Source organism: Carassius auratus, unplaced genomic scaffold, assembly GCF_003368295.1.
Source record: "Carassius auratus strain Wakin unplaced genomic scaffold, ASM336829v1 scaf_tig00216679, whole genome shotgun sequence".
Classification (NCBI taxonomy): Eukaryota; Metazoa; Chordata; class Actinopteri; order Cypriniformes; family Cyprinidae; genus Carassius; species Carassius auratus.
In genome coordinates, this window is record NW_020528688.1 from 16531 (window position 1) to 88619 (window position 72089).

General features: G+C 35.7%; 1 protein-coding gene across 1 annotated transcript; it reads left to right on the plus strand.

Moving 5' to 3' along the window:
• The first annotated feature begins 16954 nt into the window (after positions 1-16954).
• LOC113098801 (protein Wnt-7b) lies at positions 16955-53990 on the plus strand. The gene is made up of 4 exons (XM_026263890.1): positions 16955-17381; positions 24754-24980; positions 47469-47740; positions 52736-53990. Exons 1-4 carry the CDS (start codon positions 17050-17052, stop codon positions 53213-53215), a joined length of 1311 nt encoding a protein of 436 aa, XP_026119675.1. The 5' UTR covers positions 16955-17049; the 3' UTR covers positions 53216-53990.
• Positions 53991-72089: the final 18099 nt, after the last annotated feature.

Below are 72089 nucleotides of genomic sequence, written 5' to 3' on the forward strand. Positions count from 1 at the left end.
TAAATGACAAAGTGGCATGCTTAACTGGTTTAAATTGGTCTTGTTTTGTGGTCAAGCTAGCGTTTAGCTATTTGGCCATGTGACGAGCCATAAAACCTCTCTAAAACCATCAAACTGATCAAAATAGCCTGATTCGAACTGCAAGGAAACTGACAAACTAATAGGCAAGATGTTCCTTATTTAGTGGATTCCAGATCAGTCACTTCTGTGGTTTCATTTGCTTGCTAGTTAATGAGTTAACAGCAAAGTAGCATGTTATAAAACAACACTAATGAGTTGTAGAAGTGAGTCCTGCTTAAAAGATGATCTTAAACCAGACAGAAGTGGTTTTCAGGTCATAATTAGTTTAAATTGGTCTCCTTTTGTGGTAAAGCTGGTGCATAGCTAGTTAGCCATGTGACAAGAATCACAAAACCTCTCCTAGACCATCAAAACAGACTAGCCTAGCCTTATTTGAACTGCTAGAAAACAGTTTAACTACTCTAGGGTAGTTGTTCCGTATACCTAGTGGACTCCAAATGAGTCACTTCTGAGGTTTCATGACATTTAAGATGCTGTCTTAGAAGTTAGCTTCCCTAGTTAGTAGGAAGTGAGTAGACATTAAAGTAGCATGTTTTGAAATGGTGCTAATGCGTTTGTGGAAACGAGTCCTGTATCAAAGTCAATCTTAAACCAGACTAAAGTGGTTTTTGAGGTCTTAATTTGATTAAATTTGTCTTGTTTTGTGGTAAAGTTGGTGTTAGCCATGCAACAAGAACCACTAAACTTCTCTTAAAACCATTAAAACGGACTAGGCTAGGATACCAAGAAACTACCTTTATTTTAGCATGCTAACATGTCTGTGTCCATTGCATCCTACATGTTTTTCCACTGACATGTCAGAAACTCTAGGCTTAAAGAAAATTGAATATTGCATCGTAATAACGACTTTGTGGTGGCATTCATGTGCGTTCAACTTGTAAATACCATCTATCCGTCGCGTATTATTAGATATTAGCTGCATAGCTCGGGAGTAGGCAGCATGTTTTTAAACAACGCTAATATGTTTATGAAATCAGTCAATCAGAAATCAGCGTTAAAATCCATCTTAAATCAGACTTAGGTGGTTTGCTGGCTTAAACTGGTCTCCTTAATGGCCAAGCTGGCGTTTAGCTAGTTAGCTGGCTGGCCTTCGAGCCTGACTGTGTGACAAAATCCACAAACCCACTCTAAACCCATCAAAACAGACTAGCATAGCCTGATTTGAACATCTAGGAAACCAAACTCACTTTAAAAAGTTTATTTAGCATGTTAAATGCAATTTCACCAACTCTGGGGTATAAATAAACATGCTTTTTATTTGGGGGAAAAAAGCGAGATATTAGCACACACAGAAAATGAGGCTAACGCTACATGGCTAGGCTAACTGAAGCAGGGATTGGCTAGCTAAGCTGTCATTACTGAAGAGCGATCATGTTATTAAGATGTCACACAGTAGCCAGTTTAATACGAACAACTTGATTGATTGCTCGAGTCCTTCATGTGATAATGGAAAGTCACAAGGGATTATATTTTCTTTGACAAGAGCGCTAGCTTCAATTTAAAGCCTGGTGCCAAACTAAGCCAAACGCAGGGGTGCGTATACTCCCACAAGGCCGCTGAAAACATTGCTTCGCTGCTTTTCTCACTCTTAATGATGAACGACCTAAGGTGAACGATGAAGTTTCACGTTGTTGGCGGCGTATCAATCTTCAAAAGCATCCACACGTATCGCATTAGCTGCCAGGCCGAAGGCTGACCAACGCTTGTACCGTGTTTTGATTCTGTGTGAAAGAAATCCGTGTGATCGCCAAGAACTCCAAGCCACAATTTAATACACACGTCTACGTTTACAGCAGATTTCTGCTGAATGTAAAGCGAAAATCTAATATTGTATAAACAATAATGAGTAATGAAGTGTGCGTGTGTTGTAAGACTGATTTCAGTAACGTGGATGGACATCTGAGAAAACAATGGCATTCGTGAGAGCAGTTCTGGTGAAGTAAGTCATCATTTTTGTGTTAAAATACTTTCTCATATGCCATTTAGAAGTTCAGAGTCACTTTTAAGCCCTATTCGGATGGTAATTGTTTCTCATTGGGATGTCTGAAACAAATACATTAACATTGGACCTTATGATAAAACTCATGCATTCAGCTGGCAATTTATTCACGGTTGGAGAAACAATTGGTTTAAATGGTTTTCTGACTTGCATTTTATCTTTATGTCAACTCTAACTTATATTTATATAAGGTAAACCATTAACGTATACAAACGTTTTTGCAAATATTTTAATGAATTTAAAATTTTCTCTGACTGTAGTGAAGCAGTGATTTAAAATTATTTTTGTAAATCCATTTCCAGCATTTCAGAAATACAGTTGTCCATATTTAAAATACATTAACATTAACACAAAGCACGACTGGTGTTGCTGTGCGGTGCTTGGGAGTGATCAAAAAAGATTTGTAAAAATGGCAATAATTAACGGTACAGATGGCAATTAAATTACCAAACAACCTTGGTGTTTGTCAAATAAAAAGGTTAAATATTTTTTAATGCAGGTGATGGGGAAAAACACCACATTCTTAATTTGAATGTTAATATAAATCTACAGACTAGTTCCGGTAGATGTTGAAATTACGTTAAAATGTACATTTTGCAAACTCTCTGATTATTAATGCGTATTTCATTCTTATTATTGCCACCAGGGGTGCTGTTTTCATTTGCATGCCAAGAGTTTTCATTGCATGCCAACTTTAGCTTTAACACACATTAATACACAATCGTTTGATGAAGAGTAAAACTTTTGTCTGTTTGAGTTTTAGAAAAAGAGGAGCGTGTAGTGAGTGTATGCATGTTTTGCCTTTGTAAATGCACACCACACCCCACATTTATTAAATCCACTGTCTTATTAAACATCTGCTGACAGTAGACAGCATGCATAAAACATTCAGAAGATTTATTGAATTTCATTTTCGCCTGATGTAATTCAGCTATGCATTACATATTCAACCAGATTTTACTGGCCCTCATAACTTCAGCTCTGTTCAGTACTTTTCTTATTTTATGATCGCACGCATACGCTTATTGATTTTTCATCACATTCTCACTGCTAACGTGTCAAATATTGGGCATGTAGGATTACCATACACGCAAGATCTCCCCAATACAGGTCAGGAGTGGGAACAGGCTTGAATTTTTATCAAGTTTTAAAGAGAAATATAGTTTAACATGCATTTGGTTGCAAAGCAATGCACAATAAAAATAAAATAAAACATGAACATGCACATTGAAACCTTTATTTTGTTTTCATTTGAGCCATTTTTAGAAAAATACAATCTTAACCGTTAACCATTCAATTGGGATTATAGATTTTAAGTCAAATTTAAATCAGTTTTTCATTTCGTATTTAAAATTGTATTTTTTTATTTATTTTTTTAAGTTTTTGTGTTTCTTGTAAATATTGTCTATATAGTTTTTATACATTTTTTTGTTATTTGAGTATATCAAGTTAATTTAAATGAAAATGATAAACTTTGGCAACTAGCTGAATATAAATAAAATAAGATTGCTTTATATATATATATATATATATATATATATATATATATATATATATATATATATATATATATATATATATATATATATATATATAATTTCAGTTAATGTTTATTTTATTTAATAATTCATAATTTATGTAAATTTTAAGTCGGTTTTTGGCAATAAGATTTTTTCCAATAATTTTGTATTTTTTTGTACAATCCTACACTGAAAAAAATATCTTCTTACTCTGCATTTTTGTTTTATTTTATTAGTACAAATATCTAAACAGTCTTAAATCAAAATGAATATACCTGAGATGCAAACTATCAAGATATTAAGTCTTTTTTTTCCTGAGCTTGTGCTGAAAACAATAAAAATATAGGCCAATGGAGTCAAAAATGCAAAAAAAAAAAAAATCCCTTTGAATTTTTACGTTTTTCTTACCATATTCAAAGATATTTTCTTCATAAATTAGTTAATTTAATACATTTTTAAACAAGAAAATAAAACTTAATATCTTAAGTAATGTTTGTACTCCAGTAAATACATCTTGGTTTATGAACGTGTAGATAATTCCACTGCAAAACAATACAAAATACTGTACTAAGTAAGAAAAGCATTTTTTTGCAGTGTGCAGCAAATCCCCAACTGATATAAATTGCATTGATTTGATCCGACAGCTTTAACTAGAGTTTTCCAGAAGTGTACCAAGACAAATGACTTCATAAACAGGTGTGTGACACCGCACTGTAATTATACACTAGATAATGGGGAATTACGGGAGAGGTGATAAATCAATATTCACTTACACCGACAGCAGCAGTATGTAAAACTACTCTACACTCCACATCGTATTTCAAGCAGGAGTTCAGACCGCATTCCTGTTATGGCCCGTTTGGCAGCTGCTATGTTGGGTCCGTCTGCATGCTATGTGTAATCAAGAGTTTGCTTTTCCTTCACAGGAATCATTCTTCAGATGCGGATGCTTTTGTCGATGTGATTTCACCAACGTCAGAGGCTGAAACTCGACGGATCTTATCTCTTGCTTCCTTGGCACACTACAAAAAATGTATTTCTTCCTTGGTATTTCTGTACTTCTTCACTTACCCCTTAGCCCTTCCCCTTGTCCCCTATAACAGAGAGCGTGTGGGGTGAAAATATTCCCATAAGAAATGAGACACCATTGCTTTACCATTACATGTCATCATACGTCGCCTATGACTTTTATTAACAACATAGTTTAAACACTGAATCGCTGCATTATATTTTCCAGTTTTTGAAGTACTCACTCATTATAAAGAGAAGTGCATAGACTCGCATACACTTAAAGGGATAGTTCACCCAAAAATTACAATTATGTCATTAATGACTCAATGAAAAATTGGAATATCGCACAAAACATTTGCGAATAAAGCAGTTTCCTACCAGAGAGATGAATACAACCATATCATCACTTAGTGATAAACTGATGCCAAATATCACTAAGAAAAAAAAGGTCATTAGCTTCAATAGGAGAAGCCTACGGATCAGCCCAGTGATGCCGAATCATCATGCCATATCACAACTTTTTTGGTTGCACGCTGAGGAATTTAATCAGTAAATGTATTTCCATCATAGTTTAAGTGCATGTTTTATTGTATAAAAAAATTGTCAGACTCTGTTGAACACATACGTTTTTTAAAGCAGGTTTTTTTTTTAATTTATGCACATCATCTTGTTTCATTTCCAATTTGTTATGCTATAACCCAAAAATGGCATGTAGGTGTTTGTTAGGGGTTACTGGTAATTACACTGAATTACACTTTGACAACAGACTTTGGCTCAGGCTTTTCAAAATGACCAAAACATTTCAGATGCTGTGCAACAACATAAGTTGATTGTTAGTCCACTTATGTCATCCAATTGCATGACTTCTTTAAAGTGCATTAAAGTGAATTTTTTCTATAAAAGTGTTTCCATTATAGTTTATGTGCATGTTCCCTCAGTTGAGAGCAAACTTTTTTTTTTCATGTGCATTTTTAGAATTGATGCACATCTTGGCATTTCCATTCAGCATTTTTTAATGCGATATCCCATAATGGCGTTGTTAGATAGTTGCTAGAAGAGATCAGTCTGCGGTTTAAATGTGTAAATCAATATTTATATGCATGTCTTCTCAGTTGTGGATAGGGATTTGTGTGTGTTTTTAACCATGTTTCCAAGTTCTCTACCTCAGGTTCAAAAGAAATGTAAAGAATGTACAAACTGAAAACACTAAATACTTTTGGGATCTTTTTCCATTTGTTATTTTGAAAAGGGAAATACGGATGTTCACAGAGCAGAGATCGCCTTTTTTAAATTACACTGGGAGAGATGGTCTTTATTATTATTGTTTTGTGTTGTATTATTGGTTACTGTGTTATTTCAAAAAGCAGAAATAACACTTCAACTTATAAAGGGTGTTTATGTGATTTTATACAATACATTAGTAATGTTAAGAAATGAAGAAATGCATAAGTGTTCCATTCAGTGTTTTAATTTTCTATGTGATGTCCCAAAAAGTGCATAAAAATCAGTGGATGGAAACAGCTATTGTAGTCCCTGATCAGAAATGAGGCAGTTCAGTCTGTGGTTATTGTGGCGATATAGTTCCCCAATGCTTTCCTGTCACCTCTGTACTGTCCTGTCATATTAAAGGCATTTAAAAAGCCCATAAATATAACTTAAAGAGAGAGAAAAAAAAAGAAACGAGGCAGTTCAGGTTTTTGGAGTCAGTTCTTATTGCAAAGTGAACCTCATCTGCACACAGAAAATTAGCTTCTGAATGTTTCTGCATGAGGGGAACATAACTTCTTATTGACTTCTCTCCGATTCTTATCCAAGCTCTCAAAATGTGGCATTCGGATTTTGGCATCCAGCAGCACGACCTCAAAAAAGCCCTGCTTTCCACTCCAGACATGTCCCAGCATCCAGACTCGCAGTAATCACGCTGAGAACAGAAGCCAGACGGAGGCTTCGGCCCAGTGTATCTGCATACGCTCCTGCCCCACGAGTCCAGGATTGAAAATGCTCATGACTCGGCATACATTATCCATTCCAATCTGTGCCTGAATGACGGAGTGATGGAGATTTATGTCGGCCCAGGTTGCTGTTTTTATGTCATGTAAATTGGCGGCTCTGGTAAAGGTTGTCTGGATGGTCCAATTTGAGGTCGAACGTTTCCATTACAGTAGTCTTCATTGTCAAAGGCGGCTCTAGAGTAAAACGGGCGAACACAAGCGCTGCTGTTTGTGCATCTAGCGAAGGTCTCAACCAGATTTCCATATTTCTGAAAAAAAAAAAAAAAACAATGATTACTTGATCATTGCTAGGGCATTCTTTGTGACTACTGGGGAAATGGCACATGGTGGTTGGGCTGTTCTAGGCAGATGCTCGGTAATCACTGAATGTTGTGAGGGTGTTATTCGTAGCTTATAGGCAATTGCAGGATTGTTGCTAAGGTGTAGGTAGTTATATTGCTAGGGCATCCAATGTGGTTACCAGGGTCTTGCTAGACGGTTGCAAGGGCATTATAAGTGGTTAATAGGAATATTGTAGATCAGGGGTTGGGAACCTTTTTTGACCAAAGAGACTTTTTTTTATTTTTTTGGTTAATGCATTTTTCCAAAAGTTCCTAAGTAAAAAAAAAAAAAAAAAAAAAAAAAAAATAATAATAATATATATATATATATAATTGTATTTATTTTTTTTTTTTTACTTTGGCTCTTTTGGAAAAATGCATTAACCAAACAAAATAGATATATGTCTCTTTGGTCAAAAAAGGTTCCCGACCCCTGATCTACAATATTCTAAATTATTATATAATTCTAAAAATTATATAATTAATATATATGTTTTTTTTTTCCAGTAACGTTTTAATAATAGTAACTTTATTAGGTCCATGTTAGCTAAAATACACAGATATGCAATAAACTATCATAAATTGTGCTTGGCTTTCACTGTGAGGTTGATTTACCACCTGAAAATGGATGAAGGATGAATTCTCTTCAGAGTTTTGAGTGAATTTAGAATAATGCATATTTATGTGGATATTCACACCAGTGCAGGCATTTTGACACTTGCTTTGAACTGAACTGAACTTTGTAATAATTTTTTTTTTCTTGTATTATCTTATGTATGCTCTGCAACAAAGAAATTGCTCATCTCTGGAGATGTCCTGGAGATGTTAAATAGATCATTTGTTGGCAAAAGTTGGAGATCTAGCTCGCGAGCCATATGATTGGGTTCACCAAACTTGTCCTGCAAAGTTTAGCTCCAACCCTAATCAAACACACCTGAACCAGCTAATCAAGCTCTGACTGGGTTTACTTGAAATGTCCAGGCAGGTGTGTAGCTAAACTAGATGATGACTAATAGTCAGTGGACTAGATCTCGAGTCCTCAATATGAAAATTATCAATAGCGATGCTTGTCCAAGCCAATCCCAGTATTAATATGTGACGATTTAACTAAACGAATCAGTTTTTGTTGCAGTTGTTCGCAGTAGCTCCGTCAGTAACTGCGTGTGTCCTGCTGTTGGAGGCCTCGAGCCGTGGACAACCAGAGGCTGTGTGTGAATGCAGATGTGGCAGACCTAGACGCCTCTCTTGGGTTTGGCAAGCCGGATAAATCTATTTCCCCGGCCGGGAAAGGGGCTTCCAGCTGAACCAGCTCCTGTACAAACACAACCTTGCCCACTGGCTGATTTTATTTAGCCATTGGTCAAAAGTACTTAATAGTATTTAAAGAGACAGAAGGATGTTCCTTTGCCAAAACAGGAAAAAGCTCAATTTGCTTCTCCGTCCTCCAGTAGAGAATGAGTGAAATGCAAGGAAACAGATTCAGTTGGGATCTTTCAGGTGTGCATGACAAGCTCTTTAGGAAGACGAGAGTTACTACTAGATGGCCATCTAGTGGTCAAAAACTGCAGAATCCAGTTACACTGTCCTTCATGAGTTTGGGATCAGTAAGATTTTTAAGTAAAAAAAAAAATTAAGCCTCTTATGCTCATCAAGGCTAAGAAAAAATACAGAAAAAACAGGAATATTGTGAAATATTATTACTATTTCTAAAACTGGATTCCTATTTTAATATATCTTAAAATATAATTTATTTCTGTGACACAACGCTGAATTTTCATCAGCCAATACTCTAGTTTTCAGAGTCACATGATCCTTCAGAAATGCTGATTTATTTTTTTTGGAACCTGTGATACTTAAAATTATTTTTATTTTTTTTTTTTGTAAAAAGTTAAAATGAACAGCATTTATTCAAAATAGAAATTCGAACAATATAAGTCTTTACTATCACTTTTTAACCATTTGACTTGCTAAATAAAAGTATTAATTTCTTTAAATAAATACAAAATACTGACCACAAACTTGATTTGATCATAATAAATCCGAATGTTAGAATGATTTCTGAAAATCATGTGACACTGAAGACTGCTGACTTCACAGAAATAAATTACAGTTTAAAATATATTAGAAAACTGTTCTTTTAAATTGCAGTAATATTACACACACACACACACACAAATCTGTATTTTTGATCAAATAGATACAGCCTGGATGAGCACAGAAGCTTCTTTAAAAAACAATAAAAGTCTGACTTATCCCTAACTTTTGAACGGCACTTTCTAGTATTTTCAGGCCTGCGTTGGATTATGATGACAAACCCCATTATAGGATATTCAGTACATTTAACTGGAGTACTGTACTTCTGGAGAAAGTATCCATTGGATTCCCATTCATCCTAATGGCAGTTAATGGGTCACTGGTGAAGCATCTGTGTAATTGCAAAACAACCGCATATACATGCTGAGGCTAACTGGAACATGCTAACCAGCCAAACCCTGACCAAATCACAGTCTGGGGTAAATCACCATCTTTACTCCTCTGGTTTGCTCAATCCGCTTGTGTCATCTGCCTGTGAAGCACATAAATTAACTCAGACAAATGAAGTGAGTCAAAGTGTGGTTTTCCACAGCACATTTGTGTAAACTCAGCTATTAGCGTTTACAGTAAATAGAGGTTGATCATTTCACTGACTCGCACGCTTTGGTATTCAGGGCAGTTTTTATTCACCTTGTCATTTATTACTCTAACATTAAGTAACTTTAGTGCATAATTGGTCCTGCACTGTTTGTGTTATGAATGGTTCCTCAAATTGTGCGTGCCGTTATTTTTAAAATGCATCGAGGCACTGCAATTTTCGTGTTTGTTAGTTTGTTCATGACGAGACATGGTTTTGTTCTTGGTTTTAACTTTACACCGCAGCTTCTGGCTAAAATGCGAGTCCATAATCTATAATAATGCTCCTTGCAGTGAAAAAGTCCATCTCCTGTTGTGCTCTCACATTAAAATCCACCCGCATATCTGATTTATTTTGAACTGTTTTGGCTGTGTTTCATCAGTGCATATTTCTCTCCTGATTCAGACCAGACGAAATATTATAGATTATGGATTCATATTTTAGCTGGAAGCAATGGTTTCAATATTATAAATATAAGTTAAAATATTAATTATGTATGTTAACTGTGGATTATTGTGATGTTTTTATCAGCTGTTTTGACTCTAAACTTGACGGCACCCATTCACTTCCATTGGTGAGCAAGTGATGGAATGCTACATTTCTCCAAATCTGATGAAGAAACAAACCCATCAACATCTTGCATGGCATGAGGGTGAGTTTTGGGTGACCTATTTCCAATTTCAGGTCTGATAACACCCTATGCATATGATGCATATGATGCATAAGTACAAAAATGCAACACTGGGAAAACTGAGGCACAAGAGTTTTGAACATACTCTGTTTTTTTTTAAGATACAATATTTGTAATAGTTTGTTGAATATGTTCTGTAATTTTATATATATATAGAGAGAGAGAGAGAGAGAGAGAGAGACTGTGTGTTTTTACCTCATGGAGAAGCAATCTGTGTGCATTCGACCTGTTTGTCTTCATATGACATCATCCTTTTTTTGTCTTTTTCAAGTGCTCTTGGAAACACATTTGCCTCGAATAAAGAGCAAAACCGTCTGCACGCACACCAAACATGTGTGACGCGTTTTTCATGTGGCGTGAAAACGCAGTGACATATGCCGTCCTGACAATTGGGACTCCATAAAAGCAACAGATTGGTAGTCCTTTAAAGATTTTAATGAAGCTAAATCAAAAAATTACGGCCATGGTGACAAACAAGACCATCGTTTTATGCGGACGCTTCAAACACCGCCACGCCGCAACAATCACCCCCTGAGCAACTTTATATTGAGGCTCAATCCATCAAGCGCCCATCTGGTGTAACAGTGAGCTTGTTTTGAAGTGCGCTCTTAAAACTGTAAAAGAAGGGATGTCAAGGAACAAAGCATTTCTGTGGTTTGTTGGGTTTCTCTGTCAACAAAAATGAACCATCTGAACAGATGAGTGACATACTAGTGCCATTAACAGGAAGTACTGAAGAATCATTACTTCATAAGTGTGTGTGCGTCCATCTGTGGGCCGCCACGTTTACATTTGTTCAAAAATCCCTACTGAAGGCCTCACTTTTTGTCCCGTTACGAAGAAAAATCACAGATGATCTCTTAACATCTCAGTTGTCGGGGTGCAAATGGAGACGTTTGCCTAAGTCAAATCATTTTCCTTTGAAATCAGGTTTTTTGAAGCTGGATGGTACACATTTTATACAGCATATAGACAAATTGCAGTTAAATCGATTTTATATTGGTGCCTTTTTTTTCTCATTCTTTTTTTATTGTAATTTTGATATTATTTAAAAGCCATGTCTAATTTGCAATGTGTTTGAAAAATTTCATTTGAGGGCTTTTATTTAGACAATTGCAATTCATTTGATTGCATTTTCAATTTGTTTTGGTTTCTTTTTTTTTTAGTGCTGTACACAACTGTAATGTCTTTTAATTTCCTTAATTTGTGGGCATTTATATTGAAAATTTCAATTAATTTGATATTTATTTTAATGGATTTATTTTCATTTTTTAATATTTTTTTTAATTATTAAATTCAAGCAACTTTTTTTGTCTAATTCAATGCTGTAAGTTTTCTGAATTGCCTTTGTTTGAGGAATTGTATATAGCAAATTGCAATAAATTTGATTACATTAAAAAATTTGATTTACACTTTTTGCATATTGCTGATCCATTATTTAAGGTATTTTTAGGCTGAAATTTTAAAGTCGTTTTAAGATGGCAACCTCAAAGAAAACTGCATGACTAGAAATTCTCTGCGTCGCTTGCATTTCTTCATTACCTCTAGTCCCTGAAATTAAACTAAGTCATAAATCTAAAATCTCCTGGTAACTGTTTGAATTGTTGGTTATCAGGAGTTGCATGCATGCCAGTTTCTATTAACCACTGACAGACATTGCCATACCACAAACACACACTAAGTACCACCCAAAACCAGTTTGCACGCATCTACAACAGTATATTTCTTGTGTTGCCCAGACAACGTTTTTCTTCTAAAAATGCTGAGTATTAATTTTAAGCTTTAAAGTATTAGCTTCTCAGAAAATGCTTATTAAATGTACTCCATATAATCCAGCGAAATCATATGTGTAATCCTGGGCGGTTGCAGTGAGGTGTTTGCTTTTCACCACAAGGGGGAGTGTTGTTTTCTCATTACGCAGATACACATGGTCTGTTTCTGAACCTATACAGAAATTGCATGCACAAAAATTTACTTTATTTCACAATTATTTAGCTGTTTGCAGTTCACTTATTTTAAAATGCAGTTTTAGATAGTTTTTAAACCTCTTACCAGCATCTTATAAACAGGTTTGGTGATTTTTCTCCTGAACTTTCTGAAGAAATATACAGTAAAAATAGACAGAAATCAGTTGAATCAAGTCTGTTGTTGACACACAGAGCTCTATGCTGATAAAATAGTTTACAAATATTGTGTTTCTGACAAATTTGATGAGAAGAGTTTAATTTCATTTTGAGTTTTGAAGACTTTTTGATTTTGAGAAATCTGAGAACACTGATGAGATTTCTTTCGAAGCTCTAGAGGAGAAACGTATGAGATCACTGGGGTTTTCTGAGAAGAAACATCCAAGTCTCTCTGTTCACCATTTATTCTGAAATAGAAACAATTGAGATATTAAACATCTTACGGAAATGCATCCTAAAAGACAACCACTGATTCAAATGCATTGCGAAATATAATGTTTGCATCCACAAAACATATTTTTCTTGTGATACATTGCATGCAAATCTGTTAGTAAACCAACCACTGATCTTGTTTCTCTCTCTCTCTCACACACACACACACACACACACAACTAATTCTGAATATGTAATGCTTTGCTAAATATACAAGCTACACATCAAAACATGTTTGTATGGTGGTGTATTGCATCCTGATCTGTTAGTAAACCAACCACTGAGTGAAATGCTTAATATATTGCTTGGACTAAAAACTAATTTTGAATAAGTAATGCATTGCTAAATAAAACGTTTAAACCCACAAAACATGTTCTTATGGTACTGCGTTGCATTTTAATCTTTTAGACAACCAACCACTGATTCAAATTTATTGTTAAATATATAGTTTGAACCCACCCCAAAATTTCTAAATGTGTAGTGCATTGATAAATATGATGTTTGGGTCCATAAAACATGTTTTTATGGAGGTGCATTCCGTCCAAATCTGTTAGTAAACCAACCACTGAATCAAATGCATTGCTTAATACATTGTTTTGACTCAAAAGCATTTTTAAACAATGTAATGCATTGCCAAATATAATATTTGCACACATTTATTATGGTGGTGCATTGCATCCAAATCTGTTAGAAAGCCAACCGATTAAAATGCATTGCCTAATATATAGTTTTAGACCCCAACCACCCACCCACCCACCACCACCCATTTTTTTATTTTTTATGGTGGTACATTGCATGCAAATCTATACATAATCCAACAACTGATTTAAATGCATTGCTTAATGTATTATTGGGACCCCAGGCACAGAATCACGCAGTCAGGACAACACTCTCTCATCCCTCCCCCTGTAGCCCAATTCATGAAATATCAGCCATGAGACATGTATGCATGGAACGATCACTTTGTTGCATGGTTGTGCAATGGACTTGCAGCCAATTTCATTATGAAAAGGGAGGGCTGAACCTCGATGCCTTTCATTTGCGGTCCGTGCAGCCAAAGCACGTGCTTCATGCCAGTAAAATGCTCTCATCTGTGAGCGTAAAGCTGAAGGGGCGTGGAAAAAGGCTTGTGTTACCTGTCCTAGACTTTCACCTGCAGAGAAATGGAAAGAATTTAACAAACCACCAGCAGCAGCAGCAAGTCGATGAGCCTGGAACATAAAAGTGTCAGCATTCCACCCAAGAGAGAGGAGGAGGAGGAGGAGGAGGAGGAGGAGGAGGAACTTGACGCGCACGGCAGGTTCACCTGAAAACATTCGACTCGCTCCTCCTTGAAAACACAGCATTTGTAAGCCTCAATCTCGCCTTCGGACCTGAGAACGAGACGACAAAGCATCCCAGAGTGTGAGCTGAACCCTGACTATGGCTCTCAGGTTTCTAACTTTCCAGGGAATCAGAAAGACACGTCGGAGAGACAGAAAGAGCGTGTTTACCTGCGCAGGTGGAACAGAGTGGCCGATGTGAGCTGGATATCTGCACTGATTGGACACCATGGTCAGACCCCTACGCTTGTGGATCTTTAACGTGCTCCTGTGTTTCGGCATCATTTATTCTCGACTCGGGTAAGCGGAGGATCTACTGTATGGTATACTTATTCTATGCTTTAAACACAATGCATTTGATGTTTACGTTTGTGTAGGTGACACATAAGCTCATGTCAGTGCAGGGTTAATATAGTTAACAAACTAAAACCAGAAAAACATTCTTTACTTGAAATAAACATTAATCAAATCAAATATTTAAAGAAAAAAAATATATATTAAACTGAAGCTAGTTGCCAATGCAACATTTCTCATTTTCGTTTAGTAAAAAAAAAAAAAAATAATAATAATAATTAAAAAAAGGAACAATTACTAAAACGTTTAATTTAAAATTAAAATACAATATTTAAATAATAAAATATTCTAATATTCTAAATAGTAATAAAAACTCAAGGATACTGAAATAACGTTGTGGTTTAGCTGCTTTTTCATCAACATTTTAAGTTCAAATGTATATATATATATATATTTATATATTAGGTGATTGCACCATTTTTTATTAATTTTGCCTTCACTAGTTCTTATTAAATGGTCCTGCAGTCTTTTTATATCCCATATAGTTTCCAATTAGTATGAGATCATAAAAGATGCATAAAAATGCTGTTTAAAACCGTTTTTGATGCATTATGGCCTATTCCCACACCACATAACTTATTAACTTTCCACTAGTATTTCATGTCAAGTACATGATTACTAAAGGAAAAAAATATTTGAATTCATTTTGGAGTTCAAAATGGCACATTTATTGAATACAATGGCAGCTTTCTAATCTAAAAGTTTGCATTGCATTAATTGTGATTATAAATAACATGCAGTTGTTCAGTATGCACTAAGTGTGCACTAAAAAGATCTGTACACCTGCTCATTGACTGGTCTTCACGTGTGTGAACTTGATCTTTACAGCTATTTTTCTCACTGCATTCGGTCCATGTTTTTCTCAGTTAACAAGTTTAAAGGAAGATCCATGCTGTGGTTTTCTCTTGCTTTCACCTCTCTATACCCTCGGTAATAACAGCATGCCGAGTTGTATTTCCACATTCCTTCACCCTCCAGTTTTGCAAGACTTCACCTGAATTCTTGAGGGATTTGTTTGTATTCCAAGAGAGGGTCGCCTGTCATCTAGACTATTCATGATTTACTTGATATATTTAACTCTTAGCTCTCGTTTATTTGCTTTTATTCTGCGCCCATTTGAGAAATTACACTCTCAGCAATGCAAAATGGAATTAGGATATCACATCTAGATCTGCGTATGCCTTTGCATGCACAAACAGATCATAGTTTATCCACCTTTTGAAGTGGAAATCCATTCATGCCGCTGTTTCTTATCCGAAACAGGTGATTATACAGCTTAGAGCAACTTATAAAATAGAAAAGCACCTCATGAGTCACTTTTTTCCTCTTCTCACTTTTGGAAGCACATTTGTCATTATGTCAAAGCCCTGAGATTAATCATGCAATCTCGAGAAGGCATAAAACGGCTCACAAGACCTCATATGACCGAAAGCACGCTTTGAGATCTCTAGATAATGTGGGGTCTCATCAGGTCAAACCTGTTTTGTCATCCCTGAGGCTTGATGTCTGTCACTATACCCCCTTTACCATCTTTCAGTTTGATGACATACAGCACATGCAGGTACAAGCACTGCATTTCGCTCAGCACATTAATAAAGCTGGCCTATAGAATTATGGGTAATCTTTTAGACCAGCGATTCTAAAATGTAGAATCTAAATTGTATTTGTATCTGGAAAAAACACATTAAGACTGTTTCGTAAGTGCCAAAAAAAGGACTCTGCTGTTGCTTCAAACCTTTATATACAGTGAAATAAAGTTATGCTATGCCAATTCGCTGTAACTTCCAAAAACGAACACAATTTCTATTCGCAAGCGACTCTTTACTGCAACACGAAATGACATATATTTTCCAGTTTTAAGAAGGTTGATTGACTCCAAGAAAGTTAGCCGGGGAGTGTTTGTTCCTTGCGGTAAATAATGCTAACGAACCCATGTCGCGAACATTAGAAAGCGCTAAAGTCTATTGCTGTTATAGTGACTTCAGCAGTTTCGTTAGTGTTTATTTACTGCACAGTGAAAATACATATTTTGCCTTTTAACATTTTTATAATGGCTGAGTGACTGCGAAGAATTTTACTAGGACGCGTATTTTCACGCGGCAATAGATAAAAACTAAATACTAAGTCAAGCCACTGAATAGGTAACCATCAATCGTTCGTACGATCTCAGTCAGGAGGATTATTATTGGATGAAATTTTGATAATGTCACTTTTTATCAGACTAATGTATATAACCCAACAACGTAATGGTTTGTTTCGAAAGTCTTTTAAATTAAGTTAGCTAACTTAATTTTAACTTAATTTATGCATTTAGCAGACGCTTTGCGAGTTACAGTGCATTCAGGCTGACAATTTTTACCTAACGTGGTCCCTGGGAATCGAACCCACAACCTTGCGCCGCTAACGCAATGTTCTACCACTGAGCCACAGGAACTTTAAAACAAAAAATCAGAGAAAAAAAATGGAGCCCATGAAGTGACTGTGTAACTCTAACGTTGATTATTAACAAACGACGGGAATATTTAAAGTGTAATACATATCAGTGGGACTCAATATGTGAAGCTCTAGGGACCTCTCCAGCGGCACGGGCGCGCTGTCAGTGTGGCCCCTAGTGGCCCCTTTATCCAAAAGTGGGCGGATGGTGGTGGTGTGATGGTGCCGTCCTCTGCCCAATGGCAGCCCGGAGTCTCTGGAGAGGAGAGAGCCACTTCTGTTTCCATCCCCGAATCCCCCAGAATCCCATCAGATCGCTCCGACTGACCGAACCGCGCGATGACACAGCGCGTCTCCTGCGCACACGCACGCGTCTGGGAGTCACGCGCAGCCTCAAAGGAGCTCCGCTCGCGAACATCACAGACGTGCAACTGGAACTAAACGCGCTGGTTTCTCTCAGTCCGTCAGAAAAGCGTCCGCATGTCACCATGATCCTCTTCTCCTCGCGCAGTGTGCTGCTGTCTGTCTATTACCCGCAGATCTTCCTCATCCTCACCAGCGGGAGCTACCTGTAAGTTTACAAACCTCGAAATCTCTTGATTTCGCGTTCGGACGGTGCAAGTCAAAAGTTTGGACGCACATGACTTGAATTTCTTTCTTACGATGGCTTAAATGTTTTAGGGAATGTGTACAGTGCTTGCACTAGGCTATATATAATATACAGCTTTACAAAACGAACATTTAAAAGCATGTTTTGAAATGCATTAGTTGGACAGGTGATGGAAACCCACCTAACAAGTGTCTAGCATGCATGGGATCTCCTTTGATACTGTTTGAGAAACATCCCACACATCCTTTACAATTATCCCAAAGGAACGTGAGCAGGATTCCTGCTGGAATTTCTATCATGCTAATATGGAACTGATTCGGGTCCCTGTTGGGATGAATTCATTTGTATACTGGACAGATAATGAAAGTTGCTAGGAGTTTTTTGATGTCCAGTTTTACTGGGAATAGTCATAGCTTTGTTGGGAATTACGTTTATAAAGATCTAGTTTTTATTTAATGTTTGAAACACTCGTGAAAATGCATGCTGGGATCTTTTAGAATGGCTTACTATGACAGATTCCAATATGAAATCCTATTTTTTATTTTTTATTTTTACAAATCTGGTTAATGAATGAATGTCCAATGTGAGTAGAGCTGGGATCTAGACAAAGAAGAAGCTCAAACATAGGATAGATTTCATTAGTGTGACATGTTCACACATGTTGAGTTTTAATCACTTTACTATCACTCTACAATGTTGAAAAGTCCGAATAAAGAGCGAGTAGATGTGTCTAAATCATGATCGAGGATGGATTAAAGAAACATTAACGTTTAGCATTGATCCGGGGAGATTCCTGCATCTGGACTGGTTTTTCTGAATGAACCTGTGATGCGTTGAGTAAATACAGTAGTTAATATTTAATGAAGATAAGATTCATGAAGGATGCTGTCGATGAGACTCTTACGAACTTAAAATGCAGGATTCAGTCTTATTTCACAAGATTTTTTTGAAACCTAATGAAGTCCATGAATTTACAATGTAAGGCATGTTTTGTCAGGTGACCATGAAAAATGTCATGTGGTGGTTTTATTCTGATTGTTTAATATGACTGACTCATCTTAATCATTTTTAGGGTTAGGATAGATAGAAATAGCTCATTAATGTAACAACAAATGAAGACTTTTACTTGTTAAAGTGAAGAAGAGGGAATTAAAGTGCAAATCTGGTTGGGGTCAGTAAATGCAAGTGTTCAGTGTTGAAGCTGAATAGAAGAGAATTTCATTTGGCCACTGAGTGGCAGAGAAGCTCAGTAAGATTCGTATATAAAGTGTGTGTGTGTGTGTGTGTGTGTGTGTGTGTGTGTGTGTTCAATTATGAGTCCGTTTGGTTTTACAGACAGACGGTTCCTTGGTTCAACCTTCACCTGCTCTAAACACAGACACAAACACATTTCGCATGCATTTGTTTGCAATAATACTATTGAAGTAGAAGACAGTGGGGCTAGTTGTCACACAGAATATTTCTCATTTAATATTTATTTCTGCACAGACACAAAGCATAAAGCTGTTGAACTTTACCACTATCATTGCTCAAGAAATTGATCCTTATAATGGGGCAAGTTGAGACAATATATTGCGTAATCTCTTTATATCACAGGCCATTTTAAGACTCTTTTAAGAAATAAGTTTAACATACGTGCATCTGTCCTAAATTGAAATGAAAAGAAACTGCATGCGAAAAACTGTCTTCGACCTGACTTTTAAGTATACTTATGAAAATGTGAGAGACGACTAGTAAAAAGCATGGCTAGAGAGATTTGACTTTTAACTTAGAGCTGTATAGTTGTTCTGTTTAAGCCCTTATGGCAATAACTGTGTGACAACTAGCCCTAGTCTTCCCTAGATTCAGCTTCATATTATTTACATTTACAAGTTCAAGTGCATTGTATTTGCATCTGGTCCAAGTGAACTTCTGCACAGAACGTTTGACTGACAGCGATGCATTTGGTCTGTTTTACTATAATTTCTTTGTTGTGTCTCTTTGTCAAATGACCTCCAGACTATGGTCCTAATTTAGCAGCTGGAGCCCCCAAACTCAGTTTTTAAAATAGATGTGGGTTTCTGCTGGCATTTCAGTGAGTAAGTCTATGTATAGCATTGGTTTGCACATCACAAATTGCTTTTACATTTTAAACCATCTTAATTCGGCACATAGCAAATCTGATACATTTTGTGGAATTAATGGCTTTTAAAAGAAGGTTAAAGGGAAGTTTGTGGTCGGTGCTTCTTTCTCGCTATTATTTATGGGAATGTTTGAGTTTTTTTAGGAAGTCAGGAATCAGGGAATCTCTCACAGGGTGAATCTACTTCATCTGAAACGATTTTTAATATACATGTCTATTTCAAAAGAGTTTTGTAAGGTTTTAACACCATGCATTTTGACACTTAGTATAGAGGTTGATTTCCAATAAAAACTTGGTCCCCTCCAATTTATGGATGCATGCTTAAAAATTTAATATAAAATAAAACATCGGCTGATGTAATCACATTGAAAACCTAAACATTGAAAACTTTCGCCATCATAGCAGCATAACTATTTAATCCCAGATGATAAAACAACTTATTTTTGGGATAAATGTGATTTCACTATATGTCCTATTAGTTTGAAGCATGCTCTGCTATTCTCTCAGAGACACAGTTTTAATAAATTGCAGTTTTAGACATATAAATAGGCCCATAAAAGTCACATTTGCTCTTTTTCTCAAAGCTTAAAGATGTACAGTTTGAGGTTTGAAAGTTTTCCGGTGCCACTTTGTCCATGTTGGTAGCTTAGAGTTTGTTTTAGCAGGATTTGTTTTAAGTAGAATGGACTGGGTGATAGCTGGAGCCAAGCGCACAGGGAACATTTATTTTCTTGTGTTTAAAAGTAGAGTGCATTTACTCATCCTGTGGATTATTTATTCCTCATTTACCAGGAAATCCTACTCATGTTTGAAATCTTCCTCGTGAGACAGACCTGATTTATTTTGTTATATTTTATATGGACCACAATTAAACTTACACTGGGGCTATTTAAATGTAGAGTCAGTTGGTAAAAACAGATATTTTCAGATGGGAAAATAGCATGTGTGTTTTGCAGGAGTTTAAAAATATCCTCCAGCATTACCTGTAAACTCGAGGACTAGTTAAGTAGCCTTTAAATGTGCAGCTAGCGGGTTACAGTTTGTGTTTTTAAATGTTGATGTGGATCTTAATATTGTTAACTATCTTCAAAATTTAGTTGAAATGTATGTGAAAATTCGAAAAAAAAGAAGAGTTTTTAAGAAGAGTTGCATGAGTTCATCTTGAGATCTTTCTCACTGATCTTTTCTATAAAAGTGCGAAATTAAATCTGTGCATGACGCGCATATTCCTGAGGCTCACTGCTTTGCGTTTTACATCACAATAACCTGCACTGAAGGATCCAGTCTATATTCAACTTGTTTAACTGGAGACATCACTTGTTTAACCAGAAACAACGTCAGTCGGTGCTTTATGACCGTGGATGAGCAGGACAGCCATAATAAGAGGCTTTAAATGAAAGCCAAATAAATTAAAGAAAAGAGGGTGGAGTGTTTCATTTGTTTCTAGAGCGGCATGTTCTGTGGCCCACAATCTGATTTATGTAGCTATGGGAAAAAACATTTGCAGATGAAACTATGTGATGACTATATCATATGATTCGTTTCGCAAATCCTGTAGTCTTGTCGTGCAAAATGCACACGCATTATTTATAAATCTCTCTCTCTCTATCTCTCTGGTTGCCAGGGTGTTGTTGCTCATTTTGTGCAGGTTGTTGCTATGCTGTTAATATGTATTTTTTATGTTTTGTGGTTGCCAGGGTCTTGCTATGCAGTTGCTAAGATGTTTTGTTGGTCGTTAGTGTGAACCATTTTTAATGATACATTCTGGGATCAGAAGTTTTATTTTTTTTAAAGAAGTCTCTTCTGCCACATTAATACTTATAATATATTTAATCAAAAATACAGTAAAAATAGCTAAATATTTTTACAATTCAAAATTACAGTTTTCTCTTTGAATACAAGTTCAAATCTAATTTATTTCTGTGAAGCAATGCCGCATTTACTCCAGTCTTCGGCGTCGTCCTTCAGAAATCATTCTGATTTGCTGGAACAGGAACATTTCTGATTATCAGCAATGTTTAAAACGGTTGCGCTGCTTCATATTTTTGTGGAAACCTTGATACTATTATTTTAGGATTCGTTGATGAACAAAGTTCAAAAGAACTGCATTCGCTTGAAACAGAAATGTTTTTTTACATGATAAACTCCCGCTTGTGATCATTTTAATGCATCCTTGCTGATTCTTAATAAAGATTTCTGTAAGTAAGCATTATTCACAAACAATATTTCTCTCACCTTGCATTGTATTTTAGGTTTACCAAAGATATGCAACACGGGATGCTGCCTTTAGAATCTGCCCACGTTGTTTTTTGAAGGTGCTTATGATGCTCTATAGGTAGGCAGCACACAAGGAACAGATCTACAGATTTGGCAGGAAAACTTCATAGTCGTCACAGCGGCCCACCTAATGCCCAAACACACTGGTTTGGATGGCTTTGAGGCGCTGCATCGCGCCACCATATTAACCTGTGGTGGAGTGTTAGTTTGTGTTCGCTGAAGGGTTTAAATAAACATACACTTTTAGCTGCTCGCCCCTCGCGTCTCCATTATATGCAGAAACAGGAGATTTTCTTAAACACAGAGTGAGAGAGGGGTCCCTCGGCTGCATCCCACATGTGGTTTTTTATTTAAGAGTAATTCTAAAGCCTTTGTGGACATGGAAACCCGACCAGAAAAGAAGCAAACCAGCCGTATCCGATTTCCAATGAACATTCCGTGTCTTTGTTCCACGGCGTTTGATCTGTTTTGACGGGGAATCCATAGGTCGCAGCTATTCTCCCAGCAGTGAGAGCGGCCCGTCCACCGCTGCGTGCCGTTTCTGCTGACACATGCATTGCTTGTTGCAACTCGCCGCGCTTGCGGTGCAGTCCTCTACAGCCAGTGACGTCACTCTTCAAAGTCGGCATGCATCTTGCCAGAATTGTACAGCCCTCGTCTCTGACATGTTTGAAAGGCACATATCTGAACGGGTTCAATGCTCGTAAACATAGAAGCCCGCTTGTTTAGCCACGCAGGTTTGTGCAAACAGAGAGCGGCAGAAATTCTCAGCGTGCGTATTAAGAGCGCTGTCGAGGGGCTGTATCAACACGAGAAGCCGTCTGATGACAGAGATGTGTGCGTTTGGAACATGACCCACTTTGTGTGGTCACCGTTGCATGAAAATATGAGTTGAATCAAAAAAGGGGCATGAAAAATATGATCTTTAGAAACAGTCACATATTGTTCTGTTCGGTCGTGTATATTGTTCTCATTACGTTTTTAGTTGTTTTAGTCCCTTCAGTCTTGTTCAGTGGTGGTATTAAATTCTATTAATCTTTATTCTGTTAGATCATGTTCATGGGTGGCATTTTTATTTTATATTGGTTGTATTCTGTTCTATTTTACAGTCATGCATTGTCTTGTTCAGTTCTATTCTGTTAAATTTTGGCCTTTTATTTCATGTTTGTTTATGTTGCTCTGGTTCTTTCAGTTCTATTCTGTTTTTACCCATTCATTGTTTTTCTTTTCTATTTGTTTTTTCATCCTATTCTGCTCTACTGTTATATCTTGGATTATTCTATTCTATTCTATTCTATTCTATTCTATTCTATTCTATTCTATTCTATATTATAGTTATGTGTTGGCCTCTTCACCTATACACTGATAAATTCTATTCTATTTTATTCAATCAATATTCTGGTCACTTTTATTCTACGTTTACTTCAGTGATGCTGTTCTGGTCTATTCAGTTTGACTCTTTTCATAATTTAAGTTCAGTTATGTATTTCTTTTTCTTTTCTATTTGTTTTTGTTTTGTTCTGCTGTAAATGTACGTCTTGGTCTATTCTACAATTGTTTTTCTTTTCTGTTCTTTTTGTTTTTATTCTATTCTGCTCTAGTTATATCTTGATCTATTCAAACTCTATTCTATTCTGTACTGTTGATTCTGTTCTGTATTACAGTTATGTGTTGTTCTATACATGTCTGTTTAATTCTATTTTTATTACATGTCCTGTAATATTCTGATTTCCTTTTTTGATTTTTACTCTACCCTACTCTACTTCTCTACTCTTCATGCACGACTTGTTCTATTCTATTCTATTCTATTCTATTAGGTTTTATTAATTATATTCCATATTATAGTTATGAGTTGGCCTATTCACTTCTGTTTAGTTATATTCTGTTCAGTTTTTTTCCATTATGACATGTTCAGTTATGATGTTCTTGTATATTCAATTTTATTTTATTCATTTTTTTTGTTCAGTTGTGTTTTTCTATTCTATAGTAATTCCCTGGTATGTTATATTATTTGATTATATCCCATATTACAGTTATGTGTTGGCTTATCCACTTCTATTCAACTTTATATTCTGTGACATGCTTAGGTATTTTGTTCTGGTCTAATTATTTCTATTTCTATAAGTGTTTCTTTTCTGTTCTATTTGTTTGTCTGTTTTATACTTGTTCTGCTCTACATTCATTTCGTGCTCTATTCTATTCTGTGATTCTATTCTTCATTACTGCCTATTCACTTCTGTTCAAATCTATTTTGTTTTGTTCATTTATATTCTACTCACCCTTTTACTATATCATATCGAGTTACGCTGTTCTAGTTTATTCATTTCCATTCTATTTCATACATTTACATTACGTTGTTATTCTTTTCTACTCTTTGTATTGGTTCTATCCTGCTCTACATTATGTCTTGGATTATTCATTTCTATTCTATTCTATAGATTCTGTTCTTACAGTTGTGTATTTGCCTCTTTAACTTTTGTTTATTCTGTCATGTTCAGCTGTTCCATTCATTTTATGCATTACTCTTCAATTATGTTTTTCAAGTCTATTTGATTTATTCCCATTCTATTATTCTCTGGTGTTCTTTTTTTAATAAATTCTATCTTCAGCATTGGTCAGATCTTTACTATCTCTTTTCACTTGCATTACTGTGGGTGAATCTTATTTGTCAAGCAATAAAAATGCATTAGTAAATGTGCGAGTTTTGATTTGAGAGGTGTAAATGTTCACCCATTTCAAGTAATGCGAATGAGATACTATAGAGATCTAATTTGTGATAGTTCTTGGGTCCAGGTGTTATTGTTAAAAGCAATGATGGAACAAAAAGCACTTCAAGCACTTAACTGATTAATTAAGGTCATGACTAGCCACCGTAAGCTATGATGCTGGTGATGTTCATTTTTACTAGTTGTGTTCGTCTCTTCTGTCTCACAGGGCTCTTTCCTCTGTGGTGGCTCTTGGTGCGAACATTATCTGCAATAAGATCCCCGGTCTCGCACCCCGCCAGCGTGCCATCTGCCAGAGCCGGCCGGACGCTATCATCGTGATCGGAGAGGGGGCACAGCTGGGCATCAACGAATGCCAGTACCAGTTCAGATACGGCCGCTGGAACTGCTCGGCGCTGGGGGAACGCACCGTCTTCGGACAGGAGCTGCGAGTAGGTCAGTGCTTGTCATGGGTCTTTAGCGCACTTGGTTTGTTTTCTGGAATGTGTGAAATAAGATACCACTGGGGTGTTGATCGAAACACTTGCAAATAACTTATAATAAGTTTTCCTTATTCGCGATTAATCGTATCCAAACGGAAAGTTTTTGTTTGCATGATATATATGTGTGTTTCCTGTTCATTTATTATGCATATATAATACACATGCATTTATATATTTAGAAAATATTTTCATGTATATACATTGATATTGTTATATTTAGTTTTTCATATATATATATAATTATAATTAATGTAAAACAACATATTTTCCTTAAATATATGCATGCATGTGTTTGTGTGTATGTACACACACACATACACAGTACACACATCATTTGACAGCACTGCTATTAATATGTCATTTTAAAAAAATAATATAACTATTTTTGTTAATTCGTTAATTTCAACATTTACTAATACATTACTGAAATTTGCATCTGTTGACATTATTTAATGGACCTCAGTTGACATGTACTAACAGTAAATTTTAATAGTTTATAACTAACAATTTATAAAGGTATTTTTATTAACCAACAAAGATGAATAAATACTGTAACAAACAAATTGCTCACTATTAAATTGCTAATATTAGTAAACAGAATAATTACTACTGGGACCTTACCAATTGTTTATAGTTTTTTATATATCATTTTTTTCTGTTTTATTAATTATATTGTTCTATTTAAAATGCATTGTATTATTAAAATTATTTATATATATATATATATATATATATATAATATATTCTTTATGCAAGACTGTCTTTCCTTTGAATATTGAAAGGTTTTAATCTAATTGATGTCCACGTGGTTGTTGTTTAGGTCTTTAGGAAGCCTGTAGCAATGATGCAAGCTCGTTTTTGTGACTTCAGTTCTGCACGAACACAAGTAGAAACAATCCTGTGAAGATAAGCGTATAAATGCTGCTTTGATTAGACAGGATCCAGTCTTTTACTGTGACAAAAGCTCTGAAGTCTTTTCAGAAACGGGCAAATGTGGTGTTATGAAAGAAGGCAGTCTTTGTGCTGTGGGCAAACCCTGGTTACACACGCCGGGCTGTGCGTGCACACACTTGACCCTCAAAGGCTTGCGAAAGCATGTTTGTGTTGGTGTGATTAATATAGTGCTGATTAAGTGGAACTGAATTCACCTCTGTTCATTTGATTACACATTTACCGTACACCGGGCTACAAAGATGCTATCAGCCGCGGGTTACTGCTTTACAATTATGTTTGGAACAGCATACAACCTATTTCTGCAGTATGGAGTATGTATAGTATTTATAATATGTATAATGTGCAGTTTTTACTGAATTCTGTGCATGCACAGGCTAGCAAAGAGTGCTTTATCTAACAATGCAATGTGCTCTGTTTGACGTCCTGTTTCCTGTGTGATGAATGAAGCGAAGGTAAAATCACCCATGACTTTAACCAACCTCTAATTTGACTGATTAGATAATCAAAAGGTTAAAAGTTACATATTTTTGGCTGCCCGTGTCTAAGGATTTTTCTGGTCGACTAGAAGTTTGAAGCATTAGTCGACTAATCACATGTTTATCAATAAACTGTTTAAATCATTATAATGAGCCTTTAATTGCCTAAAAAGCGCTCAAGTACATGCACAAAGCTTGACACAGTGCACCAGCAGAAGTAATGTGTAAGGAGACTGCATTAACATTTTAATGATTTGATAAACTAGCGCTTTCTTTGTTCTCGGTTTAAGAGATGAGCTCGACGACACTGACTCGTCATCTCCGCAGTAGTGATGCACCACGTTTCATATGGATTACATAATCTCTGAATATTTGTTTTCCATTTGAATTGGTTCGTTTGTAAGAAGACATTTCTAGACTCTCTAGACATATTTGTAATGTCGGTTAGGCAAAGAAATACAGAGGGCAGACAGCACATCCTGTTTGCTTTCTTTATTTTACAAAAGCACGTTTTTTGTCATTGTTGTGAGTGCACACAAATAAACATTTACAGATTTACAAGATGTATATAAGAAGTCATGTAAAATTGCTAATACTTACATACTAGAGATGAAAAGCCATATTTGAGGTGGATGAATGCCTAATGCACTTTTTTTTTGTGACTATGCAACTGATAAAATTTTGTTCGACCAAGCCTCTTCTGGACGACTAATGATTAGTTAACTATTATGCATATTTTCAAACTAAATGTAACTAAATTTATATATATATAATACATATATATATTCATTCATTCTTTCAGGGGCTCAGAAAAATAAAATTAATTAGAAGGGGAAAACAAGTTTATTCTTTCCCCTTTAGTAGATTTTATTGTAGATTTTTTTCTCCCTTGATTTAGATTTTTGTTCTTTAAACAAGATTTTTAAAATAATTTTGCTCCTCAAGCTGAATTTATGTTGTTTTCTTCTACTATTTCTATATTTCAATTGGAAAATAAAAGTTGTCAAGTCTATTTTTTTGGGGGGTGTACCAGAATGAAGTGAGTTTATGGTTAAAGCTGAAATCTGGCCAATTTGAGATATGCCAATGTTTTAAGAAAAAGAAAAACTTAACTCAAAAGAGAAAACACGTTTATTTTTCTGAACTTATTGGCAGATATTTCCCATCTTTACATCAAAAACAGATTTAATTTAGATTATTTTCTAGAAAATGACTTGAAAGTATAGATATATTTTAAGGGGTATATTTCAGGGGTGATTTTTTGTTGGAAAAATGTTGGAGGATTTTGATATAAGCCAAGAGGAGACTGGTTTTCCTTTGCTAAAGTAAGGAAACTTTGCTCCTGTAAACAATCTTGTGAGACTAGCATGAAAGTATAGGTATATTTTAAGGGGTATATATCAGGGTGATTTTTTTCCTGTCTGTCATGCAAAGTCTCCCTCCTTAATGTGCCATTTTTTTTCACCTGTTGTCCGGTCCAGCAGGTGCAGATGGTGCACCTGATCACTTTCTACAGAAACGGCACACACATGATTTGAGGATTCAGACACTGCAGAATGAGTTTAATACTTAGTGAGCAATAATCAGTTTGATGCTTTCCTTGGGAAACGCCACAATCACTCTGCTCTGTCTTTTCATTCTCGCTCTCCTGCTGTTTATATTGTCGAAATGAGCTAGAAGCGGGCAAACATTTACATTTTCATGGCTATTGTGTGAAGAGGCATTCCTGAGCGGGTTGCAGGGCGCTTTTCTCTGTCACGCTGCCATTTATACATTTCCCCTCATTTAGAAGTGATTTGTTGCTGTTAAACTGCGGTCAAACGCTCTGTAAACTACCATCACTTCAGCCCCACAAAACGCATCGCAGCTCCTTTGAAATTCTACACTCCTTTGGTGAATCTCTGAACTTTATTTACTGTCATCTAAAATACGGACTGATGCTATTCTCATTTATAAACTGCTTCTATTGGATTTCGCTCGGAGTCCTGCTGTCTAAAGCACTTGTGCATGAAGGAAAACATTAAATTATGTTTTCATTTTCCTAAACTTTAATTAAATTTTGTTTTATTATTATTATAAAAAATTTAGACGACTTGGACACCAATTTATGTTGTGAAATTTTTCTTATTCTAAATAGGTTTAAAACATTATTTAGCAAATATTATGTTTCTATTATGCTACATTATTACAGTTTTTTCTACACACGTTAGTTCTGTACCCTTTTTATTATTATTATTATTATTATTAGCAGTAGTATTGTGACCACCCTGCTGCGTAGAGTTTGGGCCACAAAAATCTTAAATTATTTGCATATATTTTGTTTTGTATCTATGTATGTCTATTTCTATTTCTATAGTGTTATGTATAAGTTTAATTTTAAATACTTTAGTGTGGTGTAATGAGTTTGCCTCTCATTTACTGTTAAGAGAGTACTACATTGTCACATACTTTAATTTAATGTTTTTATAGTTATGGTAATCAATTTATTTATTTAAAAATATGTAATGATATTATTATTATTATGTAAATGTATTTACTTTATGGTATTATTTATTTTAATGTTATTCAATTTATTAAAAAATATATTTTATTAGTAGTAGTACAGTATATAGAATTAGAATTAGTTTACTAATTAATTTACTCAATATATTTTTTTATTTTCTGTTTATTTTATCATATGCGTTTATGGTAATCAATTTCTTTATAAAAATTTTTTTTAAAGAATTTTTATGTTTTCTATATATTTTAGTCAATTTATTTAGTTTAGTCTTGTTTTTATCATTCATGTATTTTTGTAAAAAAAAAATTTCTCACACTGATTTTCTCAAACATTTTCCATGGACCCGGGTTTGAAAACCTCTTCTCAAGAATCCCTTCTTTGTTCTAGTGTTTTAATGAACCGGGAAACCAATATCCTGATCTGATATACTTATAATGAGAATTTATAACTTTTTAATCCTCAAAAAAACCATACAGCAAAACCCTGTTCAGTAAGTTCAAGAGCTGCAAAATGTTTTTTTTTTTTTTGTAGTGTAGACTTAATAGAGCATCTTTGAACTTACAGAAGTGTTTGAAATGTTCTAGTGTTGCTAGTATGTTATTCATATCTGGCTCCGTTTCAGTTTATGGTTGACGGTAAGTGAACGTGTCACTTTGACGATGGTGGAAGTAACTGCAGAAGGCGCCCAAAAACCATCATAAACGCAGATATGCATAGATTCACTGACTCATTCCCTACAAAACATGTTGTTCTGTACGAGAAGCCTGCGAAATGTCCTTTTGCGTTGCCATCAAAGGAACAGTTCAGCCAGAAATGAAAACGAAAACAGTTTCAGTGGCTATCTTGACGTTGACCGTGCTCTTGGATGGTTTTTTCGATATTGATACGGAGCATTTGGCGATTTTTCAAGTTGATTTTGTGTGGTCTTGACGTTAAAACTGTTGTCTGAGTCGCTCTTTAGAAGCTGTGTCTGAGGATGAAGTCTATTCCAGGAATATCTCAATCCATTCATAATGGACTGCATGAAACGCCTCATGCACCGAGACTCCAGGAACTTTTTCTAATTGTAAATCCTCCAGATTGTGACCACTAAATTGTTCCTGTTCATAAGGAGCGATCGGGCGGCCGCTAGACTCCGTTGTTTTCAAAGAGATGATGATCAACAGACCACAGAGTTAATTCTCTTTCAGTTTGGATGCGTTCGGCTGTTCTCTGCGGCGCACATTAATAGCTGGGTTATTGAGTATTTCTGAGCCCCTGAAGAATTGATTCGAGGAAGCGTTCGGTTTCAGTCTGAAGAAAAGGGCCAAAGTGGATCCTCAATTTCAGAAAGGTCTGTAAATAAATATGCACAGAAAGGGCTGGTCTTAAATCTGCCAGTGCGTAGGATACTGAGAACGACAGAAACGAGCTCTGGTCCAAAACATAGCGAGCTGACTACATAGGCAACATTATAAGGCATCACCGCCCAAAGTGAAAAGAGTACCAAAAGTAGAAGACATGGAGTTTTAGCCCAATTCTAATGCAGTAATAATAGAGATGACAATCCAAGAATGCATTGCAACATGCATGAATATATTTCATTCAGTACCAAAAAGTCTCAATAATGTTACATATCTGTAGTTTTCTGTCTCTGTGTTTCCACTGTGACCTAGTTTTTCCCAGTCTGTTTAATTAGACATTCTGTTCTCCTGGTGTCTTGTTAATTATCCCATTAGTTCCCTTTGTTTGGTTAATCTTCGTCCGTTCTCATCTATGTTAAGTTGGTTACCCTGCCTGTTCTCCTGGATTTATCTTATTAAAATACTTTTCTGTGAGCTACTTCATGCTTGTGCAGTTTGTTTCCCCAACGTGTGACATAAGCACGGACCCATACAGTTGTTTGTGGTGTTTTTTTGTCCTATTTTTCCCATTTCTCGGTCACCATGGACAGTCCTAACGTTGCCCTGCTATGCCTGGAGCAGAGGGACCGCTTCATAGAGTCTCAAACCAGGTTTTTTTGGAGTTGGTCTGCCAAACAGAAGCCATTCCAGTGGATGGCAAAACAAAACGGTCATCGATTTGAAGCACAAAATGAGGATTTGTAAAGAAAAATGTTGGAGGATTTTGATATAAGCCAAGAGGAGACTGGTTTTCCTTTGCTAAATTAAGGAAACTTTGCTCCTGTAAACAATCTTGTGAGACTAGCATACCCCAGAGGTGCTGGGTAACCAACCCTTTATGTACACAGTTAGAAAATACCAATTTAGTCAACCAATTACTAAGCGGTGCTTAATTTAGTTAATTCTGTCAAAAAAGGTTGCATTAGCAATTAAAGAAGCGACACTAAAGCAAAACATGCTCCGGTCAAAGTGTCTACATTTTTTATTTTATTTTATTTGATCAATTTTACTGGGAGTCCACTGTATGAAGCACTTTTGGGTATAATATGCCATATTTAACCTTATGTTGCTGTCCTCACTTACAGAAATTAACTATAGTCAAAAAATATGAAAAATTATATCTGATGTGTGAACTGCTTTGACTGTATTTCCAGTGTACTTCACATGAGGAGTATGTTGCCTATGTAGACAACAAACAGCAAGGACAGCTTTTCTGAATTTTGTTCAGAAAGTCACACTGGCTTGTTTCTTTAGTTGTCTGAATTTGTCTAATCTAAGATCACGACAGTTGATTTAAATGGAAAAACTGATACTATCTGTTAGTTTTGAGTGGGATTAAGGGTCTGTTGAGTGTGTGTGTGTGTGTGTGTGTGAAGGTGCTGACAGATTGAAGTGCTTGTCGCTCACACACCTTGTGTCATCATCCAGGTGATTCATGGCACTCATGTGAAAGGAGTTTGTCACCAGTTTCAGAGAAATATTAGCAGAGTTTAACCTCTCCTGCCCTTCCTCGTTTCACAAGACGCTTTACTGTGGGGCAGGTGAGCCTCTTAACTGCATGAAGGATTCCCAATCATTCCCCAAACCGCACTAAAAGCCCTGGAGTAGATTAATACGGCTGCTGGAGTACGTGCCAATGGTAGCAGATGATTTACACTCGCTTTCTTCTTCTGCATTCGAGCCGCTGCAGGTCAAAGACTGAACCGGGAAACTTTTATGACTCAGAAGTCACTCTTTATGGAGTTCTCATTTGCGTTTCATTGAAGTATTAATGTTGTCTCAGATGTTTCTTTATAAACAGACTCAAATGAGTCAATCATTGCCATCAAGCGGACTTTTTAGGTTGAAATTGATGTATTAGATTGAATATATTTTAATGCTGGTACTATTTATGATTTTTAAATAATTTAGAATTTTTATGTAAATTTAATATATTCATATGTACATTTATACTTTATATTTCAAATTATTCTATTATTATTCTATTTAATGTTTAATAATTTTTTATTTAATCAGTGAAAATTTTATGATTATGCTATTTTAATTATTAGAATTAATTTTTAATTATTCAATTACGTATATATACTTATTTATTTAATCAAATTAATTTTTTATTTTAATTTTAATTTGTACTATTCTTTTTCTCTAAATGAATGTGAATTTACACATTCATTAGAATCTTAATTTTTAATTATTCAATTACATATATATATTTATTTATTTAATCAAATTAATTTTTTATTTTAATTTTAATTTGTACTATTTTTTTTCTCTAAATTCACTTTATATAATTCTATATATAATTTTAATTCATATTAAAATAAATTGTATATTATAAATTATATTTCTAATTCAAGTTAAATAATAATTATAATAACTAAAACAAATAATCAATAAACCAAAAAAGTTAAATCAAGGCCATATAGCTATAAAATGAATGTGTAAATACATTTTTTATTTTAATTTTAATTTGTACTATTCTTTTTCTCAAAATTCACTTTATATAATTCTATATATAATTTTAATTAATATTAAAATAAATTGTATATTATAAATTATATTTCTGATTCAAGTTGAATAATAATAATAATAATAATAATAATAACTAAAACAAATAATCAATAAACCAAAAAAGTTAAATCAAGGTCATAGCTATAAAATTCTAGTTTTCTAGATAAAAATCTAGAAAAAGATTCTAATGAATGTGTAAATTGAGATCTTTGTTCATATTGAGATCTTTGTCTTTTGACTCGACTGTGGTATCTTAAGCACAGTTTGAGAAAATGTATCTTGTTTTAAAGAGGTTTAGATGTTAGATGTTATACTAAACAACGTCACATGATTCTGGTGTAAATGTTTGCAAACAACACAAAATCCAGGAGTTGAGGCTAAATTGGATTATATGGTCATCCATCTCTGTCTCATGAAGTAGAATTGTGCAATTATTCTACTCTATTTTATATGCTTGTTAAGGTTCATCTAAAAAATTTCAGGCAACGGCATTCTTTTTTTAATTTGCCTAAATTTAGGTATCAAATATCAGACCACAGAAGAAGAAATCTAAGTTGTTTTGGATGGTCTGTGTTTGTGTTTCCAAAGTAAACTCATAATGAAGTAATGAAGACACATTACGGAGATCCCTCATGAATCACTCCACTCATGGTGTTTAGAATATAAAGCTCTATATTAGATGTTTCTCGGGTTGCTTGTTTGCATACGACCAGTTTTGGTTTCAGATAAACGGACGTCTTTCTCTCTCTTCATTTGTGGTGAAATCAAACCCTCATGGAAAGCACAAGGCTGAATTGTGCACAATCTGAACCTAATTGCAAATTACTCTCCAGTGAAGCCTAACAATATACCGAGAAGGTCTTATATACAGAAAAGCAAACCTTGAGGTCTAATTTTTGACCAAACTAAGTTAATCAAGTGCAATATTCTGCAGAATGCAATTTGATTTCACGTAACAGCGCACAACATGATTGACATTGACATTGATGAGACGCTGTTGTATGGAAGCTTGTTTCCGCCACAGAAAAAAAAGTAATTTTGACTTTTTATTTCACAGTACAGACATTTTTCATGTAATTCTAATTTTATAACACAGATCAGACTTTGTTTCTTACAGTTTAAATAAAAAATATGTATGTCCTTGATATACACTCAGAATTGCGAGATACAAATCAGAATTGTGAGATATAAGCAGAATTGCAAAATACAAACTCAGAATGTCAAGATACAATTGCAGATGTGATAAACTCAGAATTGCGAGACACAAACAAGGAATTGTGAGAAACTCAGAATTAATGTACTGTAAACTCAGAACTGTGCGATAGGAATTGCAAAATACAAACTCTGAATTCTGAAATACAAACTCAGGATTGGATATATAAACTCAGGATTGTAAGGTATAAACTCGAGATTGCGGGGCATAAATTCAGGATTGAGAGATACCATATAAACTCAGGATTGTGAGATATAAACTCAGGATTGCGATATATAAACCCAAAATTTCGATAATCTCAGAATTGCTAGATATAATTCAGCATTTCGAGATATTAGCTCAGGATTGTGATATATAAACTCAGGATTTCGAGATATTAACTCAGGATTGCGATATATAAACCCAAGATTGCGATAATCTCAGAATTGCAAGATATAAACTCAGGATTTCGAGATATAAACTCAGGATTGCGATATATAAACCCAAGATTGCGATAATCTCAGAATTGCAAGATATAAACTCAGGATTTAGAGATATTAACTCAGGATTTCGAGATTGCGAGATATAAACTCAGAATGTCAAGCTACAAATGCAGATGTGATAAACTCAGAATTGCGAAACATAAACAAAGAATTGTGAGAAAATCAGAATTAATGTAAACTCAGAATTTTTTGATAAAAATGGCAAAATACAAACTGAATTCTGAAATTCAAACTCTGAATTTGCAAGATACAAACAGAATTGAAAAATATAAACTCAGGACTGCGATATATAAACTCAGGTTTGCGATATATAAATTTAGGATTGTGAGATATAAACTCAGGATTGCTAGATATAAACACAAGTTTGCAAGATATAAACTCAGGATTCCGATATATAAACCCAAGATTGCGATAATCATAGAATTGCAAGATATAAACTCAGGATTGTGAGATATAACCTCAGGATTGCGAGATATAAACTCAAGATTTTGAGATATAAACCCAGGATTGCGAGATATAAACTAAATTGCAAAATATAAACTCAGGATTGAGATATATAAACCCAAGATTGCGGTAAACTCAGGATTGCAAGATATAAACTCAGGATTGTGAGATATAAACTCAGGATTGTGAGATATAAACTCAGGATTGCAAGACATAAACTCGAGATTTCGAGATATAAACCCAGGATTGCGAGATATAAACTCAGGATTGCAAGATATAAACTAAATTGCAAAATATAAACTCAGGATTCCGATATATAAACCCAAGATTGCGGTAAACTCAGGATTACAAGATATAAACTCAGGATTGTGAGATATAAACTCAGGATTGTGAGATATAAACTCAGGATTGCAAGACATAAACTTGAGATTTTGAGATATAAACCCAGGATTGCGAGATATAAACTCAGGATTGCAAGATATAAACTAAATTGCAAAATATAAACTCAGGATTCCGATATATAAACCCAAGATTGCGATAATCTTAGAATTGCAAGTTATAAAGTCAGGATTGCAAGATATAAACTCAGGATTGTGAGATATAAACTCAGAACTGCGAGATATAAACAGAATTGTGAGATGTAAACTTAAGTTGTGTTGTGTTTACAATCGCAAGATATAAACTGGAGGAAAATTTGGGGAGAAAATTGTGAATGGCTAAATAAAATGTACAATTATTGTGGCAAAAAAAAAATGTTGCAAGAAAACTTTCAAAGACTGAGTTGTGAGAGTCACAGTAGAAACAAGCTTCATTCTCTCACATCCCATAATTTACAGAAATGCCTCGTTTCTGTGCATCAGCGCCTCAAGACAAGTCTGCAAGTAACAGAATGAGAAGGAAGTTTTCCTCAAAGTGACGTTGCAGTTATCAGGAGGAAATCTCAAGCGTATGCCCTGAAGTGTGAAATCCAACTACTTACATGGAATTTAATGTCAGGAGTTACTTGGAATTAGAAGCTTGGATTAAATCATCGAACATGTCTGAGTTGCAGCCAAGCATTTGCCTTTTCCTGCATGCAGCGAGGGTCAGAGCGCTGTCTCGGCAGGTACTGACACTTTGACATCGGCCGTCTGTCACTGATAAAGTGCAGATTAGTCAAATCACCATGCAGCCACAGGAAGCAGATCTGAATCTCCTCTGGAGGTATTCCTGTTCAATCAATCACTGACCGTGAGTCGAGTGTATCCGTATGGAAATGTGTTCGCTTAGTGCAGGTCAGGGATTAGATGTTCTCATCAGGGATTAAGAACTGAAACAGAACAGCAATGAAACGGAGAGGAAGAAAAGTAGGAAAATGAGCAAGAGATAAGAGGCCACTTCTGTTGTGCTGTAATTTTTAAACACTTTACATTTTTTTTTAATTAATATGAGTAGCTTACAAATGGACATTTTAGGTTGAAATTAACATCCTTTTTTTCTTCAGAATTTTCTTTATTTTGACTGGAAAGTTTGGAAATTTTGACAATGTTTTAAGAGAGATTTTTATATTATTTTTAATCTTAGTTTTTAATTAGTTTTTATTTAGAGCAATGATCATTTCACTAGATTCAAAATTTAAAAGAAGCAAAATAAAACAATTGCATTTAATTAAAGGTAATACTGTGTGTGTGTGTGTGTGTGTATACGTTTGTATCTACAGTGGTTTATATTTTAATTATAATAAAATCTATTTTTATTTTATTAATTGAAATGTAAAATATTTAATTTATTTATTTTTATATTTATAAAAATGTAAATATAATAATAATTTTAGTAATTATTATATATTATAACATTTACATTTATACTAATTTAAATGTTAATTTAAGTGAATTGTGTATACAAAAAAGAATAAATGGTGTACATAAAAATCATGTAATTTGTATGATTTTTTACTTTATTATTATTTTTATTTGTTTTTAATTTTTTTAATGTTATTTTTTAATTAGTTTTATTATATATATATATATATATAATTATTTTTATTTTTATTTGCATTATAATTTTGTTTTTTGTATAATTTAATAGGATGTATTATTATTGCTATTACTATTGCTTTTGCAATTTTTCTGTGCAAGTGAGTGTGTATTGAAATGGTGCAGAGCTGTAGTGTGTGTTTGTGAATAGGAGACAGTGATGATTCAGCAAGCCCTCCTCCTGTGTGGATGGATGAATGGATGACAGAAACAGGATGTGAGGAGGATAAAAGCTGCGTCTGTCACAATCAGATCATCTCTCTGTCCTGAACTAGACATATGGATGGACTTTAACCCTTATCATATACACTTTAAATGTAAATCGCCGTGCATTTTCATGAATGATAAGCGTATGTGATAAATGATCTATTGTGGTTCTTTGATCGCAGATCTTAAAGAGCATTCAAATGTAAGCGCTTATGAACAATAGAGCAGTAATGCGCTTCATCAAAGCTTATCTTGATGGAGTCGTGATTAAAGAGCTGCTAAACATTGAACAAGAATGATCTAGAAATGCAGAGAGACACAAAACTCCCCCAGTGCTGGATTAAGCTGCGTTTTTCAACTTGATTTCATGTAAAGGAAACTTTTCCCTCATGTGTGCACACTTTTACAGATATATTGTGTTTGTGTTTGCAGCTCATTTCTGAACATAAAAACATGTTTCATGTCTGATGTATTTGCTCTGAAAAGGTAAAAAAATATAATAATTTCACCCAATCACTACTGGCAAGTAGATTCAAAGTAAAAAAAGAAAATAAATAACTGCATTTAATTGTATTATTATATATAGGGTTATACATACAAAAATCTATTGTGTGTGTGTATATATATATATATATATATATATATATATATATATATATATATATATATACACACACACATTAAATATATTTTATGCTTATATTTTAAACATTTAATATATTTAAACATTTAAAGGAATATTATTTGTGTGTCTGTGTGTAAAAATGTTAAATCATTTTATTTTAATTTTAATTTTATTTTTTTTATCAATTTTTTAAATAATTGACATTGCATCTATTATCTAGAATCTGGCATGCATCACAGCACACAGAGACACTCATGTTAAATTGAACAGGATCTGCTCATTCCGGTTGTTGTAAAACTTACAGAACACACAATCTCTTCCTGTCATTTGTGACTCTTGACAGAGTTGTACTTTTTGAGTGATGCTCGACTTCACTAATGAGTTTGCAGTGCAGCGCCAGTGACTGTCTCTCCTCTCATTTGATGACTGTAGCTTCATCATAACTCTTCTCGATGCTCTCGCTGACCTCAGATGTAGCAGAAAAAGCAGATTTAGCAGAACTTGGCTGTGTTCACCGGCCTCAAAGTGCCCTCCAGGTGGGCGTAGCGTCCCTCAAGTGCGCTACGTCTGTTCGGCGGCATGAATGGAGCATTTGGAGCTGCCCAGGCCATCGTAGGGTTCAACGGGATTGTTTGTTCTCTCAGAGGTTGTAAATCTCCTCAGCCGTGTCAAACGTGATTTGTTTAGTGGTTCGCTCTCGTCCTTCCGAGCCAAAGCGGTCAGCCGGCATGACAGACACAGTCGTCCACCCCCCCTCTCTACATAAGGTCATGAGGATATATATATATATATTATACGTAAAGTGAGGGTAAACAGAGACAAAGCGTTACTCTTCCACAGAGATCTTGGATTCTGTCGCAGACACTTGCCACTAAACTCTATTAGACATCTGTTTTAATATTCCTCTCTCCTTCCCTTCCAAGTTCTTTGAGGGTTTTCTGGTCAGTCCAGTTTTCCACTGGCAGGGTTCGAGGCTATCCCAGGGTGCTTCTAGCTGGAGTCGAGTCAGGGCTTTGGGTCTGGCCTCCTCTGATGTGCTTTATTCACTTTGGCGTTTGTGAGTATGGCCCTCTCGTACCGTTAACCCGATGTGGACAGCAGCCTGATTGGGCACCGCCTGCGCGATGGATAGGAAAGATTGTGAGGCTGGGGAAGACTGTATTTTTAGAAAATCTTGGAAACTGGTATTGGGACGTTTTGTTTGTGAGCTTGTATTCATTTTGTTTTTTATTTTTTGCTTTTGAAAGCAGCAAAGTTGTGTTTTTCACTATACGTTGGAAATACAAAATATATATGCTAACTTAAACATATGCTTATATATGTAAATTACAGTAAAATAAAACAAATTCATCAATGCTATCAGTTGATTTTTTTTTTACTTTAATCATGATTAATCCCACCTAATATTAAAGTTTTTTAAATATTCTTTTATATTGCAATAACTTCACATTCAATCTTAAAATTAGTGTAGAAACAATATATTTTAATATTTGTTTAGTGTTTAGTGTTTATTTTTTTTTATGAATTAAGGTGAGTTTTACTGATACCAATCCTACTGATGTCTTTGTTGTTTCTTTTGTTGTTTCTTTCTTAATATTTAACCATTCAACATTACAACGTAATTGTAGAGCTGTTGATTTAAACATTTATTAGACTTAAAAAAAAACTTATATTTTAAGTGAACATAAAACAATCTTCGCATAAATCCATTATAATAAATTGCATATTTACCTGTGCCTTTCAGTAAGTAGGAAATAAACTGAAATGAAAGAAAATTCATCAACACTATATTCAAAGTTGATTATAGATGATTTCCGCTATGTTTCTTTTGTTTCTCTGATTAACAGGCATCAGAGCAGCTGGTAATTAGCTTATTTGGCTGCGATTGCTTTAAGAGCTGCCGGTGCTAAGCGCGCATTAATACGAAAATTAACACAGGCTGTATTTGTGTGTGCAATGGAAGAGCGAGTACTATGAGAACAGTGTAATGGCTAACAGGACAGAATAATTAATATTACTGACAAACTGCCTGACAACATCTCATCTGACTGCAGTTCCCTGTAATTGTACTGAAGCTCCTCATCACCGGTACTATTTCTGCGCTTGTTTAAATTGCGCCTGGCACGAAGTGGAGTATGCATCTGAAAAGTATCCCGGGTGATGTGGTCATTCTGTGTCTGAATGAATGCAGTCCATGTCAAGTAAAAAAGAGATAGAAGCAGCAGTTGTGAGTGGGATGGCCAACCCTAACTATGCCCCTGCATAAACTGTGGAACCCTAGCCCGCTCATGCATTTACTGCGAAACCCTAGCTCAGTACCTGCGTTTACTGTGCAACCCTAGCTCTGCCCTTGCATTAACCGTGCAACCCTAGTTTCACCCCTGCGTTAACCACATTACCCTAGCTCGACCTTTGCGTAAACAGTGTAATCCTAGCTCGACCCTTGCGTTAACTGCGCAAACCTAGATCCGTCAATGCATGAACTGCACAACCATAGCTCTGCACCTGTGTTAACTTCACAACCCTAGTTCCACACTGCATTTACTGCAAAAACCTAGCTCCACCAGTGCATTAACTGTGCAACACTAGCTCTGCCATTGTATTAACCATGTAACTCTATTTTCACCCCTGCGTTAACCGCGTCACCCTAGTTCCATCCCTGCATTAACCCTGTAACCCTAGCTCGACCATTGCGTTAACCGTGTATCCCTAGCTCCGCCCTTGCGTTAACTGCGCAAATCTAGTTCCACCCCTGCATTTACTGTGCAACCCTAGCTCTGCCCTTGCATTTACCGTGCAACTCTAGTTTCACCCCTGCATTAACCATGTTACCCTAGATCCACCCCTGCATTTACCGTGTAACCCTAGCTCGAACCTTGCATTAACAGTGCAACCCTAGCTCGACCCTTGTGTTAACTACGCAACACTAGTCCCGCCCCTGCGTTAGCTGCTCAACCCTAGTTCCACCACTGTGTTAACTGCGCAAACCTAGTCTCCCACCCCTGCGTTAATAGCGCAAACCTAGTTCCGCCCCTGTGTTAACTGTGCAACCCTAATCTGCCCCTGTGTTAAGTGCGAAACCCTAGCTCCGCCCCTGCATTAACTGCACAACCCTAGCTCCACCCCTGCAATAACTGTGCAACCCATGTTCTGCCCCCTGCGTTAACGCGCAACCCTTGCTACGCCCCTGCGTTAACCGTGCAACCCTTGCTACGCCCCAGCGTTAACCGTGCAACCCTAGCTCCGCCCAGCCTTAACCGCGCAACCCTAATTCCACCCCTGTGTTAACGGTGCAACCCTAGCTCCGCCCCTGCATTAACTGTGTTAAATATTTTTCATGTCATTAATTTGCCTGCGCTAACATGCTAATTTTGGGTTAGGGTTAGGCTCCCCACTTGACTTCCTGCCAACTAACTGTCCTATATCGCAATAAAGGCAAAAAACTAAAATCATAAAAAAAGAAAGAAAGAACATTTTGAAAAATATATTGCATAGCCAATTAGATTTTGATTAAAAATGTCTTAACTTTTGGCCAATTAAAGAAAAAAAAGGGATGAAAACTCTGTGTCTGTAATTAAACTGAAAAGGAAAGTAGATTATTTTATCTACTGTGCCCCGTTGTTTACTGCACATATACTGCACATAGACTGTATGCTTCATAAATAGTATATTCTGAGCATAGAACTTACTGGCCTCAAATAGAACTTCTGCATCTGCTCTCTCAGTTTCTCTACATAATTTGGTCTCATTAGCAGCCGTTGTAGATCCAGACACAACAGGGGTGACAGTCCATCAACACCCCTTCATTTCTCTAAAGTCTTTGTGTGTGTGCGTGTGGGAGCCAAACGCTAGTCTGTGCTTTTGCCATTACATTTGCACTAATCTTCTTTTCCTGCTTTTGCGATTACATTACACATTACACTGTGTGTATGTGTGTTTGAGTCGAAGAATTGTATTGTACATGCCAGTGTGTGAGGAGTGAAAGTTTTCTCTGCTGTCACAAGCTGGCTCGTTGAATATTATGGTCTCATTATTTCTAATATTTTTTAAATGTAAATTTCATGAAGCCATACATTTTCATTAATAGATAAAAATAAGCAATTGCGAAAGTGATTATAATAAATGTTATTTTATAAAGCGCCTTTAAAAGTGCTTAAAGTGCTGAACACAATATAACCAATATAATAAAAAAACAATACAAAAGCAACAAGCAAATGCAAGTAAAAAAAAAAAAAATTCCTAAGTTGAACTTTAAAAACATCATAATGCTAAACTTCCCTAAGTTCAAGCGGCAAAGAATTCCAAAGGACAGGAGCATAGATGAGAAAGCCCATAGATCTTAGAAATGTTTGAGAAACAACCAACAAGTTTGACTGACATGAATGCAATCTACGACTAGGATTGCATGGGTGTAACAATTCTGTAGGGTAATTTGGTGCCAGACCATGTAGTAGTGCTTTAAAAGTAAGCATCATAATTTTGAAATCCACGATAAACCTGACCAGGAGCCGATGCAGATATTCTAACACTGGATTAATTTGACTGGTAATCCTAGTCCCAGTTAAGATCCTGGCAGCTGAATCTCGCCGAGCGATCTCAAAAGGTGGCCTAAAGGTTACAAATAAATGTTAAAAAAGTAAAGGACCTAAAACAGACCCCTGAGGGACGCCAGTTGAGACAGAGCTAATCTCAGACCTATAACCACCCATAGAAACAAAATGGAAGCAGTAAAATTAGACCTTAACCACCTTAAGGCAGTGCCAGACACACCAAACACTCTTTCAAGACGAGTAAGTAATAGATTGTGATCCACAGTATCAAACGCAGCTCTTAGATCAAGAAGAATAAGAATAGATTTTGCACCAGAGTCATAAGCCATCAACAAATCATTGGTGACTTTGACCAAGGCCATCTCAGTACTGTGAAATTTATGAAAACCCAACTAAAAAGGTTCAAAAGATTATTAACTGTGAAATGGTTACACAAATGAGAAGCAAGTAATTTTGCCAAGAACAGGAGATTTGAAATAGGACGAAAGTTATTGAAATTTAATTTTTTTTGGTACAGAGGTTACAGCAGCAATCTTTAATGCTGCTGGAACAAGCCCAGTCATTTATAATTCTGAGAACAGCAGGACACAAAGCATCAAAGCAAGATTTAAATTAGCTAGTGGGAATAGGGTCTAGCAAGGAAGTGGTAGATTTCATGCTAGATTCCTCCCGTTTGAGAGTCTCAGTTGAGGAAAGTTAGTAAAAAGAACACCAGTGAACCCAGATGAACAGTGATGTGGTAGTAGAAAAGGGTGAAATGGAAATTTGTTTACCAACATTATCAACTTTAGAATTAAAAAAAAGAAAACGGCATGGTGGAAACAGCTTTAACTTGAAGCAGACAATTTATAGTTTGAAACAAGTGTCTTGGGTTTCCGTGGTTGTTTTCAATAGTCTGAGAGAAATAAGCAGATCTTGTAGTCTTAATTAGTGCTCTGTAATCACCAATTAGTTATAGTTCCAAATCCAGGAGGACTAATCTGATTAAACAGTAACTGTAATGATAAAAACTTCCTATTCATCGGGAAGAAGGAGGCGGGAACCGGTGCACAATCAAAATCAAACTTTAATATTCAAAATAAACACAAAACCGCACACCAGCCCCTCGCGGACGACTGGTGCGCGCACATAAAAACCAAAACATAAAATAATGTCCAGGCCTGGTCCTCTCTCGTCCTTCACGGTCGTCGCTCCAGTTTTATATCCTTCCATCTCCTACGTGGGACTCGATACCGGCGGTGGTGCGCAGGTGCAGCTCATCTCCAATCACTACACCTGGCCTCACTCCTCGTTCCCACGCCTCTCGGCCCCGCCCCACTCGCCACAGTAGCCAATCATCTCCTTTATGCCACGATTCAGTTAAAAACAGGAAGTCCAAGTTTTTTCAAAGATGAGGCTAAAAGCAGCACCTTTACATTCATTGAGCAGGCATTAAACAATGCAGCATGCACTGGTCTATGCGAATAAGACAACAGTGATTAGTTCGCCATGCAGGAGACAGATATTACATTTTTATGATCGACACCAGTGGAAGGCAAACAGTTAATTTTACTCCAGCATGTAGTGACAAAATTAAAAATATTGGGAGAAAATGAGACAATAAGGCTGTGCCTCGAGCTCCGGTATTTGTATCGTTCAGGATACAGCAAACCAGCATCTTGACAAAAATCGTAGGAGTCTTTAGGTAAACCATAAGAAAACCAATTTAAGCTGAAAAGTTGCTACGCAGTGTAGGGCCATACTCTTCAATAACTTTATTAAACTATTCATAACTTTTTTTGGTCACGTTTTATGTTGGAGCCTTATTTTAAATTGATGTAAATTGCTTTTATTCCACACATTAATAATCTACAGTCCATACACCATAATGACAAAGGTTTGTAACAACTTTGCAAATTAATTAGAATTAAAAACTGTAATGATTAATGTGCTTGCAAGGGTATTTTAGCTGGTTGCTTGGGAGTTGATATGGTGTTAAGATTGGTTTTGCCTAGTGATGCACCGATCGACCAGCCAGGGACTGGAATTAGTTGATTTTCTGCATGACTGGTGTGGACCGGTCACACTTACAGCGACTGATGATATATTTATGTTGTGCCAGATGAGGCCTGCACATCCTGAGTGAGTTTGGGAGAGAGACTAACAAAACTAACAACATCTGAACAACAACCGAAGGCAGAAATCAAAACAAATGAGCGCAACAGCACACACAGAAATTTATAGATGCATACTGCAGAGTAACAACGTTTTAAATAATATTACTATATAACTTAGGTATGCAACAATGCACGACTAAAATGTTTCAACACCATTGCATTGTATTACGTTAGTTAGACACAAAATTTACTGTTTTTGCTTATTTTCGCTGATGAAAATAGTTCCAATCAAAGCCACAGCAGAACCGTTGTGTGTCTCCCAGCAACACACGACAGTGTTTTGTTACGGAATAAATCCAAATAGTCACTTGTGTCGTTTCTGAATGAATCAGTCGTTTGAACAAATCTGTTGAATGAAGGACTAAATGACTCACTCATTCAAACTGCCACCTACTGGTTTGGTTTCATATCATCATCATCATTTCAACATTTCTTATTTGTATGTTTAAAAAATATTCCTTGCAGTTAATTGTTATTTCTACCTTTTTTATTGTAACAGAGCATTTTATTTTGAGAGTTAAGCGAGAAAACATGTAACTTTGTCCAGATTGGGGGAATTGTAATGTTTAATAATTTAAAATAATCTTTGCATTAAAAAAGCACAGGTTTTTGTTTGTATATGTTGTCAATTATAATAATTAGAGAGAAAATCAGAATCTGAAAAAAATCAGTATTGGCAGGTCACTCTTACAAAATAAATAAATAAATAAAACAGAAATTGGCTTCGGCCAAGAAAATTATTCCAATCAGTGTGCATCTCTCGTTTTCGACAAATAGTTTTGTTGCTATTTTTTTTTTCTATCCAGGATGTAAAAATCATACATGTGATCACTTAAAGTAACAGCACACCTCTCTTTAGAAAAGACAGCTTTTGATAAGAGAGTTTGGCTCTGCTGAGATGACCAGAGATAGCTGTTCCTGTGATTGTTGAGCTGATCTACTGTGAATGTCCTGCTATGTTTGCTCGATGTTTCATGTTAAATAAAGATCCAGATGTGTGTGTGAGAGGAACCTGCCGGCCGTCCCAGCAGTAGCAGCAACGGAGGGCCAAATGTACCTCACTGTGTTTCTTGTGGTGGGTTTGTAAGGTGCTTTGGCAGGAGAATTCAGCACTTTGGACAGCACCTTGGTTTTTCTTTCTCACACTCTGAGTAACATCTGCGGCCGCTGGTTAACAGCTGCAGCCTTTTCCCCAAAGGTGTACAGAAACACTATTCGGCAGCTGGGATGAAACCAGCTTATCACACATTTTCATCTTTGGAAGCTACACAGAAATCTGTACTAATCATACATTCTCACTTGAAATTGCTTCTCTAAAATATTACTATCATTATTCCATACCACTCCATTTTCTAAAAGATTATATACAAAGATACCAAGTCATGTTTCCCTGAAGATATTGAGTATCCGAACACCTCAACAGTGGAGATAGCAAATTTAGCTTTTTAAAAAAATCAAATAAATTAAAATTTTCGGGAAACTCTTACAAATTAGATTATTTTACAGATTACAAAATAATATGTTGGAAATTGTAGTCAGTAATGTAAGTGAGAATTTCTTGTTTTAGGTGATTTAGTGGGACTACTTTTGGATTACTTTTAGAGTACTTTTGACATAACTTGTTTATAGGTAAAATATAAATGGGATTATTGTTAACCAATCAGAGAACATGCAAATGTGTTAATAAATTATTTAAATATTAACTTCAAATCTCAGGGGGACTTCAAGTAAATGTTTTTGGTCAAAGTGGTTTGACAGAAAAAAAGGTTTGGTAATCTCTGCATCACATGAACAAAAAAAAAGGGAAAAAAGAGAGAGAATCAATAAATTATTAATAATGAACTGCTATTGTGTGAATAATCTGTAAATGTGTAATCCATAAGAACCGTAATCTGATTATGAGCATTTAAAATATAATATAATCTAATTACAAGTACTTAAGGATTAGTTCACCCAAAAATGAAAATTAGCCAATGTTTTACTTGCCCTCAAAGCATCCTACATGTATATGACTTTCTTCTTTCATATGAATTCAAATCAGAGTTATATTAAAAATGATCCTGGCTCTTTCAAGCATTAGAAGTAGTAGGCGGGTGTTTTTGTTCAACAGTCCAAAAGTAGTCAAATAAAGTGCATCCATAATAAAATGTGCCTCACATGGCTCCGGGGAATGAATAAAGGCCTCCTGTAGATAATCAATGCATTTCTGTAAGAAAAATAACTATATTTAAAACATTATAAACGTGTGCATGCACCTGTGAGATATGCTAGTCTTGCGAGTTTGTTTACAGGAGCAAAGGAAGCAAAGTTTCCTTCCTTGAGCAAAGACTAACCAGTCTATTCTTGACTTAAAATGAAATCCTCCTATGTTTGTCTTTACAAATCCTCGTTTTGTGCTTCTAATTCTAAATAATGTGCTTCTCACTGGAACATGCGCGACATATTGTATACTGACTAAATCATCCGCTGGAATTGCTTGCACGTATCACACTCAGCAGACGTGAGAAAAAAGTGATTTTAATGTTTAAAATATGGCTATTTTTCTTACAAAAATGCATCGATTCACCACAGGAGGCCTTTATTCACCCCCTAAAGCCTTGTGAGGCACTTTTCATAATGGATGCACATGCTTTATTTGACTACTTTTGGACTTTTGAACAAAAACACTCGCCTACTGCCATTGTAACGCTTAGAAGAGCCAGGACAATTTATAACATAACACATAGGATGCTTTGAGGGTGATTAAGACATGATCTTATTTTCATTTTTGGGTGAATTAACCCTTTAATTACTATTATGTAATCCAGATTACATGTAATCAGTTACTGTTACTGTTACTGTTGGTTTTGGTAGTTTGTGCATGCAAATTTGTTGGTGATTGAGTCCTGTTGAGCAGATGTCACAGCCTGTTCCCTCTTCCCCCCAGGCAGCAGGGAGGCGGCATTCACCTACGCCATCACCGCCGCTGGGGTCGCCCACGCCGTGACGGCCGCATGCAGCCAGGGTAACATGAGCCACTGCGGCTGCGACAGGGAGAAACAGGGCTACTACAATCAGGAGGAGGGCTGGAAATGGGGTGGATGCTCCGCGGACATCAAATACGGCATTGAGTTCTCCAGGAAGTTCGTGGATGCACGGGAGATTAAAAAAAATGCCAGGCGGCTGATGAACCTTCATAACAACGAAGCTGGCCGGAAGGTGAGGCTTTTTCCTGCACAAGCTTAAACATTTAGATTTGACATTTTAGCAGCGTTGTTTCTGCAAGACTGCCAGACCATTCATCCAAAAGTTTTGTTTGACTGCACGATTGGGAGAAGCATCCAGACAGTTCTCCTTAATCTGTTTAGGCTTCAGAAGCTGTTTGAAGAACTTTAAAGCTTGGAAGAGTTTTTGCCTTGAAGAAACAAATAAAATCTTCAGGGAAAAGTTCTTGTGCATGCATTTGTTATCTCTCTAGAGCATTTTAATTTGACAGTTTACCAACATTGGTCATGGTCGCCTTTCAGAAACATTTATCCATTTTGTTTGACTGCACGGTTGGGAAAATCTTCCAGACAGTGCTACTTAATCTGTTTTAGATGTCAGAAGCTTTAAAACGTTGAAGCTTGGAAGCGCCTTTTGGCCGCCGTTTAGTTGAAGAAACAAATAACGAATTCTTTAGAAATGTATCCATTAATTCATGCTGAAAAGACAAATGCATTTAGACTTCGATGTCAGTTTTTTCAGCTTAAAGAGCGTTTTAGAGTTTGGCTCTGCAAAGACGTGTGGTGTGGCTGGTCTTGACGGTCCTCCAAAACCGTTCGCCGTATTGTGGGTGGCGCAGTTCATTCTTCCCATGTAAAACAGGTGTTTCAGGTGGCATCTAAAACGATTCCCCCACCGAGCAACCCAAAGCAAGCTCGATCGCTCCCCAACAGTCAGCCATTTTCAGCAACTTGTTTCATTTCAGCCAATTACTGCGTGTTTTCTTGGTTCCCGCCTTGATCCCGGTTCAAGCTCGGTTTGGCCGCTCGCCGCTCTGGCCATGTTTGTTTGTTTGATAGCTGTTAGTCATCCAAGAACACAAAACAACATGAACTGAAACAGCAGAACCGCATGCACTCTGGTGACAAATGGATCTAATTAATAACACAGGGCTTTATGGTGTGAGCGAGCCTGAGCCGAGCCGGGACTGAGCCCCAGGATTGCGGTTGCCAGCTGGAGCCTGGCCAATCCCATCGCGGGCCGCTGTATGGAATCATCGAGTCTAAAGCCTGTAACAGGATATTATTGCGAGTCTTTCTGCAGCACTGAAAACACAGCCCTCGCTCCATTGAGTCAGGCTTTTTTCTCGTCTTTTATAGAGGACCCACAATGGCAATCGTGGAGCCATAGCATCATAGGGTATGGGGGACGGGACGTACCATATGACTCTGGATGGGGGAAGATGGAAGTTGCCGCTCTGGAATTTCAATTGCTATCATACGTGTATGTGGTTGGAGCGAGCCGGGGCCAAAACTGGTCCATATTAGCGCTGTGGATGTAAGTGTATCCAGGCAAATGTAAACAGCGCTGCGGGCCTTCGGACGGCTTGTGAAGTAACACATCGTTCATTTCGAAAAGCTGTTGCCTGTGGGCATACGCTGGCTCGTTGTATGTTGAATCCACGGTAGTCATGAACATATTTCTCTGCAGAATCAACATTGATGCATTGAAGCCATGTGGGACTGATTTCAACATTGTACGGGTGTTCAAATAATCAGTGTTTTACAAGGGAAAAATTTGTTAATTGGTTAAGTAATGGATAAAAATCCAGTTTACATTTTATGAAATTACTGCATGGCAGAATTAAGACATTCTACTTGTTATTACATTTACATTTAGTCATTTAGCAGACTCTTTTAGCCCAACCGACTGCCTTTCTTTAGATACTATGTAATGTTAATTTTGTAATATTGACAATGCAAGATTTAAATAAATGTTAAAAGTATAATAAAAAATATAATATATAAAGGAATATTAAAAAGCAGTAAAAAAAAAAAAATATATATATATATATATATAAAACCGACTGTATAATAACATAAATATATATATATATATACATATATATATATATATATATATATATATATATATATACACAATATTAATAATTGCAATTTTACAATATTAAAAAAGGAACAATATAAAAGTAATAAAATAATTATATATATATTTTTAGTGCTTTTTAATATATCACACACACACACACACGTAAACACATACACAATATCAGTTATATGTATGCAACTTAAAAATGCATGGTTTTCATAGACTTTTCATAAACTCTCATAGACATTATGCCTTTCAATGCAGTCTTTAAAAAAGTATTATGCCTTATAATGCATGCAGTCTGTGTGTGTGTGTGTGTGTGTGTGTGTGTGTGTGTGTGTGTGTGTGAGAAAGATGCCTTACAATCATACAGTGTGGTTTATTTGGCCAGCTCAATAGGTTTTAGAACAAGTACATTTTTAAAATGTAAAATTATAATGCAATAATATATTTATTCTGTTCATTTTTAGCATAATTCAATTAGAGGCCAATTAGGAACCATTTTTTTATTATTAAAATGGAAAACTGGCAGGCTTGATATGAGTCATAGGAAAAGGCCAGGAAGTACAAAACATCACTGTAGACACTGTAGTATAAATGTCTTGCCAGAACAATCCTTCTGACCTCTTTTGTTATTGAGCAGACCCTGTCTAAATCAAGATCTCCCAACCAACTTTAACTGTCAATGGCCTCGCTTGGGTCAAGACAGTTTTGTGGGATTGATCAATTAGTTTACATGTGTTTTCCAGGGACATAATAATTGCTTTTGGTGAGGAGTCGTGCCAGACAGAGAAAAGGGTCTGGAAAAAGTCTTTCAGCTTTTCATACAGTATTGATATCTAATGTTAATCTAAAAATAAATCATCTCCATTTCTTTGCAGTGCACTGTACATGTGTGCTTGATGATTTGAACCCTTTCTCCATCTGTAATGCAGGTTTCTTCCGCTTTCTTTCCATTTGATGACGTTCGGTAGCTTCACTGCTGTGAAAGATCTGCAAAGCATTAAATAGCTCAATAATCCACTTCTAACCGGGAGTATCATGGTGTTTGGTTATAGGAGATTTATATTTATTTTTCCTGCTCATAGATGTGGTGTGCAGGAAGGTAGAGAGAATTAAAGAGTAGGTTTGATGGGTAACTGGCAGTGCGGATCAGTAGCGAGCGTCTGAAGTCTCAGCAGTATTAATGTAGCACATTAGATCGTCGCTACGCCAGCATATGGTTTTTCCACTGCATGTACATTGCTTGTCTTCCAAACAGCCCAGTGCAAACCATAAAAAGGCTGATTTCCGTGTGTTGTGTTTAAGTGTTCAGAATAGCTTACTCTCATACTATTTCTGAAGTATGTTGAATGTGCATCGCTCTTGACAGAGCAATGTGGCCATCATCGACCTTTTCCATTTTGATGTGTAACTAATAATCATTTAACCTGAGCTTTTTGACGTTGCATTATTTGTCGGTTAACTGTAGAGAAATTTAGTGTGTATTTTTTTCTTTTTTTGATGCGCCTGTCTTGAACTGTGCTGAGGCATAGATATATGACAACACTGAACTACTGCATTTACCATTGCATTATGCATTCTGTTTCATTTACAGTACTACTTTTAAAACATTAGGAAGAATACAATAAACTGTAAGCTAGTATTTTATATCGGATATCAAATGGTGACCAACACAGCACACCAGTCTTATAATTGATAGTACCGTATTTTTTGGACTATAAGTCGCAGCTGAGTATAAGTCGCATTAGTCCAAAAATACATCATGATGATGAAAAAAACATATATAAGCGCCCTCTGGCGGCTATAGACAGTAATGTTTTCTCTTGGTTCATTTCTCTTGGTTCATGCCAAATTAATTTTGATAAATAAGTCGCACCTGACTATAAGTCGCAGCACAAGCCAAACTATGAGAAAGTGCGATCTATAGTGCGGAAAATACGGTACTTTAATTGTAAAAAGCTAAAAAACAGAGATCATATAATAATACATCTTGGCCTGATTTCACAGAAAAGGCTTAGACTAAGCCAGGATTAGCCCATAGTTCAATTAGGGTCACAAATAGTTTCTCTGACACAGTCAGCGTTGGTTAATTTGATGTGGTTAGTTGACGATTCGATGCTTCAATTTGGAGTAACCTGATTCGATACCAATCTCTCAGTTAAATATTTGCACAAGGTGTTATGATCATGCCATTTTGGTTATATGGGGGTGCTCGAACTACTGGTTTTCTCCCAATAAGTATACAGACTATTTAGATAATACTGTAAATAAAAATCTGAAAAGAAAGAAGCTTCAAATAAATATTTAAAATCCAACCACCCCTATAGATGTAAGTTTCACTTTCTATAGTCCGCGACCGATAGGAGCATCTTGGCGGCAGGGATTTATACATTTAACAAGACACAAATGGACACGGGTGAAAAACTCGATTTTTTTTTCGATCAAGTAAGGTAGCTTACGAGTGATTTAAAAACATTTCATCTAGTTTATATATATTGTGTTTATATTGTTTATCTCGTTTTAGCGGCTGTGAATTGTTAGAGTTTAGTTGCCGTTTTTCTGACACGTTCCGAAATGTTCATGCATTCCGGGCATTTTGTGCAGATAGACTATAAATCGTAACATTAACGTTATGTTGTATAAATAACGAAGAGTATTTTATATGAGATAAATGACGAGTTAAATCCCATTGTTTAAAAACCCGCTACTTCATTCTACTGGTCATCTTCAGCACGCAGCTCAAAACAAAAACGCAGAACATTAATAACTACATAATGTACATAACGTTATAAAGAGAGCACTATTGTAAAAAAAAAAAAATGTTTGTGATATCTAAGGGTTTTGCTGATGATTATGTTAACAATTTTTTTTATCAAAACGCAAAACATTATTTACCACGTTTGTATCTTGTACATTTTCTATGTGTTAATCATCTGTAATCTTGACTATCGAATGTCTGACTTGACTCTTGGTAAAAAAAAAATTGCCCCGCCCCCAAAACATGTGATTTGAATATCGGCAAGATTCGAAATTCCGATTTGACTATGAAAATCCTTCGTTGGGGACAGCCCTATTGATTATAGACACACTAACCGAGACTCGTACTGTTTCCCGCAGGTTCTGGAGGAACGGATGAAGCTGGAGTGCAAGTGTCACGGCGTGTCGGGCTCCTGCACCACCAAAACCTGCTGGACCACACTACCCAAGTTCCGCGAAATCGGCTACGTCCTGAAGGACAAGTACAACAAAGCGGTGCATGTGGAGGTGGTCCGCGCCTCGCGCCTGCGGCAGCCCACCTTCCTCAAGGTGAAGAAGGCGGACGGTTACCAGAAGCCCTTAGAAACAGACTTGGTCTACATCGAGCGTTCGCCCAACTACTGCGAAGAGGACGCCAAAACGGGGAGCGTGGGGACGCAGGGGCGGCTGTGCAACCGGACATCGCCTCACACGGACAGTTGTGACCTCATGTGCTGTGGGCGGGGCTACAACACGCATCAGTACACCAAAGTGTGGCAATGCAACTGTAAATTCCAGTGGTGCTGTTTTGTGAAATGCAACACCTGTAGCGAGAGGACGGAGGTGTTCACCTGCAAATGAATCGCTCGGCTCGTTTTGCACAGCAGAATGTATATTTGCTTTAACACAGAGTTAAAATACTAAACTCTATCGGTAGGTACGAGCCCGGAGGTACGTGCACTGACTCGCGCTAAAGGACTGCAGGATGCCAGCCGTGCATGCTGGGATTCGTAGTGTGGGACTCGGCATCGTCTCAAAACGCCACGGAGGAACTCGTTGTGAGCTCAGTGCAAATCGAGGATGTATAAATGCCAACTGGAACCTGGTAGAGTATGTTAGTTATCCAGTCACACTGGATCTATCTGTTTGAACACTGAAAATAAATTATTCTATATTATATGTCATAGTCTCCTAAGGAACCGAAGCGCTAACGGGTAGAAATGTGTTCTTTTGTACTAAGTGTAAACCGAGAGAAAGACTTTGTAGAAGTTTGTGACTGAAAACGTCTTGTAGAGGGTAGGAGAAAGGCCCTGTGTTTTGCAACAGGAACGTTTGATGGCTAATGATGTGTTGACTTATGAAACCACTGTCATTTTTTATTTTTTTTGGTCAGCTGACGCATGTTAGCATGGGTTCATCTTTGCTGTAATCTAGCCGTAGTTCTCATTAAGGTATGCCATAGACGTTCGGGCCACTTTTCCTTTTTCCGACTTTGCTAAACCAGTCTCTGTGATTCAAAGATCCTTCCTCAGTTCATGAAATGTGGAACGAGTATATTTCTGGATATGTTACAGAGTGCCGCACTGATATTTTTTCTATTCAGATACGATGCAATTAAAAGTAAAATACATATCAAGTTGACTGACATCTGGGATGTTTTTGCAGGGGAAAATAACTCTTTGGGGAAACTGGGTCCTGAAACGCATGTTATATAATATATTGTATACTATATAAAATATTTTACATAACATATTAGACAATATGTAATATTTTTGATTTATATGATAGAATATTTTATATCAGTATTTATTATGTAATATATATTTTTATCTATATCATTTAATATATTTGATGTTTTGACTGTATATTAGGTTATATATTATATACAATATTGTTTTAATTGATATATACAGTATATAATATGTTATTAGTATTTCATTATATGTAACCTTTTATAAATAATAAATATTACATCAAATATATAATATTGTATAATATTTTATATCAGTATTTATTATGTAATATATATTTTTATCTATATCATTTAATATATTTGATGTTTTGACTGTATATTAGGTTATATATTATATACAATATTGTTTTAATTGATATATACAGTATATAATATGTTATTAGTATTTCATTATATGTAACCTTTTATAAATAATAAATATTACATCAAATATATAATATTGTATAATATTTTATATTAGTATCAACAAGTGAAAAAACTATTTGCATTACTATAACAGAGTTTGGATTTCAAATAGAAAAGATCTGGGAAGTAGTTTCTCTTCTCAATTTTAAAAGCGGAAAAATCTATTGACTTTTCCATCAATATTATTACATCACAGTTATATCACAGTTATATGATTAATTGCTTTTTATTTTTTGCATTTACTATTGCATTGTTTTGTTCCTGCTGGTTGATTGCTTTCTAAATTAATCAATTTTTTTTAATGCAAAAGTTTTCAACTAGGTTTTATCCCAAACATTGGTGTTTTCAAGCACACATGACATCAGGATGAATCCCAACTCCAGTTTCCTGTATTTCAGAAGCCTGAAAACCCATTAAACACACATCACCTATCAACATAATGATCGTTAAACCCGAAAAGAAAAGACTCATCGGCATTTCCCCATTATAAATGACAAGATTAATTGCATTGGTGGCTTTTTATGCTTGTTTCCTGGCCGTGTCAGGGACAGCTTTCCACTTCCATGTTTTCGAAGCCCATTTGGGAAAGCTGCCTAAAATGAGGCAGTGATATTTCGCTGTGACTCATATTTGAGGCCGGATATTGTGCCCATATTGCGCAGTTCCAGTCACTCTTAATCTTAATAGGGCATGAGGAGGAAACATACATCATTAGATATCATAGTTAAATCAAGCAAGCAGCTCGCCCATCCAGCCTTTCTTTACGTTTGTGAGGAAAACACATGTTTATGATATCTTGTGGTCCGTTCGCTTGATTGTGGCATGTGCGGAGTTATCTTTGGAATTAAGGAGAAAAAAAACAAGAGGGTTTAGGTTGATTTGCTCTTGTACTGCGGTAGATATTATGCTTTTTCATAGTGCTTCATTGCATGGGACTTTGTCTCAGACGTTTCTCCTAAAGTTCCTTAGAAAAAGTGAAAAAGTATAGAGCTTAGAGCTGTAAAATGAATATGGATTTGATGAGAAATGATGGAGATATCTGACTTTTGATTGCATACTTTGGGATTTAAGTTGACTGACATTTGGAATATTTTTGCAGCGAAAATTTAAACAGAAATTATATATATTTAAAATACAATAAAATAAAAGACTGTTTTAGTTACCAATAACTTTAACTGTATGAACAGAAAATGCTAAAATGTTTCTCAAATGATACTTCAGGCATTGTTACTATATCTAATCTAATTATATTCACTCTCAAACAATATTTTTTTTTTGGAAAACCTGAAAACATGTACCTTTTTAGGTAAATCTACACACTATTCAAACTAGTTTCCAATGAAAGTTGTATTGGATGTGTCTAAATAATGGTGCATTCAAATCCAAATGTATATTTAGCCTTAAACTGAAATATTACTTTAATTTATATAACACGCACAAGCTGAAACTCTTTCTGCTGTGAGTACAGCATTATTTAGGAGTCCATTCATGGATTTTAAGGGTGTCAGTCGAGGGAAAGCATCATGCTCTCGGCTGAAAGGCATTACAGACAGGCAGCAAAGCAGAAGTAAGATGTGTTTTGTTAGTTGTCTGAAGCCCTGGGGCCCGGAACCATCTAAGCTCCATCACTATACCCCGGATTGCCCAAAATAAATCCACCTGTTTCTGGCAAACATTTTGTCATTAAAAAATATGAGAGAGAAAAACAGAGTCCATGGTGTGTGTGCTCTCCTCTAAAGCGCCTTTTGTTCTGGTGTCAAGATGGTTTGTTCAATGCGAGTTCCACTCCGGCAGATTTATTCACACAGAAACGGCTCGATCCCACAGCAATGCATCAGTAACTCACACGGGTGAGAGAGAGCGACTGCTTTAATAGATCACTGTTCGTTTACAACTGCTCAGAAATGCTTAGCGACTAATAAAACACAGAATGTTCTGCAATTTTATTGTGCAAATGTTGCTCTTTTACATAGAGTTCCCACTTAACTGCGTGAAATGTTTATCCTGAAGGAGAATTAAAACTGGTCAATTGAGTAAAGAGCAGTTCGGATCATTTGATGAGAAATGATGAGTTTATCTTGCAATTTCTGACTTTTAATATCAGATAACAGTGTGAATTCTCTTAACTTTGAGGTTAAGTATGTGATTTTTGTGTCTAAATTTGGAATTGGATAATTGGATAATGACTGTTTCCAAACAGGTTTCCCAAACCGCCTCCTCTGCACATCAAACATAGCAAAAATTACAGTTTAGCTTTAACGTATATTAGTGATATACGATTGCATACTAATCAGATTTTGGTTAGATTATTCATAGTTAAGCACTAAATCGTTTTCATTCACTAATAATGGTGTGGATGGTTCATATTTACATGCACAGTGAAAACAAATATGTTGTAAAAGTGTAGTATTTTACACTTTTTTTCTGATTTTTCACTCAGAAATTGCTAGTAAATTTCACCATAATTGCAAAGAAACAGCAAATATAACATTGAATTATTTGTACAATTTTGAAGTAGAATGACTGAAATAGTATTTTCTTGCAAAATGTACTGTAGTCTATGAAGTTTTTTTTTTTTTTTTTTTTTTTTTTTTGTGACAAAAACCATCACAAAAATTGTGTAAATACACATATATCTACACAATTCTTTGGGAAAATGTACTCCAATAATGTTTTATTCAAATTTGAAATATATATATATATATATATATATATATATATATATATATATAGCATCAAATTTAGTATACATGTGAAATAGAGAATAGATTTTAGAAGTGGATATGTTCGTGAAAAATTTGTTTATTAATTATTAGTGTACGTTTTACAAGAAAAACAATTTCATTCTATATACTTCAAATGTTCATGTTTCATGTTTCTTTGCCATTCCTCAGTAGTTCTTTGCGAAATTAAGAAAAGCTCGAAAAGTTTTCGAAGTAAATCCTACTCAGTGTACGCTTATGGTTAGTGAAACCCAATGACTGTTCACCTCATTGAATAACCACGCCCCCAAATCATGTCATTGGTTGAGGCAGCGTTAATTCGCTCAAATAGATCAACATTTAAAGAGACTCTTGTGAAATTATTTTAGCAGGTTGTGACCTCTCTAGAAAGATTGAGAACTATATCCTAGCATTACCCATAAAGCATCAGACAAGGAGCATGCATATAAATGTACACCGCTGTTCAACCTCGACTGTGGTTTCTGTTTTTGAATACTGTGGGTGATTTCACGGGACCAACCGGGTAGAGACACAAATCTCAGACTAGCAATCTGTTAGCGCGGGATGAGCTTATGGATAGCGTGCAGCTGTGAGTGGGAGAGACACGACGGTCGTAAAGAATAAATTATCTTTCAGAAACCGAGGGGAAGGGTGGAGGGTGAAGACAAAAGAGTAACGAGATGCTTTCAGCTGACGTTTGAGATCTTCCAGAACGAACGGTTGGAGATAGAGAAGAGAACGGCTGTGCTGCACACATCGACGTTTTGCAGGACGTCCCAGCAATGCAGAAGGATGCAAATGCAATGATAACGTGTTTGTTGTTGTGCAGTGGACGGGTGATAAAGTCACACACTGATGTACTACTGTTAGCAACAATCCCAAATCCGATCAACGTTTTGGCAGCTCGTAACATGACTTCAGTGTGAAAACACGGAAATGTTTTATGTCTGTTAGTCTTGTTTTCATACTAGGGGAGTGAAAGATAGCAGACCGCCCCACCCTGAGAAGAGCCCACTCCCAGCAGAGAAGAGTAATATCACACTGACAAGTTTCCTAAAACATAAATATAAAAATAGTAATTTATAAATATATCACATTTTTAGTTACACATTTTCTTTGTAAATACACTTGCATGCATGTTTGTGTGTCTGTCAAAATAAAATCATTTTATAATGTATGTTTAATCACATCCATGCATATGTGCATAAAAATACATATTTAGATAAATAATAAATGCAAATCAAATTTCAGTACTCAAGCAATATAATTGTGTTAATTGATTGTTTTAATGGTTTTATCTGGTGAATTAAAATATAATTAATTTATATTAGTAAGTAAAACTCTTTCTCTTCTAACCTTACATCCCCTTTCTCTTCAGAAATGGATTAAATCACTTCACAAGCCTTAATACTAGTATTATTATTATAAAATATAATAATTAATATTAATATTATTCAAGTTAATTTAATAATAATTAAAAAATTATTAAACAATTAAACAGATAGGCCTAGTGACAGTAATAATAGTGACTAAAAATAAATAACCAAATAAATCATAAATAATCATTGGTGTCAAAATAAGAGCCAAGCTAAAATATTAATTCATGTCCAAAAACAAAAACAAAAAAACAATCAGAGTTATATTAGATTATGCCCATATATTTATTGTATTTCTTTTAAAAGTTGTTAATTTTATGCAATAATATTTAAAAACTAATTCTATTAAATAAACTAATTTTACTTTAGATAACGCCAAAATAACTTAACTAAAATAAATACAGCTAAAAACTAAATTGATAATAATAATTAAAAAAACATATTAAAAACTAATAATAATAAATGGCCAAACACACACACACACACACACACACACATATATATATATATATATATATATATATATATATATATATATATATATATATATATAAATGACAATTTTATTTTATTCACCTGATACTTACTACATTTGAAATTGCTTAAAAATATAAGAAAATTTAAAGGAGGTATTTTAGTGTTTATGGGCAAAGTCTGTTTCTGTTTATGATCACAATGTTGTCCATTTGAATGATCAAAAGGCTCTCATATGAAATTCATGACATAACGCAGCGGCTCACCCACGTATTCCAGATGTCAGTGGCCGGATTCGCTCTCCGAGGCCTCCGGAGACAAATGTGCCGCTTTGTCTGTTGAGAACCGCAGCTCATCATCTCCTTCATGTTATTTTGACTACTTGTCTCATTGAGAGACAATCACTGCGAGGTTCTCCGTCATCTGGTTGATATTAGTGGTGAGGAACACATGGTGGATTCAAAGGAACAGACCCCGCTGAGCTCATCTGCTGCTGGGTACGGGACGTCCCGAGGAGGAGGATCCCGCCATAAGTCCTGCAGCGACACAACAGCACAGTGATGAATGCCAACCCCCTTGAAGAAGAGTCAGGGCGTTTTTACATTCACAAAAGCTGGATGCAATGCAAAAAATATTTTCTGACTCAGCATTTTTGTCTTGTTTTCCACACGTCTAAACATCCTTTTAAAACAAATCGATTTACTTTGGACGCAAATGTGATATTAATTGTTGTCATGTTTATTTTTATGAGCCCCTTGGCAAAGCGTTTGTTAGCATAAATCATGCAGAATTTTTTGAATGTAATTTTTCAAGTGAATTTATGATGTTTTTACATCATTACTGAACCTAAAACCTTTCTTTTTCTGTTCATTCTGTGCATAGTGCCAGATTATTTTAGTATGACTGAGACTATTATAGATTGTTTATTTTTATTTTAAATTCCATTTCATTTCTACATTTTCCTTTTCATTTTAAATTTAGTTAATGTTTTAGTGAGTTTGCTTTGTTTTTGTTTTTGCTTTGTGGTTTTTTATTTTATTTAAATGTCTATATAGACTAGTTTTTTATTATTATTTATATTTTTATTACATTTTTGTTCTTGTCATTTTTATTTATTTATCTTTAAAAAAAATTATATAGTTTTCATAAATTTTATATCAGTTTTAGCTATTTTAGTACATCAAATTAAACTATATAAAAATTATAAATATATAGACATTTTTGGCCTTGGCAACAAGCTAAAAGATAAACAGTTTAATCTTTTTTTTTCATCTTTTTTTGTGTTTTGTCTTTTTTATAAATATTTGGGTTATTTAAAATGTAATTTTAATTCAGTTTTACTTTAACGTTAAGTTAAAATAAATCAAAAAGATAAAATGAGCTTTGGTACGTAGCTGAAAGAAAAAGTTTTTGTTTTAATCTTTTTACATTTTTTTTTTTTTTATTTGCATTTTTGTAATTTTTGTCACTTTTTGAAAATGTGTGTGTGTGTATATATATATATATATATATATATATATATATATATGTTAGTTATTTTACTACTAAAGTTTAAAGGAAAACGCCTTAGGATCCAAAAAGGGATGAATTTAGAAGCCACCCAACACTAAGGAATGAATGGTGCTAAGCTAAATGCTAACATACAGTAGTAGCGCCACATGCTTCTGAGACAGGAGAGATACGAGGGAAGAACATAGTGGAATATGGAAAAACTGTGGCTTTTTTCTTTAAAAATTTATTTTCAAATTTATATTTATTCGAAAGTAACAGAGTAAACTAAAATAAACCTGCATGGTGAATATACTGCAAACTACTAACACAGTACAAGCATTACAGTTGTACTAAGTATGCTGTTCCTAACCGTGCGTTCACTTGCTGACATGCATTGATATTTTATGAATAATAATCTAATGATATCATAAATAATAGTATAATAGTCCCAGTTCACTTTTAAACCTTTAAATAAATTTTCCTGATTATACTTCCATTAAGTAATGTTTATACCTGATTATACTTACTTAAGTAACATTTTCAATGCAGGAATTTTATTTGCATCAGAGTATTTTTTATAGTGCTTTATACATTATTAAGTAAAGGATCTTAATACTTCGTCCACAACAATATTTAGTAAGGTTATCTTATAACGTTACCCTCCTTGTGGTCAGTCTACACAAGAACAACAATTTTGTTTGCTTTGTGTCCACTTTAACTACAAGATTAGCATTCGATCTACGTCAGAGCTTCAAAGCATCCTTGAATCTTTCTACATCGTTGTTGGCAGTGTGGCCAGAGTGATTTTTGACGCTCTTGGCACAGTAACATTGCCATGCTCTTAAACTTGATGACTTGAGAATTAGGCAGTCATGGTCTAATGGTTAAGAGTGTTGGACTTGTAACCTGAAGGTTGTGGGCTCGAGTCTCAGATCAAGAGTGTTGGACTTGTAACCTGAAGGTTGTGGGCTCGAGTCTCAGATCAAGAATGTTTGACTTGTAACCAGAAGGTTGTGGGCTCGAGTCTCAGATCAAGAGTGTTGGACTTGTAACCAGAAGGTTGTGGGCTCGAGTCTCAAGAGTGTTGGACTTGTAACCAGAAGGTTGTGGGTTCGAGTTTCAGATCAAGAGTGTTCGACTTGTAACCAGAAGGTTGTGGGCTCGAGTCTCAGATCAAGAATGTTTGACTTGTAACCAGAAGGTTGTGGGTTCGAGTCTCAAGAGTATTGGACTTGTAACCCGAAGTTTGTGGGCTCGAGTCTCAGATCAAGAGTGTTGGACTTGTGACCTGAAGGTTGTGGGTTCGAGTCTCAGATCAAGAGTGTTGGACTTGTAACCAGAAGGTTGTGGGCTCGAGTCTCAGATCAAGAATGTTTGACTTGTAACCTGAAGGTTGTGGGTTCGAGTCTCAAGAGTGTTGGACTTGTAACCCGAAGTTTGTGGGCTCGAGTCTCAGATCAAGAGTGTTGGACTTGTAACCAGAAGGTTGTGGGCTCGAGTCTCAGATCAAGAGTGTTGGACTTGTAACCTGAAGGTTGTGGGTTCGAGTCTCAGATCAAGAGTGTTGGACTTGTAACCAGAAGGTTGTGGGCTCGAGTCTCAGATCAAGAATGTTTGACTTGTAACCTGAAGGTTGTGGGTTCGAGTCTCAAGAGTGTTGGACTTGTAACCCGAAGTTTGTGGGCTCGAGTCTCAGATCAAGAGTGTTGGACTTGTAACCAGAAGGTTGTGGGCTCGAGTCTCAAGAGTGTTGGACTTGTAACCAGAAGGTTGTGGGTTCGAGTCTCAGATCAAGAGTGTTCGACTTGTAACCAGAAGGTTGTGGGCTCGAGTCTCAGATCAAGAATGTTTGACTTGTAACCAGAAGGTTGTGGGTTCGAGTCTCAAGAGTATTGGACTTGTAACCCGAAGTTTGTGGGCTCGAGTCTCAGATCAAGAGTGTTGGACTTGTAATCAGAAGGTTGTGGGCTCAAGTCTCAGATCAAGAGTGTTGGACTTGTGACCTGAAGGTTGTGGGTTCGAGTCTCAGATCAAGAGTGTTGGACTTGTAACCAGAAGGTTGTGGGCTCGAGTCTCAGATCAAGAATGTTTGACTTGTAACCTGAAGGTTGTGGGTTCGAGTCTCAAGAGTGTTGGACTTGTAACCCGAAGTTTGTGGGCTCGAGTCTCAGATCAAGAGTGTTGGACTTGTAACCAGAAGGTTGTGGGCTCGAGTCTCAGATCAAGAGTGTTGGACTTGTAACCTGAAGGTTGTGGGTTCGAGTCTCAGATCAAGAGTGTTGGACTTGTAACCAGAAGGTTGTGGGCTCGAGTCTCAGATCAAGAATGTTTGACTTGTAACCTGAAGGTTGTGGGTTCGAGTCTCAAGAGTGTTGGACTTGTAACCCGAAGTTTGTGGGCTCGAGTCTCAGATCAAGAGTGTTGGACTTGTAACCAGAAGGTTGTGGGCTTGAGTCTCAGATCAAGAGTGTTGGACTTGTAACATGAAGGTTGTGGGTTCGAGTCTCAGATCCAGCAGGAATTGTCATGGGAGGATTGAATAAGCAGAGCTCTCTCCAACCTTCAATACCTCGACTGAGGTCAGACATCAAACCTCCAAATGCTCCATTTGCTGCCCACTGCTCTACGTGTGTGTTCACAGTGTGTGTGTGCACTTGATTGGGTTAAATGCAGAGCACAAATTCAGAGTATGGGACACCATACTTGGCCACACGTCACTTCACTTTTAAGACACACGAGATGACTAGGTGGTTGAAAGGGAGGCCGCAAAAACACAGTTCATCACATAAAAACCCCTTAATCCAAATAATCTTTACTGCAGCGTATGTCAAAGACGCTTAATAATTCTTATAAAATCCGATTACATCGTCTCTTTCTGGTGGGGAACAGCATTTTTGTGCAAACAACTCGACTAGATAACCATAACCATCCATTAGGGTCCGATGGACTCTGGGAAACATTAGATTTATGGGAGATCTTGCCCCTGCGAGAACGTTTAATAACTGCACTTTAATAAGTTTCTGTTCTGGACAATAACAGTAAACCGTAAATAACGTCAGATCAACAGATAGGGCCGTGGATGGGCGCTCTGGGAGGGGGAGAGATGAGGCCGCCGAGCACTAAATAATTGTCCTGCGCTTGGCCGGCGTGTGTATTTGTGTTGGCGTGGACGAGGCCGCGGTGCTCGTAAAACTGGAGTAGGGTTAATGGGTGAACAGCACCGCCCTCCAACCTCACACCGCGAGCGACAGCATCAGCCGTCTGAGAGCGCTGGACGTGCTTCTGATCAACATGATGCTCAGCGATCACTTTCATCAGGTCACATCAGATCCATCTGAAAATATCATGAGGTTCGTTTCACAACATTATATAATAACTGATTATTGTTTTCTTTTTTTCTGAATTTTTATTCATATAATTTTCATCTCCCTTTTGTATGAATTTACTTAATTTTTTTTATTGTCTTTTTTCTTCCACATTGATTACTGCAAAATATAGATATATTTTCTATTTTTATTTTCATCATTATCTCTTTTTCGTCTGAATTTAAACATATTCTTATTTATAAATATATTTTTATTTTTTTGGTTTGTTGTTGTTTTTCCACATCTGTTTGTATAATTAAAAAAAATTAAATTATATGAAATTAAATTTTACCATCTCCTATTTGTCTGAATTTATTAATCAATTAATCTGAATAGATGTGTTTGCATGTAATGTAGTTATATATACTGTTTTAAAATGTGTGTATTTTTTATTTGTTGTTTTTCCCGCTCTGCATTTAAAGTAGCATTTTCTAAATTTATTTCTACATTTCTATTTTTATTTTTATTAATTAACTCCCTCTGAATTTACATACTTATTTAAATGTATTTAATTTATTATTAATATAGTTTTTATATTAATTTTAGTAAGGCTACTTTTTATTTTTGTTTGCCACAGAGAAAATTTTACATTGTACAGCAAACAAAATAAAAAATAAACTTCCAGAAGATTTTTCCACATTATTTTTTTGTCATAAAAATATTCATTATGTTTTTAAAAACAGTAATAATAAATATGTCTGAAACAAGTGTTTTTGTTTAGATTTATGGATTAAAGAGAGTGAACAGGTCAAGTGAACTGTATTTTCAGTTGTTATTCTTATGAGTATTACAGTATTACTATTGTAACATGCTAACACCAAACTGTATTGAATTCATTTGTGAATCAACTTTTTCCAGTCCAATGACTCATTCTGTGATTGAATCATTTTTTAAGTGGTTCTCGTTTTGTTCAAGTACTAAAAGAATCATTACAAATCCCATCCTTACCGAAAAGACAGTTGTCTATGTAGGCAGTATAATAAACAACCGACACATTCACAAATCACGGTAATTTGCTGTAAGAGTGCAGCATCTGCTCATGTAACTCATATTCATGTTTCTCAGCTTTAACTGCACACGCAAACACGTCTTTGAAGAGAAATCTGTTTTAAGTCTGACCACCGGCTTCTGATTTGTAATGTTTGTGAAGCTGTTTGCACACAAATAGTTACCATGGGTTTACAAAGCAATAATTTACAGCGCAATACTCCCGAGTGTTGTTTGACTTGCAGGCGCTTTGTTTGCTCAAACAACAGGGCGCCATTATAAGCCGACTTCAAACACAGATAGTCATGTCCAAACATCTTCTCATTAAGGCTGGAAACACACGGAGGCTGTGCGTCCCGACTCATTCAGGCCCCGAATGCCACGATCCCAATGTCATTGATAAAGCATCAATGTGCGGCGCAGCTGAGACCACAAAACCCGATACTTCATAGACAAAATCCCCAGACATTTGGAAAATATTTGCATTTTCAACATCTTGGTTAGCTCACACAGCACGCGAGAGAGAGAGAAAAAAAAGGGAAAACATTTTGGCAAATGGGAAGGAGCGTCATTTTGTAAGGAATTTAAATGTGGATTTGTTACAGATGGAGACACGTGGGTTGGCTGGATGTTTTTCTCTTCCAGTGTGGGATTTTTTTTTTCACCTGTTTTATAATCCAGCAGGTTAAAATCGCAGTTTATCCAAGATTAGTTTGAGTTTGTTTTTTCATCAGATTTGAAGAAATGTAGCATTCCATCACTTGCTCACCAATGGGAGTGTATGGGTGCCATCAGAATGAGAGTCCAAACAGCTGATAAAAACATCACAATAATCCACAGCACTCCAGTCAAGCTAAAAGCTGTGTGTTTGTAAGCAAAAATCAACAATAAGGTGGTTTTAACTTCAAATCACCACTTCTGGCTAAAATACGAGCCCATAATCTATAATAACTCTACCTCCGGTGTAATATGTCCTCTCGCATCAAAATCCACTGGTTTATTTGTTAAGAGGTGTTTCGGCTTGTAAACAGTGCTTGATCAGAGCAGATTTCTCTCCTGATTCAGACAAGAAGACCTTTTCACTGGAGAAAGCAATTTAATGACATTTTAGCTGGAAACTAAGGCTTGAAGTTAAAAATGTCTTAAAGATGGATTTGTTTTGGCTTGCTAAAATCAAAAATGCAAAAATAAAAATAGTTTGGATTTTGAAGTCTCTTGGCTTTTGCAATTTATCTAAGGTGATTTTGGAAGTTATTTTAAACATGAAAAAACAAACAAAAAGCCATAACAAAAAATATATATATAATGGTTTCCACTAAAAAATACCTTTATAAACATTACAAACCAACAACTTTTAACCATTAAAAAAAATATATATTATGTTGTAGTGTGTTTTGTGACATATAACATTAATTGTTATTGGTTTTAACAAGCCACCAATAGAAGGTGACCAAATATCAGTTGAAACCCAATGAGGTCCATTACAGTTTCCATTAAAACCAATACAAGTCCCATTATAACCAGTAAAACCATTAAAAAATTTTTTATTATTATTATTATTTTTTTTTTCAGCTAAGTCGTTTCTCGTTTATTTGGTTCCACAGTGTTTGCTGAATTAAATAAATTACATTTAGGATTGGCGCTCGTCTGAAGGTTACATTTATTGGTTACCCGTGAACCAATCACATAACGTTTTGTCATGACGTGTGTTATTCCCCGGCTCAGCCGCTTTGAACTTCCACTGAAAATACAGGAATGCTGCGGACTTAAAAAGATGTTAACTGATGGACTGGAGTGGTGTGGATTACGGTGATATTTTTATCAGCTGTTTTGACTCTCGTTCTGACGGCACCCATTCACACCCATTGGAGAGCAAATGATGCAATGCTACATTTCTTCAAATCTAATGAAGAAACAAACTCATCTACATTCTGGATGGCCTGAAGTTGAGTACATTTCCAGCACATTTTCATTAAATTTTAAGCCTTAGTGTTTGGGGTTTGTTTTATCAAAGAAGAAGACCTTATCGTTAAAGATCATTGGTTAATGCAGGTAAAGCAACCTCATAAAACTATAGGCCTAATAATAGATCATGACCTTTATCCATGAATCTTATGTGTGTCCTGTCATTTGGCCCGCATGCTGATTCAAAAACAGAGCAAATGTCTAATTATAATGATCATTTCTGTTTCGTGGTCCAAAGTAAACTCAGAGCCCGATATTTCGGTGCTTTATGGAGTTTCATTGTCATAAAATCCATGAATAGATGAATAGATTAGGGGAAGACACATACTGGGTCCCCGCAGCAGCTGTAAAATACATTTTTAGCCAGAAACAGATGCTCGCCACATCTTCACATTTCATCAGCCCATGTTATAAAAGCAACTGAACAGTACATGTTTCTTAAAGTACGTTTTTTTTGTCATGGCTGTGTCCAGAATTAAACACACTCTAGAAATCACTTTGCAAACATTAAAACAGTAAAAAATTGTAACTTTAAGTGTCCATCAGATGCACAGTTCAGAATCACGCCAGAAGTAGTAGGTCAGGAAATTAATGTCGAACAATAAAGCCCCGCCCTCTTTGATTTGATTGGCCATCGCAAACATTTTAACATTGATGAGCGCTAACATTATTATTTCGCTTTTACAAGCAATGTGACTTTTAAATATAATTTCATTATTTATTATTTAAAAAATTATAATAAATGTTTTATTTATTTTATGAAATACAACACGATCTAATATGAAACACTAAGGTGAATAATAAAACAGACTTTTAAATATGAAAATTGTCATGGAATTATTATTTTAAAACTGGAATTAAAAGATAAAATACTGATAAAATGTAAAGCAAGATTTGTTATAAAATATATTAACATATCAAATAAAACAATGTTCGAAGATGTGAAATATAAAATGTATCACATAAAATATGATTAATATGAAATATAAAATCAACATTAATTATAAATAAAAAACGAAAACTTAAATGAAAATCTAAACTACTGATATTATAAAGTAAAATACAAAGCATTACATTTGATCAAATATAATATAATAGTGTTAAAATTAAAATATAGCCTAAGCAAAAAATAAAAAAAAACAATTGTATTGTTTAATTCTGTCAATGATTAATTTCCATTTTTAGAAATTCCTGTATTCAAAGAATTGCCTTTTATTTGTGTGAAATGTGTGTTTTAACAAAGTTTATTTTCTAAAAGTCCAGAAGGGCCTTTAGCTTAAGAAATATTTGAGGCCCAGATTGGCCGTGTCTTGGGTTGAATATCGTAAAGTATCTGATTTGGAACTGATTTCAGGTCAGTTTTCTGAGACGTCATCTGAATAGAGGCCTGGAGTGATGATTTTCTCTTAATCTGATCCAGGATGAGTAAATTAGCGACATCTGTCAGACGGTGGTGAACGAGAGGCTGTGTTAGCATCTGACAGATACATCAAGCCACACACACACACACACACACACAGCTCTCCGAACCCACAATGAGACATGACTAAAACCCAGCAAGCATCTGTTCTGATGACAGGGGCATGAAAAGACCAGAAGAAAACAATGAAATACATCAGGGCTCAACAGTAGGTTTAGCCTGATGGCCTGTGAAAGAGTTTGTTGACAGAACTGTCACTTGCCTGCTGCTCATGTTCATAATGATTTGATGATCATATTATCATTTTAGTTTATGAATTTAGAGCTGTCACAAGAGTCATATTGGCCCCATATGGTATAAAATAGTAGAAAAATTATATACAGATTTGCAAACATTTATTTTAGATAAAATAGTTACCAAAATTATACCAAAATGACCATATGATCAAATATGTAAGTGTGAATGAATTTGGAATAATTGTAAAAAAAAAAAAGAAAAGAAAAAAATACTTTAACATTTAGCAGTATTGCACAATTCATATTTATGAACTCTCTTCCTATACTGTATATAATTATTACAGAATAAACATAATTGTAAATGTGTGTGTGTGTGTGTGTGTGAAATAAGTGCAATTTTAATAATTTTAAACCATTTGTTAAAAAAAATAATTAAAATTACATTATTGTAATTATATAGTTAAATCTAATATCTAATTGAATTAAAATGTAGGAAATTCTAAATATAGAATATAATAAAATAAATATATTATGGCATAACATAGAGTTTTGCACTGGATAAAAAAAAAAAGTAAAATATAAAAATATTATACTGATAGTACATTAATTTATACAGATACGTTATACATAATTCCACAAATATAATTGAGTTATTTTTATGTTGATTAATATAATTGCTGTGGTGATTTAGTAGGAGAAAGCCTGGACTGTATTTTGTTCTCTGTACCCAGGTGCTGATGAGCATGTGAACCAAACACGACATGCGGATTCCACAATTCAGACCAGATGCCAAAATAGCAGTCAGACGATTCCACCCGCACGCAAAAGCCAAACCAGAGCCGTGAGTTGGTTGGTAAAATGTATAAGTGGTAAGCGTCTCCATAGAACCCAATTTGTGTTTCTGGTCAGAAACAAGTACACCAATATCTTCTGTAGCTCTGATATGTGTGCCAATTACATTTTTATGTTCTGGAATATTAGAAAGGTTGTTAAGCACAGGGGCGGTGAGTGATATAAATCTTTTAGATTACAGGCTTCATGCCAGAGAAAAAGCACCAACGTGAACCGTGCCAACATGATTCTGAACCTTTGAAATCCCTCCGCACTATGATATTTGAGGCACTGATTAAAAGCATTAAAATGTGCAGTTTATGTTGCACAAATGATTCAAGAGGCTGTTGAATCCCTCATTAGGGAGTCTATTCATAAACTTCAATTGTTGTTTATTTTCTGTTGTCTGTAATTGGTTAAAGTTTTGCTTAAACCTGCAGAATGAACTCAAACTAAAATTTCCTACTTACATTCTGACAAGGTTCTCTCAAAGTTATGAACAAACGTTCTTACAGTAACATTAATGGAACGTTCATTCAAATCTGGTCTCAATAATGTTCTCAAAATGTTAGCACAAAAAATATTGTCTATCATTTGTTTTTAGAATTTTTAACCTGAAACGTTTTAGTTGGACATTCATCTAACATTTTTTTAAAATGTTAATACTTGTTCAAAAGTAACATTCCCATGATGTTTCCGAAAGTGATAAAATTCTATATTTTTATTTAAAATCAATTTAACGGCATGTTATCTGGATCACTGAATCCATCAAATCAGGTTTGCATTAAATCTTGGCATCAGGATCTCCACTCAGACTTCATCTAAACTGATGTACTCCAATAAAACTTTGATAAGGATGAACAGTTTCAGAACATTTTGTTAACTTTTTTTTTTTTTACCAGTTTGTGGACTAATGTTAAATTTCGTACACATCTGCAGCCCTTGATTGAATTAGCAGTCTTTTATCACATTTTAGGGGTGAAATTTCCGCTAAATGGAGCTGAGAGTACTACAGTTTTTGGGGGTAACCCGAAAGCATGATCAAATTACCATAAATATTTAATAAACAAGCATAAAGTGGATCTTTCCGAATAATAGGACATTTCATTACGAATCTGGCTTTCTGTGCGTCAGTGTTAATTTAGTATATTGTGATATAATAATATTTATTATTATTTTGAATGAATTCGAATACATTTGTAGCCTAGTTCTGTTGTGGTTTTGTCACATTTATTTATTCATCCATTCGTTTCAGTATTAGTTTAGTACATCAAATGCGAAAAAAGCAAAAGCTATTGCCAATTAGCATAAATATTTTTTGTATATATTTTGTATTGTAGAATGTACTTATGAGAAAATAGACAAAGAATTACATATTTAAATAAAATTTAATTATGCATCTAGACATAAACGTTGTTTTAGTACTTATAATAACCTTGCTGTGTGTGCAGATTTTGTATTACTGTAATGCAGTGTAAGTGCGTTTACGTTCATAGGCCCCTTGTGGCGTGTCTTTCGATGCTTCGGTGGTCATTATAGCAGCTTGTCTTTTCCCATAAGCCCCGGACTGGCTTCTCTGACACGGGTCATGACAGCCAACCCCGTCTCCATGGGCCGGCAGCTAATCGGGGAGAATTTTCCGGCGGGCCAGCACCGAGTGCCAATCCCAGTCAATGGAGCTCGTCGAGGAGGAATGCCGTCCAGAGCATTCCAATGGTAATCAACCCCGAGGTTACGGTTTCGGGGAAGTGACCTGTCGAACAATGGCGTGCAGGTCAATGGATCCCACAGTGCTGAATTCAGCTCCCAGAATGCTAAGCCGTCGTTGTGTGGTCACGCTCGCCCATTTTGGCTCTAAGGATTTGAATCGAGAGGGTCCATCCATCTCGGCAACAATCAGCGGCGGTTAGAGGTAACCGATCTTGACACGCTGATGCCCGTGAGAAGCATCTCTGACTCGGTCAACAAAAGCCTCCATGTCAGCCATCGCCTTCCGATTGAAAACAACCCCCCACCCAGCCCCCCGCCGCCCCAAAACCTCCAGACTCGCAGCCAACTCTCATTACTTACCTTTGTCAACCTTTCTCGACGAGTCTATCAACGACTTTGAATTCACTCCATTGGCGTGAAGGCTTTCTTTCAGGAGCGAGAGAAAGACCCTTGAATGAATAACGGGAATCACAAAGAAGATGCTCCTCGTCCCAATGGAAAAACAGACTTAATAAAGTGGTGGGCTTGCGTTCGTGCCAAAGTTTAGTTGATGCTCTGGCACCTGTGAGTAACTTTTTGGGATGTACTATGATTGTAAAGCGGTCTCAAAGCAGCCATGTTCCTTCTCAAGGCTAACAGTCACCTCCTTTGCCCTCTTTTTTTTTGTTATCCCAATATGTTTTTCAGATAAATACATGCCATGTTGGAAAAACATTTAGACCGCAGTGTTGGTTTGCAGTTGGCGATTGCACCCGCTTTGGTATTTCACTTATGAGGTGATTCAATCACAGTCAATCCAAAGAGAGCGCACGTGCACACACACACACACACACACACACACAAACAAACACACACCTATAACCTATTAACTTCTCAGATCGACTTATAAACCCACCACTAACTCTTAACATTCGGTAAAAACTGTCTAATCGCCTCTTCTCAGTCGAGGACTTCTTCATATCTGGTGCACAGGCGGTTCAAAAAGTTTTACTGTACGTT

Excerpts from the sequence above, each read along its gene's own strand:
- LOC113098801 (XM_026263890.1), top strand. The coding sequence starts at position 17,050 with ATGGCAGCCCGGAGTCTCTGGAGAGGAGAGAGCCACTTCTGTTTCCAT. Across the intron at positions 17,382-24,753 it reads CTCACCAGCGGGAGCTACCT|GGCTCTTTCCTCTGTGGTGG; the intron begins GTAAGTTTACAA and ends TCTGTCTCACAG. Across the intron at positions 47,741-52,735 it reads ACAACGAAGCTGGCCGGAAG|GTTCTGGAGGAACGGATGAA; the intron begins GTGAGGCTTTTT and ends TGTTTCCCGCAG.